At 35.1% G+C, this 63,371-nt stretch overlaps 4 protein-coding genes across 6 annotated transcripts; 2 read left to right on the forward strand and 2 right to left on the reverse strand.

The window, feature by feature from the left end:
• Positions 1-3,267: 3,267 nt before the first annotated feature.
• On the reverse strand, positions 3,268-8,862 carry LOC136208632 (uncharacterized). The gene is made up of 4 exons (XM_065999707.1): positions 6,427-8,862; positions 4,739-6,108; positions 4,028-4,656; positions 3,268-3,944 (listed from the first exon to the last, which is right to left on the reverse strand). Exons 1-2 carry the CDS (start codon positions 6,484-6,486, stop codon positions 5,482-5,484), a joined length of 687 nt encoding a protein of 228 aa, XP_065855779.1. The 5' UTR covers positions 6,487-8,862; the 3' UTR covers positions 3,268-3,944; positions 4,028-4,656; positions 4,739-5,481.
• A 155-nt stretch (positions 8,863-9,017) lies between these two features.
• Positions 9,018-15,572, reverse strand: LOC136208631 (serine/threonine-protein phosphatase 7). The gene is made up of 5 exons (XM_065999706.1): positions 14,959-15,572; positions 13,688-14,182; positions 11,347-11,493; positions 10,124-10,231; positions 9,018-9,352 (listed from the first exon to the last, which is right to left on the reverse strand). Exons 1-5 carry the CDS (start codon positions 15,469-15,471, stop codon positions 9,272-9,274), a joined length of 1,344 nt encoding a protein of 447 aa, XP_065855778.1. The 5' UTR covers positions 15,472-15,572; the 3' UTR covers positions 9,018-9,271.
• A 12,503-nt stretch (positions 15,573-28,075) lies between these two features.
• On the forward strand, positions 28,076-34,679 carry LOC136209430 (uncharacterized). Of its 3 annotated transcripts, XM_066000892.1 has the most exons (3): positions 28,076-28,740; positions 33,656-33,710; positions 34,544-34,679. In XM_066000892.1, exons 1-2 carry the CDS (start codon positions 28,231-28,233, stop codon positions 33,689-33,691), a joined length of 546 nt encoding a protein of 181 aa, XP_065856964.1. In that variant the 5' UTR covers positions 28,076-28,230; the 3' UTR covers positions 33,692-33,710; positions 34,544-34,679. The 3 variants fall into 3 exon arrangements, with proteins under 3 accessions (XP_065856964.1, XP_065856963.1, XP_065856962.1); XM_066000891.1 differs by lacking the exon at positions 34,544-34,679 and having other exon boundaries at positions 33,656-33,910; XM_066000890.1 differs by lacking the exons at positions 33,656-33,710; positions 34,544-34,679 and adding an exon at positions 30,592-31,075.
• An 11,286-nt stretch (positions 34,680-45,965) lies between these two features.
• Positions 45,966-53,221, forward strand: LOC136209604 (microtubule-associated protein 70-1-like). Its single transcript, XM_066001125.1, has 11 exons — positions 45,966-46,327; positions 47,102-47,187; positions 48,281-48,346; positions 48,462-48,632; positions 48,866-49,036; positions 49,757-49,912; positions 50,015-50,161; positions 50,568-50,639; positions 50,721-51,257; positions 51,362-51,534; positions 52,751-53,221. The coding sequence occupies exons 1-11, from the start codon at positions 46,105-46,107 to the stop codon at positions 52,764-52,766; spliced, it is 1,818 nt and encodes a 605-aa protein (XP_065857197.1). The 5' UTR covers positions 45,966-46,104; the 3' UTR covers positions 52,767-53,221.
• Positions 53,222-63,371: the final 10,150 nt, after the last annotated feature.

Consider the following 63,371-nt stretch of genomic DNA (forward strand, 5'->3'; position numbering starts at 1 on the left):
TAGTCCTCGTCTTTTCGTTTTCGCAAAGTGTTGGTTGATAAAACTAAATAATCAGTTTTGGAGATTTATCCGAGGTTCACTTTGTTTTTAATTGTAACTTGAGTAGTCTGAGACAGTATAGATGATAATAGTGCAGTGGATCTTTGTCTGTGTACGGGAGCTATTTGTTGAGTTTTCATTGCCTTTGATTCTTTCTTGCTTGCGGACAAGCAAGATTCAAGTGTGGGGAGGTTGATAGCTCCCATTTATATAGGGTTTTTAGGATTGTTTTAGTTCGTTTTTGCTTTATTTCCATTCAATTTCAGTATCATTTTGCTATCTTTCAGTCAAAATTAGTAATTTCCATTATTTATGGCATTTTCTGTATTTTCAGGTGTTTTGGGACTGTTTAAGCATTTTCAAACCAGACTCGTGCCTTGTGGAGCACCTCCGGACAATTCAGGGACCGTCGGAGCATATTTCGGAAGTCCAGGGACCAAAACAAAGGAAAAAACCCGGACTCAGCCCCAATTTAGTGCCTGTCTCGCCGAGACAGTGCATGTCTCGTCGAGACAGGCCCTCATCTTGTCGAGACACTGTCCGTCTCGACGAGACGAGGCGGGCCAATGGTTCCCAAAAAGGAACTATCGCGTGGTGTCTCGACGAGACGCCTAGTGTCTCGTCGAGACACCCTCTTGTCTCGTCGAGATACTTCTTGTCTCGACGAGACAAAACGCTGGAAGCAATTTCCCAGCGTTTCCTCACTCCTTAGGCGTGAATTTCAACCTGCAAATTGCCCAAACTACCCCTAACTAAGCCTGCACTATAAATAGAAAAGGATGTCATCTTTGTTAGGGTTCTTCCTTTTTCTTTTTTGTTCTTCTCTCTCTCTCTTTCCTTGTATTCAATTTTATTGTTTTACTTCCATTGTAACAGCTCTTAGCTTGGGGGGAAGATTGATATAGGATAGTGGCTCTCCCGGTTTGTAATCAGAATCAGACGAAATCGGACTCTGTCTCTTGCTTTTTGCTTATTTGAATTAATGATGATTCAGGCTTATAATGCGTGTTATAGTTGCTTGTTTAATTTAACTATGAACTAATCCCCATCCAATCTGGGATGGGGATGAATTGATTGCGTAACCATGTATGATTAGGGATTTAGTTTACTGGATTGTTTCCAATTGATTAGATTATGTGAGCTTAATGTCTAGATTTGTCAGAGATAGGATGATTGATAGAATGAGATTCGATGATGATCAACTAGCCTGACATAGCAGAACCTAATGCCTTGAGTCTGACAAATTTAGGATTGCAGATAGGTAGATACCTGACCAAGGAATTACCTAATCCGAATTAGCATAATCTGACCTCGCTAGAGACCACTAGGAGTGCGGGCTAGTGGCTGGGCTACGACTTTAGCCTTAATCACCACTAGGGCTGTAAACGAGCCGAGCCGAGCCGAGCTTTGGCCTGCTCGAGCTCGGCTCGGAAGTTTCTTATCGAGCTCGAGCCGAGCTTCGAGCTCGGTTCGAGCTCAAATTTCTGTTCGAGCTCGGCTCGTTTAGTAGCTCACGAGCTCACGAGCTGCTCACGAGCCGAGCTTGTTTATCGAGCTCACGAGCTTGCTCACGAGCCGAGCTCAAGGAGATGATGAAATTAGAGGGAGGCCGCGACGGTGACGGCGTGGAGGAGATGATGAAATTAGAGGGAGGCGACGACGGCGACGACGTGGAGGAGATGATGAAACAAGAGGGAGGTGGAGGCGGCGAAGGCGTGGATAGGGAGGCAGGATTAAATCCTATGTTATGTGATGAATGAAACTGATTCGTGAGGTCGTTCATCTCGTGGCTGCAGAATTCGTAATGGAAGCTTTGGCTGCAGTCTACAGAATTCGTAACGGAGAGAAAGGTTAGGGGCGGTGAGAAGAAGGGTGAAAAAACCCTAGATAGTTAGCAAAGAAGTCTTAATAAAATAAAACGTGTCATGTGATGTGATTATCATTTTTTATGGGATGATGGGCATGGACCTTAAAATATTATTTTTGATGGAATGATGGGCTGCTGTGTTATATTTAATTGTTTATCATTTTTATTAAATTTAAATTATCATTTTTATTGTATATATAAATCATATTTTATGTAAATATAATTTGTATTATTTATTTACGAGCTTTTATTGAGCTTCTTCACGAGCTTATTCACGAACCTCTAAACGAGTTTGCTCACGAGCTTTCGAGCCGAGCTTTGGTCTGCTCAAGCTCTGCTCATTTACAAACCGAGCTTGAAAATCGTACTCACGAACGACTCGTTTACAAATCGAGCCGAGCCGAGCCGAGCTTTTATCGAGCCGAACGCCGAGCTGCTCATGAGCGGCTCTGTTCGCTTACAGCCCTAATCACCACAGACCCTAATGCTTTGCATGCCCTATGTTATATGCCTAATCAAGCCGTCAACCAAATGCATGTGAATAGACTACAAGAGACTGACAATCTCACGTGGTTAATTAGGTGGTTACCGTCAATTATCATTATGATATGAAACTAAATCCCAGTAAATCATACATGGGATCCAATTAAGGGAATCCCCATCTTAGATTGTGTCATCAATTAATTCGAATTCTTCCCTGTCAAACGTTTTTATCTTTTATTTTAAAAATTAGCCTCTTTAATCACTCTACCACATATTTACCCTTCCGAACAATTGTGTTCCGACCTTGGGCCGACTAGTTGTGATAAATAGTCCTTGTGGTTCGATCCTGTGCTTAGCACTGTATTACTTGCTGCGATAGGATACACTTGTCCTGTTATCCGCTATATATTTTACGAGCATCAGTTGTTACTAAGTTATCTTCTCAAGAATATACACCGCCAATTCTTAAAAGACCTTAAAATATGGGCGTTGTTAAACCCAGCCCCATTTTTCCACCCCTAGCCTCGTGAAAGGACGAAAATGCCCTTTCATGGGTTTTGGGAGGGGAATTGCTATTTTTTTTTTGCCAATCCGACGTGCGGGCGTGTGGCCATCACGCCTCACCTCGCGGTCGGACGTGACAGCCGCACGCCTCACCATGTGGTAGGACGTGATAGCCTCACGCCTGACCGCAAGGTCGGGCATGTGGCTGTCACGTCCGACCACGCGGTGAGGCATGCGGCTATCACGTCCGACCGCGAGGTGAAGCGTGATGGCCACACGCCCGCGTGTCGGATTGCCAAAAAAAAGCTTTTTTATCCCGTAAATAGTTCGTTAAACCCGTAAATAGGCCGTTAAACCCGTAAATAGTCCGTTAAACCCGTAACTACAGAATTGTACTTAAAACCAAAAAATAATATAAGTTAATTAATAAATATTATTAATCACAACATATAAAACTAATATAATCTAGTCTAAGCCTCTCTCCTTTCAGCGTATAGATTCTCCAAGTGACGAACACTCTGATGACAAAATAATCGTCATTGGGTGGCAATGAGAGGCACTGGAAACGCAGGATGTAAATAAAGACGTATGTAGTGATGATAACTCCCCAAATGACAAATCACAATCTCTCGCTCTGGTGGTCTTCCATCGTCCGAACGCATCGGCAGTATAGTGCAACATCCTAATTGTTCTGTACTAAAGAGGAAAATTACTGCGTTCAATACAGATGCAGCAGCAAATAAGTCATCCGGACTCACCATCCAGTGGGACTCACCACAACCCGCTCCTGCCCATTTAATACGTGTGAGGGCAGCATCAAATCCGTTCCCGTACACTGGCGCATACAGATCACGGTTTGCCCGCATCTCATTCTCTATGAGCACTCTCATCAGCTTCTACTCCTCTTGGTTATAAATGATGGCATCGGCTAAAATACGAAATCCACAGTTACCATCTGCTACAACATCATGGAATCCAGTAATAAATGGTACGATGAGACGTTGAACCCGATGTAAATGGTGGTAACTGGCGATATCCGCATCAAATCCGACTGAAAATATTAATATATGAAATTTATCAATAAAAATATATTTACTTTAACTTCAACATATATATAAATGAAATAAAATATACCCGGCATCTGGCTGTTATACACAGATGAGGATGAAGAACGGCCTCGACTACGACTACTCCTCGAACCTGAGGACCGTGCTCGACCTCGTTGTGATTGACTGTACTCCCATGCACTCGAATTTCGTTTTGTTGATGAATTTCCCTTTGGTCTACCCCTAATAGTGTCTTTGACCTCAGGTTCTTTAAAGCCACTTTGTTCTGGGTTTATCTGATCATGAATCATCATCGATATGCTATGCACCATTGAAGGATCTAATTTTTCAACATTTTCCACAAGAGATTGAAAAAATCGGTGATCCTCAGACCTGTCAGCATATACTGGAGCAGTAACTGGTATGTCACTCAACCCTTCAAACGCAAGAGATCTCCAAAAAGGATGGATGCGGTCAACACGGACCGATTCATTTGTGTCAATATATGTTTTAAGCTCACATGAACACGGAATGCCATGAGTCATGGGCAACACGCATCCACATTCACTTACCACATCCATACTCAATCCCTGCATACGCTTGAGCTCATCATTTAGTACAGCCAAGCAGTAATGTGAAACGTGTAAGTCGAGATACGCGAAAGGTTCTCCACAGTGATTCACCGCAGATCTTCTTCTCGAGTCCTCGAGTGAGTATCTGATTATATACAATGAAGGATTACAAAACTAATGTATTAAATTTTAAAAGATTAAAGCAAATAACAGAATAAATGTCTTACTTGATCGCCTCGATCTGAGCCTCAATGTCATTGTGCACCTTCGCCCACACTGTATCAAGTGCACCAGTAGATGAATTCAACCACTGTTTCAACTGTGCATGTGAACTCTCCACTCGACAAGTTGTGGTGTTTCCTAAGTGCAACACCTTGTTCGTTCATGCTCGACAAAACTTCTCTTTATGCACTAGCCACGTGGTCTCCACGTACTGAATCACACCAGGCCAGTTGCCAGTAGTATTCTTCATGGCTACCACTGCCGCCTCATATTCAGCTTCTGTCGGGGCTTCAATTATACGTTTCCATTTAGAATTCTTAAAAATTTCACCAAACTTCTTCATTCCACTCAACTTGCCAACTCTATCCTCTACATCTTTATTAATATGCCATGTGCACAATAAATGATGAGAATGAGGAAATACCTCACGAACCGACCGCATCAGTCCTAACTCCCGGTCTGTAGCAATGGCTGTCGGATGCACATCAGGTTGGAGCAAAAGCTTCAATTTTTGTAACACCCACATGTAACTACCCTCGGTTTCATCCTTCATGATTGCATAGGCGATCAAGAAGTTTTTGTTTGAAGGCGTCATTCCAATGATTTCAAAGAATGGCATCTTATACTTGTTTGTTTTATATGTTGAATCCATACCAACAAACAAGTAATAAGATTGGAACAGTGTGATCGATGTTGGATGTGCCATAAATAAGTGAGTCACGACATTGTTGCCCGGCACCGCTTGCGTCTAATGTATATAGTCCTTATCTATAGCAAGCCGATAAAACTGACCGATTACATCTCGACCCTCAAAGCTCTCAGTCCTGATTTTCTCCCAGTAGTTATAGATATGTCTTTGTGTCGGGCAATCCTCCAGATGTTTTTCTTTGATTGCAGCAAAAATAGCACAAGGCTTAGCTTGAGCTGAACTCATTTCACGAACAAGTTTTTTGGAAGCCGGACTTAGTCCGCTCATTTGTCTGTAGCCCTGACGATATACAGCCAACTGAGGACAGTGCTGTCCTCTATCTCCAGGAATCCCATTCACCACCCAACCGCCCAATTCACCGATTTCCATAACCTTTATCTGGAATTTGCAACCACAGTACTTTGTTTTTGTATTCTTCCGTAGTATAACATCCATATCCACATCCTTTTTCCTTTTATAATTCTTAACACCACGAGCACATTTAACCAATATCCGCTTTGACTTGCGCCCCGTCTTGTGCGACGTTGTGGTTAACTCAAACCCGATCCCAATTGCCGTCTGTTCTGCCCAGTTAACAGCTTCATGATATGTTTGAAATGTTTGTTTGGAAAAAAACTGCGAGCTGTAATCTATGCCGTTTCCGTCAAATTCTTCCCACGAAACCTCCTGTAAATGATTAATAACGAACATTACATTCCAAAACGTGACATTTCTACAGCGTTTCGGTGTCTAAACCCGAAAAACAGCCACAAATATGCTCGGGCGTGTGAGCATCACGCCCCACCACATGGTGGGGCGTATGAGTATCGCGTCCCACCTCATGGTGAGGCGTGTGGCTATCACGCCCCACCACATGGTGGGATGTGATACTCATATGCCCCACCATGAGGTGGGGTGTGATACTCACACGCCCGAGTGCCGAACCAGATTTTTTTTTTCCAATTCAAATTACAGAAATGCAAGGAAGTTAAATCGGAAAAATACCTCGAATTCGGACGTAGCATCACTCCCGTCTACTCTCGGTGATAACGGATTGTCTTCCATCAAACGTGTTGTCTTTGATTCGGATGAAAATGACTTTGAGAGAGTTTGGGAGGGATTTAAATTTTCAGTTTTCGTTCAAAGGGCGGTTAGGTCTTTTTTCGGGGCTAGAAGTGTGAATATGGGGCTGGGTTTAGTAACCCACTAAAATATTTAAACGGCAAAAGGTTATTTTGGTAAATATCATTGTATATGAAGGTGGAATGTCATCTTTTGTAGATGTAGATAAAATTGTGTAAATTTAACCTTGGCGTCTTCAAACAAGATCAATTTTATCCATATGTTATCGAAAATTAGAAAAGTTGTTTGACTGATATTTAACAGACAATTCAGACTTTCCAAATATTAATTATGTCTAAAATATTTACTATGTTATTAATATAGTTACAAAAAAAACCAGCAAAAAATTATACAAAACTGTTTCAATTTATCAACAAACTTGTTTAGAAGGTCATATTGAACAGTTAAATAACAATTTTTTCAAAAAAAGTATAGCGCATGACTAAAATTGATCTTGTTTGAAAATATTAGAATTAAATTTATGTTGTTTTATATGTTAAGACTAAATTTACAGTTTGCTTGAAATGTTATGATTAAATTAGACCCTTATCCCTTTAAATTTGAAGCCCAAGCCCACCTACATCAACAAAGGGTTGAGCTAAGTTTGTGTTAGCATTTTTAAATAAAAACCACAGTGGAGTTGGATTCTCAGGTTGTCTTAAACTTTATACTTAGTGCAGTCCCTATTCACCATCCATGTTATTGGCTTATTGGAAAGTGTCAAAAATTACGTGATAGAGATTGAGTCTTGTCTTTTGTCCACACCTACAGAGAGATGAATCGTGCTGCTTACTGGCTGGTGAACTTCGCAGGAACTGTATCTTTGGGTAATTATGAGTTTGATGCACCTTTTGCATGTCTTACGAACACCCTGTTTGATGTTTGATGATCGAATAGGAGTTGCTCTGAGCCGGATTGTGTATACAAATCGCAACCTTTTGAAATAAATAATCACAATAACAATTTTTGAACGAATGAGTGAGTTTGTAAACTGAAAAAATACAGATCCTGTTTATAAACTTTTAAACCACAAAAATTGTATTTACAAATTAATCATACTATAAAATTTATTTTTATATTTTTTCCTATAAAAATGAAGCTTATTGTAATTCAATTTCAAGAGGAATGTAAAAATCCAATTAAATAATCATCTTAACTTTAATGGGCTGATCCAATTAAGATTAAAAACAAACAAAAAAAAAATATATCCAAAAAAACTGACGTGCTTTCACTTTTTTTTTTATCAAAGTGATACTTTGAATTTTTTTTTTCAGGTTTTCGTTTATGACTATGAAATGATAGAGATTTTTCATATTACTAAAAACAAAAACCTTAAAAATAAAATAAGCACAATCTCAAAATTTAATTGTATTCTAAACTTTAAATCTTTAACTTTTTAATTTTAATATCATTTAGACGTTGTTTAGAAAGAAGAGAGAAAGTGAATATTTGAAAAACATAATGTCCAAAAATGATGATTTTGAAAAATAAAAAATCCGATTCTATAGTAAATATGGTACTAAACATCTTTAATTCTTGGAATTTTTTGTCGTTAACAGTCATTTTTATAGTGTCAAACAACAAGAATTTTTACATGCACCTTAATGAGCAAACCGTTAAATATAGGCTTATTAAATCTAAGCATCAGGATGCTTTGAATCTCCACCTTAGGATTCTAATAAACCTAGATCTAACAATGAATGAGCAAATTCTACTTGCTTATTAAGGTGCATGTGATCAAAACTGAACAAACAAACTAAACTATCCTCATTCTCGGTCCCTGTTCAGGAAAAAAAATTGATACCAGTTTGACAAAAAAAAAGTGTCCAACCATATGGATTTCTTTGGGACTTTACTCAAAAAAAAAAAAGAAAAAGCTTTGGACTTGAATAATCAAAATAAAAGAAACAAAATACCAGTTTGACAAAAAAAAAAAGTGTCCAACCATATGGATTTCTTTGGGACTTTACTCAAAAAAAAAAAAAAAAGCTTTGGACTTGAATAATCAAAATAAAAGAAACAAAATAATCCGTAAGAAAACAAGTCGAAGATTTGTAGACCCCCAAAATATGGGTAAATAATTTATTAGTCTCTTAGTTTTTACCCAACACACTGTTTAGTCCCCCTATTTTAAAAAACACATTATAAGATCTCTAGCTTTTACCAATATTAACCCTTTGATCCTTTTGTCTAGTTTTTTTAAACTTGCAATCATTATATTTTAGCATAAACAAATATATATATAAAATAACAGAGTAATATAGTCAACTTGTATTGTACCGTGGTTATCCTAAAAGCTAAGGTATGTTCGGTTAAAAATCTAAAAAAATAGATAAAAGGCCACAAGGTTAATATTGGTAAAAGCTAAGGACCTTATAATGTGTTTTTCAAAATAGGAGGACTAAACAGTGTGTTAGGTAAAAACTAGGTGACTAATAAATTATTTACCCCCAAAATAATTATGATACAACAAGGCAGAATGCTCTGTTAAATACAAGGAGAACCACAAACAAGCAAAAGAGAACATAAACTTGAAGCAGATCATAATATTATAGACAGCCATATAATTGAAAATTTTGATTTCAAAACATCAATTTACCAGACATTCCTGCTAAAACCCCGTCAGATGGTCTCTTTACGGAGGAGCTGTTACCATCGAAGCCAAGTCCAATTCTTCATCCAAATCAATCACATCTTCATAGTCGTAACAAACCGTCAGATGGTCTCTTTACGGAGCTGTTACCATCGATGCCAAGTCCAGTTCTTCATCCGAATCAATCACATCTACATAGTCGTAATACGCATTCACCTACACATTGAGCCCGTTGATCATTTATAAACTCATGTGTCATTAATCTTTTATGTTTACATATTGTTGAGACCTTTAATGTGCATAATCTACAAACTAAATCCTCCAGAAACCCTAAATTTTCTAATCCGTATGCAAATTATAATTTATCAAAGGTTTAACGTGTAAAATAAAATATCCAGGGCTCAATATATAAGTTCATGAATGATCGAAGACTCAATGTATCAAAAAATCTAATGTGTAAAAATTGCATAGAGAAGCTTTAATATGTATATGTATATATACACACACACAACAATGCATAAACCATATACATGCACACAATAACGGATGTAGGATTCACTGGCAGGGGTGCTTGTGGTGGTTTCTTGTGATTTGTGGGTGCTAAATTGATATTTTTTGGGTGTTTTTACCTAAAAAATTAAAACCCCGTACGCAGTTTCCATAAAATTCTTGGCATTTTCGGCGACCAGTGGGTGCTCAATATACAAAACAAAAGTTGAAAGTTAGTGTTATTTTTTAAATTAAGTTGAACGTCACGGCTATTTTTGTCTTGAAAAAAATCAATATTAGCTTTTGTGATAAGCTATGAAAGCTGTTTTCCCGAAAGCTGCAAATTGTAGCTTTTCCTAAAACAACTTTCCTGGTTTTCGCAGCTTTTAAGGAAAGCATTATTACATTTACGAAACGTTGCTTTTATGCCAAAAGCGCGCTTAGTAAAGAACATATCTGTTACTTGGTGAACTGATAGTAGACAGATGGAACCTATACCTCTGGTCTTGGAAAAATTGCCTCGAAACTATGGAATTGTGGCTCCTCGAAATTGGGATGTTTTAAGATTATGTATGCTCCTTTATTTTTGTATCTCTCCTCTGTTGCCTGTGTAGCAAATACAATAATTTGTTTGAACAACACAATTCATCATAAGATGGAAAATAAAGTACAAATGCAAATATGTAATTAACTTGATTTAAACCGTCTCCAAATATATTATCTGAGTTCGTCCACTTCTACAGACAACTGATATTCATCGCCCAAAAATAGACTACTTACATTAATCTAGCACTTCTTATTCTTTAAAAGGAAACCAACGTCACTGAAGTCTAAGAAAGAAAATATCTGCGCTAGACTATGTTGCACGGACACTTCTAGTTAGAAGCGTTTCTGCGTTTCGTGTTTATGTCCATTTTCATTTGTAGGCTATTTTATGAAGGTTATGTTTTAGAAATAACGTTTCCCGTGTCCATTTATGTGTCTGTGTCCGTGCACGTGTAACAAGGCGCTAGATGGTCATTTATGTACTTTCTTAAAAGCTATTTACATTTTGACTCAAATATAACAGAATTAGCACGGGGAGAGATTGTATGTAACTCTAAACTCAACTTATTAAGTGATCATGAAACTGTAATTAGGGTTGTAAATGAGCCGAGCCGCTCATGAGCAGCTCGGTGTTCGGCAAGATAAAAACTTGATCGTGTTCGGCTCGGTTTATAAAATGAGCCGAGCTTGAGCACGGCAAAGCTCGGCTTGAAAGCTCGCAGCAGGCTCGATTATAGGTTCATGAACAAACTCATGAGCAAAATCGATTATAATGTGTAAACTTTGTAGTTTTGTGGATTTCAAAACTATGTAGTTTTGTGTTAAAGAAATTTCAAATCGATATAATTAATGAACATAATTAATGAGTCGTTCATGAGCAGCTCACGAATAAAATATCGAGCTCGAGCTCGTCAATTTTCTGACGATCTGAGCATGAGCAGGCCAAAGCTCGGCTCGGCTCGATTACAGCCCTAACTGTAATCATTAGAATCAAGAATAAGATGAGAATAACTTCAAGTTCCTTTTTCCTAAGCGAATAAAGCAACTCAAAAGACGGTCAGAATCATCAATGTTCTCCAAATTAATCAGAAATCTATAAGAACATATAGATTAAACAGAAAAACATGCATCTAAAATGAAGCTTGGATTATCATAAAAGAATATTGCAAAGAAACCTGAAATTGTGGGTAGTCTGGCGCACTGAACACCGTAATTAGCTTTCCTGATTCTACAACATGATCTATGGTATACCCTTGATTCATTCCTGCAAGTCCTGGCCGCTTTTCTCTTGCATCAGGACCTTCATGGGATCTGATTATTAGCTAACGCAAAAGAAGAAACCATGATTCTTATATCAGTAATATAATTGCAGACACCTATAAATATATATCCATTATAGCAACGAAGAACTATTTTCTTGTATTTGTTGATTAAAAATTGGGTTAATACACATATATGCCCTTATATTTGTCTATTTTATCACATATGTCTATATATCAAATAAACATCCAAATATGCCCCAGGAATTGTTACAACAACAACAACAACAAAGCCTTAGTCCCGAAATGATTCGGGGTCGGCTAACATGAACCATCATATAAAACCGTGAAAATCAAGTCGTGTCAGCGACACAGATTCGCTCCCTCCACTCCGTCCTATCCACTACCATATTTTCCTCAATTCCCAATAAACTCATATCACTCTCGATCACCCTCCTCCAAGTTTGCTTAGGTCTTCCCCTACCCCTCACCACTACATCCCTTTGCCACTCTTCGGTTCTCCTAACCGGCGCATCAAGCGCTCTACGTCTCACATGGCCAAACCACCTTAGTCGGTTTTCTCTCATTTTATTCTCAATAGATGTAACCCCTACTTTTGTCCTAATTATTTCATTACGCACCCGGTCCTTTCTCGTGTGACCACACATCCATCTCAACATACGCATCTCCGCCACCGACATCTTATGGATGTGGCAGTGTTTCACTGCCCAACACTCCGTACCATATAACAATGCTGGTCTAATTGCCTTCCGGTAGAATTTTCCCTTCAATCTATTAGGCATGCCGAGATCACAAAGGAAACCCGTAGCACTCTTCCACTTCGACCAACCAGCTTTAATCCTATGGGCAACATCTCCATCTACTTCTCCATCCGTTTGGATAATAGATCCTAAATACCGGAAGCAATCCGAGGCCTGAACAACTCTCCCATCTAGGGTGATTGTCCCTGCCTCCCTACTCCTACGGCCGCTAAACTTACACTCCAAATATTCTGTCTTACTTCGACTCAACTTAAAGCCTCTAGATTCTAGAGTTTGCCTCCATAGTTCCAACTTCATCTCCACTCCTTCTTTCGTCTCATCAACCAACACAATATCATCTGCAAACAGCATGCACCATGGTATACCATCTTGAAGTGAACTTGTTAGTTCATCCATAACGATGGCAAAAAGAAATGGGCTTAGTGCGGAACCTTGATGCACTCCAATCGTAATAGGAAACTCTTCAGTTTTCCCAACACTAGTACGTACACTCGTGCATACTCCCTCATACATGTCCTTTATGATGTCAATATATTTCCGCGAAATGCCTTTCCTTATCAAGGCCCACCAAAGTACTTCCCTTGGTACCTTATCATATGCTTTCTCCAAGTCAATGAAAACCATATGCAAGTCTTTCTTCTTATTTCGATAGTGCTCCATTAATTGTCTCATTAGATGGATGGCTTCCATAGTTGATCTTCCCGGCATAAAGCCAAACTGGTTTTCCGAGATCTTCACCGTCCTCCTTAGCCTTTGTTCAATCACTCGCTATTGTTAATGATAGAAAAATATACGGTAAGCTTATTTGACGTAATTTTGATATAAGTGGAGTGGCAGGTGAGGTGGAGGTGATGTGGAGGTATTTTGACATGTGTGACAAACGGACAAATACAAGGACATATATGTGTTAAAATTTACTAAGGGCTCCTCTAAGCAGCTATAACAATAATCAATATAACATTCATGGTTCACCAAGACAGCTAAAATGAATTACATGCACAAAAAGAATCATTCATCTGCAAAATATTATTGTGTCCTTATCCACAACAAATGCAACATTACGCTAGTTCAAATTTGAAATCAACAACTATCTACGTTCTCAAAATTTTGAAATAGATGCAAACTCAGGTTAACAATTTATAAAGAAATAGCCAAACTTATCGAGTTAAATGCATCGTTGGTCACTCAACTTACATGGTTGTTTCAAAATGGTCTCTCAACTTCAATCAGTCAACTTTGAGTTTTGTCTCAATTAGGTCACTTCGGCGATTTCAATAGTTAAAAAATGCATCAGAATGATGCCATGACTCAGAAGTGAGCATGAGTTAACTCAGATTTCTACATGTTGTTTGGGTCAGAGATCTGAATTGACTCATGCTGATCATCATACTGATCCCTTTTAAATTGCATAACGAAGCAAGAGAGATTAAGAGACAACTGTGTTGGCTTAAAAAAATGTTTAAATTTCACACAACCTTTAGCTGGAACTTCTTCAAAAATTCTTCTGTACAATCAGGTCCCCACAATAGGCCGATGCCTCTCTCTTTGTTTGGTGAAAGTCCAGTTCTCATAGTTGGATCAGACCACAAAACATCACCAGGAATCAGGTTCAAACCTTCCCATGGAGGGTCAAGAACTGATCGCCGGGCTTTAGACAATTCTTCGAGAGAACCAAGTGATAAAGGCATGGTCTCAGAATTACAACTTAATTTCCGATTCTTCTTTCCTTTAGATCTCTTCGACGGCGTAATGGATACACTGCGGAAAAGTCCTCCATGAGCAGTATATACACGGCCAGCTATAATAGAGACCAAGGGAAGCCCTTCGAAGCACCCCAAACATTTTCGATACACATGCTTACCTTTATCGCCGTATTTTGCCATAACTTCCTTCTCAAAGCCGTAAACAGATGTACAATACTTGGATTCATGATTGCCACGGAGGAGGTACACCCTCTGTGGTAGATATACCTACGAAAAACATCATCCAATTGGTGTTATTTGATAAACAACAAAAGCCGAAGGTCAAGTTTAAGCATAAACATGATCTGAGTTCATGTAGTATTCATTAAAAGCCTAAAACGACACACAAAATGCACAAAAAGCCAGACGTACCCTATCAATATGATGCATATAGTAGACATTGATTAGAAGGCTCAGAACTATTAGTTTACAGAAGTAAAATGATGCGAAGTATCCATAATTAAAACAAAAAATCAAACCTTTTCATTTATTCTATGAACTAAAATGGAAAAAAATAATATATATTTCTTATCCCAGATCAATTATTGATTAGGACCTACATTGCACGGAAACTCCTCGTCAGTAGCCTTTCTATGTTTTATGTCCATTTTCTTTTCAGTTTAGTTTCCCCCTTACCGTTTATGTTTCCTAGCTATGTTTTAGAACTAACCTTTTCCATTTCCCTATCAGGTTTTCCATATGTTTTGAAGACTATGTTTTAGAAATAAAGTTTCCTAGTGTTCGTCTCCATGCAACATAGATTATGACAGATTGCAATCAATATACAAACACAAACATAGAAAAATTAGTTTATTGAACGCATTGCATTTCAGAAGTCATCATCATGGTGAAATTACTACTTGAGCTAAGAGATACTTGTCTAGCATTCCATATTTTTCTTGCATTAGATATCATGCAGGAACATAAAGACGGCAGAAAATGAAGAGAGCAATTTGGGAATAAATTTAATATTGTAGGTATAAATTTATCAGCTGAATTCATACCTTCCAAGCTAGTAAGAGCAAAAAGGTCTCAAGACCCCAAGCGCCTCGATCAACATAATCACCATTGAAGACAAAGAAGCGATTATCGGAAGGAAATCCAGCAAGGCGAAAGAGGAAAAGCAGGTCATGAAATTGACCATGAACATCACCAACAACAACAACGGAAGAATCAGGAAGAGAGAGACAATCGTCAATTCTGAGACAATTAGGTTCTTTGTGAAGGATCTTAGAAGCAGTGAGTACAAGAGAATCAAAGACAGAAACAGGCAAAACAGAGGGGAAATCAGACGGAGAAAGATTTCTGGAAGACCATTCTAAGGCAGAGGTAAAATATTCAATCCAATCGAGAGTGAGATTTCCATCAGTTGGCCAGCAGATCGGAACCTCAACTTGCGGCGTAGAAGCGCCGTCTGCGGTGGCGGTAGTGGTGGTGGTGAGATCATGAGGTGAACATTCGGAGATGATTGGTATAGGATCTGACGGAGAACCATACGATGGAGGATCTGATGACATGAAAAATCAAAACTTTATTTTTTTTTTATAGAAATGCAAAACCCTAGATCGAAGAACTAGAAAGTCATACAAATCCAGTACAGAAGAACTGAGAATTTCTGTGTAAGATCTAAATTTTAGGTGTTTATATTGTGGTTGCTTAATACATCCGTGAACCCTTGAACTTTATTAAAAATGCCGTTTGATCCCTTAAACTATGAGATAATGTGCAAAAATACATCTAGAAGAAATTTTAACTCCTAATGTCTAAAATAACACAATTTTAGCAAATTAAGTTCATTTGAGAAATAATTCATCAAACTGTATTTTTAGTCACAAATTTTGTCATCTACACTTTACATGTGCGTCATTTTATACTCATTAGTAACATATCATAAACACGTGAATAGACGTGAAAAAAATAAAATAACAAATTAAAAACTATACTGTATTTTATACAAGTTGAATAGAAAAATTCAAATATTTCGTTGAATTTAAAAATATTGATCTCCAATTCTATTTCTAAATAATAAAAAATGTAAAAACTTTAAAAAAAAAATTAATCGTTATGTAATTGGTGCAGAATAAGTAACAAAACATCTGTATTTTATAATGATATTTGAAATTGATCTAATTTGCCAACGTTAAGCGCAAGATGCTCTTAGCTGCCAATATTAAGGTAAAATTATACTATTTTAAACGTTAGAGGTAAAATTGCTTCTAGCTATCAATGTTGGAAGTATTTTTGCACCTTACTAGTCTTGCACCCGTGCGATATGTCACAGGGCCAGTAGTCGCGGCCCGTATGGCGCTTACTTGTCTTCTCCGAAGTAACCCAGCTAAGGGGATTAGATCACTCTAACTGTAATAACCACACATAGGGGTTAGATAGGAACCATATATATAGGGAATATAGTAGCATACATAAAATACCAACATATAGGCAACCATCACATTCATACACACGCACGGGTAACATATAAGACACACAAGAAGGAACAATATACGGATGATGTTATTCATATATAAGCAGTAGTGTTACTTCCAAGAGGCCCCATCCCGTAGTAGTAGGGGGAGCAACTACTAGAGATGGTAGAATGTCGTCATGCCTAGTGACAAGTCTAATGTGACATGTCACTCCCCTCTATCGTGTTTCTTATACCGAGTCGAGGTTTTTAGACAACGACTATTACAATGTTTCATTACTACACAATACTCACTGTCTCCCCCATTACATATTACGTTTACAAGAATAGTCCCCCCCTTACACTCTCCCCCACTCAGAGGTTCGACGTCCCTGTTGAACGGGTCTTGAAGAAGTCTTCAATCTTGTGCTGAAAAGGTTGGATGTCGGTGGCTTTCTCCCAACTAGTCTATTCTTCTCCTTAAGCTCTCCATTTGACAAGGTACTCTTTGTAAGATCGTCGCGATGCTGTTGTTGTGCGTTTTGCAAGGATTTTCTCACTTTCCCTGCTAGCTGGTGATTTCTTTGTGATTGGTGGTCTTTTTGATTTGTTGTGCTGATCATCTATTGGATCTGGATGATACTGTTTCAAATTGCTGACATGGAAAATCGGATGGATTGACATCCACTGTGGTAGCGCTAGTTGTTGAAACACATTTCCACAATGATTTTGATTTGACAAAATTATTTAAAGTAGAATTAAATCCCTAAGATAAAATATCTCAACACATTAAATTTAAATGCTTTGGTTTATTTGTTACTAATGTGTTTGTTCAAGTGTTGAAAGACATTAAGACCAAGGCCCAAAGCCTATTAAGCAAGGTCAAGGCCCAAGCAAACAAGATCCAAGCTCATGAATCAACTCAGTCCAGCAAGAAGAAGGATCCAGAAGACTTGCTAGACTGCTTTACAATGAAGCCACTGAGTTCAACAGATAACAGACAAAACAGAAGTTGACTTAGCTAACTTGGAGACAAAGCCTACCCAAATATGGAAAGCTTCAGTTGAGCCAGAACAGTTGTCGTTCCGCTGTCCAGGAATCTTTACCATAAATAGAGAGACAACCTGACGCGTACTGACCAAAAGCTTCAAGAACGGATCAAGACAGAAAAGACTACGTTTTCATTGGTCGAAGAGACTAAGCACTGAGGAGTGAAAGGGACAGTAGAGTCATTTCCCTCCAACGGTTATTTTGAATTTCGAAATGACCAAAGGCTCAAGGTGTCACTATAAATAGGTCTTTCGTTTGCTTCATTCGATGCAGATCTTCACCAAGTTGAAATGCTGACCAAATTCCTACTTGAAGTTCTGTGCCAAAAGCAAAGCAAAGCAATCTTACACACATTCTTATTCTTGTGTAAAAGATTAGATTTTTGATCATTCAAAGTGTTCTGTGTATTTAAAACAAAAACCTTTATCAATGCTAAAATTGTTAGAAGACTCTGAGTTGCTCGGTTTTAGCACTCAGAGGTAGAATAGTGTTGAGTATAGGATATAGAGGAAGGTACTCTGTATACTCGCTGACTATTGTAAGAGGTCTGTGCTCTATCCAAAAGAGCTCAGTAGTGGATTAAAGCTCGAAAGGATTCCAGGGACTGGATGTAGGCAGAAGGCCGAACCAGGATAAAACTGCTGAGTAACATTCTCTAACCCTTAACTCCTTATCTGCTTGCTTTTTATTGTGCCTAGTAAAACACTTAACTGAATATATCTTGAGTTGTGTGATTTGGTGCTGAGCTCATGATAGACTTTTAAGTGCTATCTTCTGACTCAACGTTAGAAGCAACCTTAGTCTTTGATTAACTAAAGCTGCCTCTGACCTCACTCAATATCACTGTGCTAACAATTAAGTGAAAACCCTTAAGTGAGAAAAGAAACAAGTCAGCATTTAAAAAGAAATTTTTTTAAATAGTTTCTTAACCCCCAAGGAACTAATTCTCACATTACAAAGACCAACACTAGTTTGTTAAAATTATGCTCTTGTTATTTTACAGTGGATTTAACATCCAAAATCCAATGTAAATATAACAATAACATGAATTTAACAATGCTCAATAGCAAAATGACTGACCTTTAAAAGACCGAAGTCTGTTTTTCAGTTTCTACAACATGTTCTGATCTTCGGGTTCAGCATCAGCATCATCAATATCATATTCAAGTGGTTTTTTTGAATTTAAAAAAAAAACAAATGAACAAATGTCAGCATAGCAAAGACCTCCATTGATTCTTGAAGTGTTACATGACTTTCAAATTACAATTACAAAAGCCGAGTAAATACCTACCAATCTCTAAATCCATTATCCCATCAGCATCTTCATCTCTAGCAAAGACCATAGGAAGTTCTGTTTCCACTTCACCAAATTTACTTCCCTTGATATACTTCAACAGGGAGCTAAGTATACCCTAGAAAAAAAGAAATCATAAATTCAGTCACAGCTAATTAAAATTCCATAATGATAATAAGAAATAAATGATCCACACAATCTAATCCCATGTAAAAAGAGGAGGAATTACAGTACCTTCTTGAACATGATGAAAGCTTACTCTAGCTGAATGATAAAATTTGATTAGAGAAGGAGCGGAGAATAATTCAATTAATGAAGGAGCGGGGTTTTATATTTATATAGAAAAATTCAATCGTCGAAACCTTTCTTTAATTAAGCCTTCTTTGGAGATTACCTAAATAGTGGATTGATTTAGTTTATAGAAATAATTCGATTAATGAAGGAGCGAGGTTTTTTTTATTTATATAGAAAAAATCAATCGTCGCAACCTTTCACTATCGCAACCTTCCTTAGAGAGAACCTTCCTTTAGCAGTATGTGTATGACCCATATATACGAAACAAATAAATGAATGTAAAGAAGGTGAATATAATGAATGTCAACTTGATAGTGAAATATACTGTTATCTATCAATATCTTTGCTGATGTTGCAAGTAGTCTCAAGTCGTTTCGTGCAAAAAATGGTTCTTTGACATATGGGTAAGTTGGTGTTAGTGTTTTCTTCAATATAATATCCCAATTGCTTCTTTTTTTTGAATTGCACCCTTATGTTTGCATTTTTACTTTTACAGCATTAGCCAGTTAGTGGGATATAGTTCTAGTCAAGAAAGACTTGTGGATTTCTACAGAGGCATCTATTACACGTGCATGGCTAATGGACTGGAAACAGAAAGGACACATGTTTAAGTTGCCTAACGTGATACTTGTTGCCACCAATATTACAACTATTAATTTGATAAGGCTAAGGCAATAGGTTTTGCAAATACAGTTATCATAAAACCTTTGAGGGCTAGTTTGGTGGATGCATGTCTTCAATTAGTTGAATGAGCAAACTCAAGCCCCTAATTACCAAATTACATATCATCCAATCAATATCAATGCATCTTAGTATCCAAGGTTGTAAAAGACGCTAGGCGCTAGTCGGACGGAGAGGACCCTTACTGATTAATCGGGATTAATCGGATTTGTATTTTTTATATTTATTTATTTTTTATTAAATAAAGTATTATATCAATACCATTAATATATGAATTATACTATGTAAAAATAATAATATAAAATATTTAGAATAGAAAAAGATACATATTTTAATATTATTTATATTAATGTCCTTAATAAAATAACAAATAGATCAATAAAATAATATTTATAACAGAATATGTCAAAATAAAATAAAATTAATATTCTTAAAAATAAATTTAATAGTTTAAGTTTTTATTTTATTTTTTTGTTATTTAATATTTTTTAAAATTAAAAAGGTTGACATAAAATTTAAGGACCAATTTTTTCAAAAAGGTCGCCTGGAAGCCGCCTAAGACCGTCTAGGCGGCCAAAAATCGGTCAACCGATTTATACCGCCCGATTAGTGAAAATCGGGACGGTATTCTAAAAATCCCCGCCTAGACGCCGCCTTGGCCGATTTTTAGAACACTGTTCGTATCAATTTTCAACTAAAAGAAATTGGAATGGATATAAGAAATCAAGTTATAGTATTATACATATCATCCAATCAATATCAATGCATCTTCATATTAATTTTTGGTTTGTTTGTTATGATCAGAGTTTCAGGCAACTATATGGGTATGATCCTTGCTTGTACTGAAAAATATGCAGAGATAAAACAACGATGCAGAAAACTGCTTCAAAATTCATCAGAAAAAAAACCACAATATTATCTTAGTTTAGATTTAGACTCGGTTGAAACCGAGTTTAGCTCCAGATTTTGTGAAGGGATGATTTGATGAAAATTAAATAATTAAAGGATCTGATTATTGATTTGTGTAGAATAGGAGGCTAATTGATATTCAACCTATAGTTCAGAGGTCAAATGGGCTTTATGCCTATTATAAACTATATATTAATTTTGTTTTTAAGTCTAAATTTGGTGTTTGTTTCATTAGAAAGCTGAAATTAAAAATTAAGTAACAAAATGTTTATTAAGAATTGAGCTTAATCAAGAATAGGATAATATATGATATGTAGGTTAAAACTAATAAATATAAAACAACTTGAACTCTTAAAAAAAAAGGCTAGATTCCATTCTAGTTGAACAAAATCAACTCAAAAAAGACCAAATCGATTCCCATCAATCGATGGAGGACATGGTACATAGATCCATCACCTCTCTAGCCAAACTCATCCAAACCAAGCCAGATTCTCAACCCATTTTCACTCAAAACCTTGTGTCTGCCTTTAACATTGATAGGGGAATTTTGGGAAGTGCTCCTATCATTCCCCAATAAGGAGAGACTCAGAACCATAAGGGTTCTTACTTTAATAAGTTGTTGCCCAAATACGAACATCCATCCTTCAATGGAAGTGAAGTAGAGAACTGGATCAGTAAGTGCTCCAAATACTATAAACTATTTGAAGTAATGGAAGATAAGAAGGTTGAGTTTGCAGGTATGTACATGCAAGGAAGAGCAGAACGTTGGTTCAAGAACTGGATTTCTACTCATCCAGGAATCTCTTGGGAGAAATTTGTTGTAAAAGTTGAAAAGAGATTTCAGGAGACTAAAATCATAGAAGTGGTAAAACAATTGATTTAGCTGAGACATAGCTCTTCAGTTGCAGCTTACCAGGATTAGTTTGAAGAGCTTAAACTTAAGATGGAGAAGGAACACACGGAGTTGATAGAGTCTTTTTTCTCAAAAAGCTTTGTAGCATGACTCAAACCTGAGTTGAAATCTGCAGTAAGAACTAAGGAGCATAAAGAGATATTCACAACTATCAAACAGGCCAAACTTCAAGAGAGTCACTTGAAAAATATTCTGGAAGCTGTAAAACCTAAACCTAATTTTAGATCCCCTCCCATCCCACTAAAATAAACCATACATGAAACTGAATCATAGGGGCTTGATGGAAGTGCGGAGATAGGTATCATCCCGGACACCAATGCAAGAAGCTTCTTGTTATCACTGCTGAAGAGGAGTTGGAGGAAGTGGAGAATGACCAGCACCACTTAGAAACACAAGTAGCTGATACAGATGAGAATCAAAATTGAGGAAGCAAATCCTGATGTCTATAAATGCTCTAGATGGAGGATTAATTGAAACTACCATGAAACTCAAAGGTACTCTTAACAGGAAACCTATAATGATACTTAGCACTCATAATTTTATGGATGCTAGGCTAGCCAATGAAGTAAAACTGCCTTTAATTAAAGTCAAACATGTAGCAGTAATAGTAGTTGATGGAAGGCAACTCACAGTTACCTCAAAGTGTAATAATTACAATTGGGCTATGCAAAATACTAGGTTATGTTTCACTTTAAGAGTCCTAGATTTAAGGGATTATGATATGATCCTAGGAGTTGATTGGATGAGGAGTCACACCCATGTTACTTTTGACTTTGATGGTAATAGATTATTGGTGCATAAGGAAGGAAAACAAATTGAATTGAAATGGACGAAGGAAGAGATGGCTCTGAAAAGGATGACTATGAAGTCATTCAATAAGTTAATGTCTAGGGGATTGAAGGGAATAACATCCAAACTATTCCTTATGTTGTCTCAAAAGGAACTTGAACAAGAAATTTTCCTTAGTCCAACTTACCCAAACACTCACCTTCCCCAACACATATTCAAATCCTCCTATCACAATATGACCATCTTTTTTAACCACCAACTTCCTTGCCCCCTAAAAGATCCCATGATCATAATATACCACTAAAAAATGCCACTGAACCCATTAACATAAGACCATATAGGTGTTCTCATCATCAAAAGAATGAGATAGAAAGGCTAGTGGAAGAAATGCTTGAAAATGGAGTGATAAGGCCAAGCAATAGCCTTTATGCCTCACCAGCCTTGTTTGTGAAGAAGAAGGATGTAACTTGGAGGTTCTGCGTGGACTTCAGAGAATTAAATAACTGTGAAAGACAAATTTCCTATCCATGTTATTTAGGAGCTCATAAATGAGTTGCAAGGAGCAGCTATCTTTTCTAAGATAGATTTGAGGGCAGGGTACCACCAAATTAGAATGAGAGCGGAAGACATCCACAAAACTGCTTTTAGGACCCATTCTGGCCACTATGAATTCGTGGTAATGCCTTTTGGGCTCACAAATACCCCGTCTTCTTTTCAATCTCTAATGAATTCAATTTTTTAGTCGTATCTTAGGAAGTTTGTGCTCATATTTTTTGATGATATATCCTAATCTATAGTCCTACCTTGGAGTCTCACCAGGAACATCTTCAGTTGGTATTTCAACTCTTACAAATCACCAAGTATTTGCTATAAGGCCTTCAAATGCGAGTTTGGGATAGATAGAATATCTTACTTGAGCCACATCATCTCTAAGGAAGGGGTAGCTACTGATCTTGAGAAAATAATTTCCATGACAAATTGGCCTAGACCTACCACTTTGAAAGGGTTGAGAGGATTTTTGGGCTTAATAGGGTACTAAAGAAGGTTTGTGAAGGGCTATGGCACTGTGAGTAGGTCACTATTTGATCTTTTGAAGAAAGACCAGTTCTATTGGACTCAAGAAGCAACCAATGCATTTGAGCAACTCAAGCAACTTTTGTCTTCTTCTGAAAGGGAGTACCTAGCCATCTTGCAAGCTGTCACTACTTGGAGGTCCTACTTAGAGGGTGCACCTTTCATTATCAAAACAGATCACCAGAGTATAAAGCATTTATTGGAACATCGACTTCATACTACCATACAATAAAAGGTAATTTCTAAATTAATGGGGTTGAAATACTCTATACAGTATAAGAAAGGGTGTGAAAATCGTGTGGTTGATGCTCTCTCAGGACAGTTTAAGGACACAGAAGCAAGCTTACAGCTCAAGGCTCTAACTGTGGTGATTCCTTCTTGGCTCGAAGAAGTTCAGTCTTCATACACTAGTGACCCTAGCTATCACTACAAAGTTGATCCAACAGTTTACAATCCAACTTGACCCTCATCGGAAATGGAGAGGGAGTGATTGGGGCTTATTAGTAAGATGTGAATCCAATACATGCAGACGCGTTTTAAAGTCGTGAGGCCCAATGTGTTGGAATTGGGCCAAAAGCGGACAATATCTACATGGTATTGGACTAGGGTGTTACAATTGGTATCAGAGCCGATCTCCACGTATGATGTGTGGTTCAGGGACGAACCAAGCGGAAGCTGGTGGGCCTGTAACGACCCGGTCCGGAGTGGGTGGCATCGGGGAAGAAGGCCTGGGCAAGGAGCGGCCTTAAGGGATGGCGATGGGGGCAGGAATGAACTGAATCCCACATCGGAAATGGAGAGGGAGTGATTGGGGCTTATTAGTAAGATGTGAATCTAATACATGCAGACGCGTTTTAAAGCCGTGAGGCCCAATGTGTTGGAATTGGGCCAAAGCGGACATATCTACATTGTATTGGACCAGGGTGTTACAGTATACATGGGGGCCACTATAGGACTTAGGGCCAAACCCATCCAAGTTTGCCATAACTCACCCCTTGAAAGTCATTCTGGCATTAGAGGAACCTTATCCAGGCTTCAACATGAAGGAAAATAGATAAGCTTAGGCGCATCAGAAATATAAATTTTTATCTATTTCACTTTTCCCAATATCCATTAATCATTATTTCATATAAAGTGGGATTAAACAAGTGTACCGTTTCTGATGATCTATCTACCGTTGTAAACGAAGAGCCCATAAACTTCTTAACCATGTTTCACGAACAATGAAAACAATAGAAAAGAAAACAGTTAGTAATCAACTAATGAATATCAATCTAAATTGATTGCCTCTAAAGGAATCGACACGAGATCAAAGAGAAAGTAAACGAAAGAGTAATTAGACAAGTGGAGTTCGGAAGAATTTCTTCCCTTCTAATTGGTGTTGGCCGAATTTCTCATAGCCCTAGGGGTTTATTTATAGTCTCTCAAATATTAACCTTAATCACATTAGGTTAAAACTCCTAATTAGAATCCTATTCCAAATAGGTTTACTAATTAGATAAATAAAGAAATACAATTATTATCTTTATCTATATCTAATATAAATAAATAATAATAATAATCCTAATTAGATATTTATTTATGTTAGGGGTTTAATTTAATTAAGAGATATAATCACATTAAACATTCTAATTAATATTATCATATAATAAGTTAATTTAACTGTAACTATAATCTAATTATAATTATCAATTAAATTCATTCAATCCCTATGTATATAAATATCGGTCCCTATTAATCTCCACCCTCTCAATTACTATTTCGTTCTCCGATTCCAAGTCCCATGTGCGATCCAATAGGTTCTTACCGCTGTTAGCCGTATATATTTATTGGAATTAATTCAACCTAATTAATTTCAACCAAATAACAAAATGAGTTTGAGGACTGTTACTAGCAGAACAATAAACATTCCTCCAGAGCGATAAGAAGTCAGGTTGATACTGACATTTACCTTTCCGTATTAGGTCCAGTGTAATTCGATCCTTCTATGACACAAAATTGACACATAATTTTAGTGTTTAAGTTTAGCTTAGTAGGTAATGTGTCATTTTTGGTTGACATGAAACTGACACGCAAATTTTTGGATTGAGTAAGAGTTGATGTGTTAACTCGAAAATGACACGAAATAACATTAATATTTAAAATTATTATTATATTCTCTCGTATTTATATGTCACTTTATTACTAAAGATAATAAAATTATAATTATTACTTGTAAATAGTATTCGAACCTCCTAAATTTTTATAAACACGTTACATTGCTCCCTAATGTGACATTAGCGGATTTTTTCGATAGTTTTTTGTTAACATACTAATCTAAAAATATGACATAAAGGTATTTAAAAATAGTAACATATCTTTTTATATTTTTAAAAGTTATCATTAATATATATGCATAATAAAATTACATATAACTCAAATACACGACATGAAATCGACACTAACCCAAACAGATTGACACGACTATGACACGAAAGCTTTTGAGTTGGGTTTGGATTTACTCTTTTTAACACGAATCAGAAAATGACACCACGTGAATATGATTATAGGTCTATAGTCCAGAATAATTTTATCTCCCAACGTCATAAATAGTATAATTGGTCTCACCCGTCAACATATATATTGCGTGTTGTTATGCTCTCTATTCATGTCTTTGTTGGTATTTGATATATTTCTTAGGTTTAATACATCTTTTGTCTATGTACTTAGTCCAAAACTTCAATTGCTCATTGAATTTTTAATACTTTCAAATGATCTAATATTCTTGTCCAATGATGTTCCATAACAATCTATATTATTGTCCTATTATATTCAATAACTACATATTCTTATCTAATTGCATTCAGTGACCACTCTATTTTTGTCCAATTATATCCAATAGCTTTAAAACTTCAACTGTCTCGTGAACTTTTAAAAGTTCTTATTTTTTTTTGTCTATTTGACTTTTTTTAACATGTGATGAGAACTTTAACCCATGAAGAAGTGTCTCTCATGGTAGGTCCTTTACTTATATTGCTTATTAAAGTCTCTCTTTATGCATTTTTTTATACTAATAAATGTATTCTCCACAAAATGGTACTCTCCGTTCCACAATGGATTTTCTTAAGATTAATGTAGAATAATTAAAAGAAATGTAATTAAATTTAACTAAAAGACTTTGTTGTCCTTGTATTAAATGTATTAACTAATAATTTTTTTTATCTATTCTCAAAATAAAAAACAACTTAAATAAGGAAATATTTGGTAAAAAGATAATCAAGATGTATGGATTGAATTAAAATGTGATATTTTATGTAATAAAAAAATTTCTCTAGAAGGACATCTATTGTGAAATAGAGGCAGTAACAAGTGAAGGATATGAAGTTATGAATACAAATAGAGTATTATTGCATACGATTATCGAATCCTCTCCTTTTTGTCTCAAAATTTCATTTATTTTATTACGTAGCATGTTGATATCTTCTCTTTTCTATGATTAGCTTAATGTATAACTGCACTCTTGTATTTATAATGATTTGACATTTTACACTTGTATTTATATTTTGAACTATCGCGTACCTAAATTTGTTAATTTGACCCTATACTACATATCTTTGTAAATTTTGGATATTTTATATCTGTATTTGCTGATTTTGCATCAAAAATAAAATAAAACATGTTACATGTCATCGTGTAAGATTTGAAGTTTATCAAATCACTAAATATCATAAGGTTAATTGCATTAATGGTTACTTGAATTTGGAGTTAGTTTAAAAAAAGTCAAAGAATTTTCATTTTGTTTCAATTAAAGTCGTTAAATTTTTATTTTTATTCAATAAAGTCATTACAGTCATTTCAGCCTTTTTTTTTTTTCTAAATAGTGACATGACAATCACGTTAAAAATTATTGGTTTTTTTTATGTATGAAATGACTATCAAATGCCATATATTTTGATGTTTAGCCATAATTAATCATTGCTATATATTTAAATTTAAACGTTGCTAAACAAGATTATCATTGAAAAATAAACTTAGCTACCACCTTTTTGTCCATTGCTTTTAGTGCAAAAACAAACCATAATTTTGCATCAAAAAATAATGGGTAATTAATTTATTAGTTCCTATATTTTGACAAAACACACTGTTTAGTTCCTGTATTTTCAAAAACACATGGTAAGGTCTCTAACCTTTTTCTCAGTGAACTGTTTAGTCATTCCGTCTGTTTGTTACATTTTTTTACCGTTTATGACTTCGGAAATGACTAAATTACCCTTTACTATTTACCTTCAAACTTCAGAAGAGTAATCCAATTTAGAAGAAGAAGTTATTTGCATGGAGAACAATAAAAAGAACAGACTCAACGCTTACGAATTTGAACGATTAAGAAGAAAATTAAGAACAAGAACACTCAAAGTTGATTTCAGATGCATTAGAGTTTAAAGGAAAGCAAAATAAAGGAAAAGAAGAACACAAATCCAAATTGACTAACAGAATCTTCATGAGAGTCTAACGGCAGGGACTAAATAGTTCACCAAGAAAAACATTAGGGACTAAACAGTTAACCGAGAAAAACGTTAGGGATTTTAGTGTGTGTTTTTGAAAATACAAAGACTAAACAGTGTGTTTTGTCAGTAACTAATAAATTAATTACCCAAAAATAATCCATTTATTGAATACTTAATGTATTTAAATATGCCCAACTTGTGGCCACCTCTTTTCCTCTCCCTGCTAGACGTCTAGTTGTGTGTCAGGATACTTTACCTTTGTGGTTTTTTCCACTACCTTCTCTTCCATCTTTCCTCAAACCACCTCCACCACCGCCTTCTTTTTCCTTTTTTCTATACTTCTTCTCTTCTCCTAGCCAGACTCATTTCTTTTAAACCTTCGCACCTATGGAGACTAACTTAGCAACTCTAATGGGGAAAGTAAAACTCACAGATAATGAAGAAAGTGTTCTTGACCTTGAAAGTGAGTCAAACCTGTCTGAGGTGAAGGACACAAAACCGAGTCTGATCGACCGAGTACTCTCCAGTAAGCCTCTCAACATCAGAGGCATGGGACAAGCTTTTTTGGGAGCATGGAGAATTAAAGCTTTCCAGTTGAAAGAGATGGGAAATGGGCTGTTTCTTTGCGAGTTTGATTCTCGAAGAAACAAAGATAAGGTCCTTAACGATGGGCCATGGCATTTCGAACGGCAACTCGTTGTCTTTCGGGATATGAACGGAATTGATCAACTATCTGAAGCCAACCTAGATTGCTGTGATTTCTGGGTACGCATTTTGGACCTCCCATTGAACAGGCGAGATGTTGAGTCTATCACCCTTGTTGCTTCAAGACTGGGGGAGCTGATAGAAATTGACAGGGACTGCATTAGCTCTTGGAGTAAGTTCGTCAGAGTAAAGGTAAGAATAGAAATCTCAAATTCATCAAATTTATAAATATTAATCTCAAATTCTATTATTAAATTAAAAAAAACATGAAATCCTTTTTTTAGAATGAATTATTATTCAATTGGTGCAGAATAATGAACAATAAAATCTGTGTTTTATAATATTGTCTGAAATTGATCCAATTTATCAACGTTAGGGGAAAAATTGTTCTTGACTTCCAACGTTAGGGGTAAAATTACACCATTTTAGACGTTAAGGGTAAAATTGCTCCTGTATAACGTTACGGGTATTTTTGCACCTTAACCCTAAAAAAATTAAAGGCTGGTTATCAAGGAGGAGCCGAAGACGGACATCCCATCAAAGCTACCCCCGATCTCAACCCCATGAAACCCGAACCAATATTATTAAAAGAGAAAATAAAAAAAAAATAGGATTTTAATTTGATAAATCAATTACATGTATGCTATATACATGGTTCAAAATCAAAATAAATCAAATTCGAGATGAAAATTAACCAAATTAATTTGAATTAATATGAAAAGGTCATTTGAATTTATAATATACTAAAAAAATATTCCTTACTGAAATCCATATTTTATTTATTGTATATGTGATATATGTAAAATTGGATTTTAATTCGATAACTACGATGACGTACACGTAATCCCAATATTAAAATAAACTTAAACCAAAAATCTTAAAATGCACGAGTATCCGACTTATATCGATAATTTAAAGCATAACGAACAGTAAAAACATGATATTATGATAATACCGATTTATCGGGCGAGCTATGGTAAGACCAGGTCTCTTTCCTATACGTAACCGGAAAAATGAGTCTAAATCTCTCCACGGACTATCTTTATCAGAATTAAATCATATAGAGTCAATCTGAATAAAAAGGCGATGAGTCCGTACAAAAACTTTCAAAAAATGATTGGTGGCGAGTCAAAATCCAAAACAAAAGCGAAAGGCACAAGACATGGTATAAAATCAATCTAAATGAATCATTAGAACTTAAATTCTCTCTGGATTTACCTATTAAGTATTTAATTTAATCAAAATAATTAATTAATTATCTTCATTTAATCATTGACCAAACTATAATTATGGAAAATTATTAGGGTAATTTTTAAAATAGAATGATACTAATCTTCGCGTTTCAAAGTAAAAAGCGTGAAAAATCCACTAAAACGAAACCAAACCATGGAATAGAAGCGTTAATTTACTAGGTTTTGAAAAACAAAAATGGCTATATATTCGCTCTTTCATCCTCTACATATTTCCCTTTTCCATCTATCCCTTTCTCTCCCTCTCTATTTCCAAACCCCAACACTCAGGAAAAGGTCTCATTTCCATGGCTGACCAGGAGAATTGCGGTCGTCTAACACCCCTCTCTAAGGAGAAGAAGAGGGTTGTTTTAGGAGACCTGCCTAACCTCTCAAACGCCCTTGTTCTGGCGAATGTTAATCCTTCTGCTGCTCCCCTCAAGCAGATAACCAAACCAAAGCCAAAGGCTATAAGTCCTATTCTACCCAACAAGGATGACGTTTCAAAATTAAATGCTTCCAAGAATGATACTCATGATCCTCAAATTTGTCGAGTTTATGAGTCTGACATTTATCAATATCTTCATAAGTTGGAGGTAATTTGTCAATGTTTTCAATGTTTTCAAGGTTATCAAACTTAGTTTCTCAAGTGAATTGAGAAGGCATTTCTGGAAATGGTTATAACCATTAGGAGATAGAAATGGCTATAGGAACTGGCATTCTGAGAAAACAATTTCACTATTTTTTAATAAAGTATTAAGAACTATTAGGAATTAAAGAGGATTTATGTCAATTTGATGAATTTAATCCTCAGGCAGATCCGAAGAAGAGGCCATTGCCTGATTATATTGAAACAGTTCAAAAGGATGTTACAGTCTATATGAGAGGGATTTTGGTGGATTGGTTGGTGGAAGTTGTAGAGGAATACAAGCTTCAGTCAGATACTCTGTATATGACTATTTCCTATATTGATAGATTCTTGTGATTGAATGTTGTTAATAGGAAGAAGCTTCAGCTGCTGGGTGTTTCCTCAATGCTCATTGCAACCTAAGAGCATATTAATAACTAGTTTAAAGCCCTGAGTTGCTTAAGATAGATGTTGAAGTCATTTTCATTTTCACTATTAGTGTAGCAGCACATTTTAATTGGAAAAAATGCCTCAAACCAATAATAATGAGGTCAGTGTCTCTGAACTAAATTACAGCTAATTACCATTAGATTGCACCTCTATTCGTAAGCAGCAGATAAGGCTTACGCCTTAATCCGATACAGAGCATTTCTTTAGATTTATTTTTGCTCTAGAGTTTGACAGTAAAGCATAGAACTATCTGTGCTATTTAACACCTGATATTTCCAAGATGCTAAAAGTGCAGCTCTTAAAATTATTTGTTTGTTTATGCATTTTGTATCAATGCATGTAATGAAAGTTAACCAAATAAAAGTCTAAATATAAATTGCTATTTGCCTAAAGACACTTTCTAGCTTCTAAGATATTTCAAGTGAACACTCAGCTTTTGAGTGAATTAAGACGTCCAATTAACCATAACAGGTCCTGGTCATGTGAAAAAAATAAAAAGTAAATAATTGATAGCTAGAAATGCAAAAGCTCTAACATATTTCTCTGTTTCAATGGTACTACCAATACACACAAAAACAACCATTTCAGTTCAGAGTGTTTTCTTACACGTCTTAGTTTGCTCCTCCCTTTACCTCCAAGCCCACCATAACACACACATACATGCTTTTAATTATTACAATATCTCAAAAGCAGCTGACCTGACCACTTAAACAGTGTATATGTATGAGTATGTTACCTGGTAATATATTTTGTACTGTAGAGGCTGATAGTTGATGCATGCGCCAACAACATATGATGAGCAACTAAATATCGTTAGTACGAAGAATGTCCTTTGATGTAGTTTGAAACAAAATGGCTAAGAGCATCGTCCAAGGGGTGGCATGAGTCATAACCTCTTGGTGGTGCAAAGTTGAGCTCATTTATAGTAGTCTAACATGTAACTCTGTACCCAAATTCTCTGAAGCACACTTGTGCATATGCTGTGAAATCTTCCCTGCAATTAATTAATACACATTTGGTCATTTTTTATTTTCTTGTTATTGATTGATGCACAATTAAAGAGAACAAAAATCAACTAGTATATATACACAATCTTTCTGCTAATTCATCCTGCATATTCATCTTCAAGTGCATGTTGGATAGTCATAATTGTACAAGGAAACATATGCTTCAATTCCTAATTATAGAACAAAGGAAAACAACATCAATCATAAAAAAATATAGCTAATTCTTGTTTTTTGTGCATATTTTATAAAATCAGTATGGCTTACTCTCTTTGAATAAAAACTAAATAGATATTGGCTATTACAGACGGATATAAAAAAAAAAACTAAATGTGCCACAACAATTACTTTTTATGGGGAAAATTTGGCCACAAAAACTTAGCTTTTGTGGCGCTATTTATTTGCCACAACCAAGTTAAATTTTGTGGCATCATTTTTCACCACATTAGCTCTGTCGATTGAGGGTAATTTTTTGCCACAAAAAATATATCTTTTGTGGCGTACTTTTTGCCATAGTAGATGCACCTTTTGTGGCGAACATGTGTTTTATGACCAAACTGATTTTCCCACTAAATATTAGCTATTTATGGTGAATTTCTTTTTTGCCATTATAGGTTTTAGTGGCACACTTATTGTGGCAACTTCAATTTTTGCCACTAAATGATATAATGGCAAAATTTTGATATTTTGTGGGGAAAATTTCCCCACAGAAAAACTGTTTTCTTGTAGTGACTATATTATCAATATTTTTGATGTAAAAATGAGATGTTTTATGAAATGAAATTTTTCATAGGTTGCCGCTTTTAATGTGTCCTCTTTCGCTGCTGGAACTATTGTCATATGTGTTTGGTATGCATTGGTCGACTGTCCATATCTTTTTATCAAAATTTTCTTAGTAAGTTGATTTCCTTTTTATACATTTAATCTCGGTTATTGAATTCTTTCATGTTTTGAGTAGATAATTAACCCATTAAATTTAGTTCAGTTATCACCACATTAAATTTAATCGGTTCAGTTATCTGAGTTATTTGGAAATTAAATAAGTAATCTGAAGGAACTGGACTATAACTTGATTAATGTATTTGCTTTGTTATCTTTTGTCATGTTTGATTAGTTAATATATTGGCATCACTATTTCTTTTTATGCTAAAAGTTGTTTTTTTTTGTTGTCACTTTTGTTTGCAAAGTCTAAAAGTTTATTGAGGGAAGAAAATTTAAACTTGGAATGACTTAGAATTCCATTCGTAAAAAAGGATTACTTTTTAGTGGACCTCAAATTAATGGAATACGAGGTTACATTTAACGTTGACAATGATGCTTTTACTCACTTTTGATGCTATTATTTCTATGTGTGTTTATTTAGATAATCTATTTTTGAGTTCTATTATGAGTTTTGCAATCTAAAGAATCATTATTTGTTGAAAACCCAATAAAATTTTTTTATTACAAACTAACAGAATTTCATGTATTTGTTGTTCAAAAATCGATACTATGTGAAATATGTCAAGATACAAAGATTACAGACTGTATCCCTTATTGTTATTGTTGAAAAAAACAAGTCTAGATATCTTCACTTTTTAGTCTTACTGATGCACGTTAATTCTAAAACCGTGCATTGCACTTGCATGTCATGATCCATTCAATGTACATTTTTTATTGGCGTGTTCACGAGAAACATGCTGATGAACAATGAATATTCAATAGAATGAGATTACTTCTGACTTCCAATCGTCTGTCTTATAAATGACAACTTTTCTTTCTCTGTCGTAAGCTTATTGATTTGTTTCTTGCTGCAGATTAGCGACATATGGTTTAGCAGAACTGCAATTTGAGGGTGATGTGAATTGCCAGGTGAATGAAAGCTCCATTTTCTGCTATTATATAACTTTTTAATTTTTCATAATCTTATGGATTTCATTCTCAAGCATCATTATCTATTTTTTGGCACTATTTATTCTGTAAAATAATCTAAATAAATTAGATTATTATATTAAAATTAGAGCGTACTTTGTATTCTCTGAGGTTGTTATAATAAAATTAGAGTCCATTTTGTTATAATAATCAGTATTTAATAATATTGATTGAATTATTCATCATTCATTATTCAGTAGACTAAATTATAATAATTATATAGATATATTATATTTTAATATATGTAATTCTGAATAGCTACGTAATGTCAATAAAAATAAATAAAACTTCCGTGCAAAGCACGGGTCTAAAACTAGTTAAAAAATAAAGACATAGAAAAAGAAAAAGATATGGTTTAATGTCCAATTTAGCCCCTATTCTGTATCTCATAAATCTATTAAGCCCCTAATCTATTCAAATGATCAATTAGGTCCTAATCTTTTGGGGAAATCAACAACTAGAACCCCACTGCCGCAGATGGTGGTGGAAGAAAGTAACTCCGTAATGGTCAAATTTTATATGTTTTTTCAATCAGTTTCTGTGTCCAAAAAACTTGTCCAAACAGATAACCGTTCCCGTCCCTGCCCTGACGATGGAGCAGGCAACAGTGTGCCTTGCTTCTCAATAGAAACCTTCTTATTATATAAGAAACAAATGACCCAATCTTCCAGCTATAATCATATAAAAACTGTTGATTTTGGGAATTACAAGAGATAATGGTGAAATTGAAAGACCCAATTTGACTTATAGAGATTATTGACTCTTTGATACAGATGAAATCAGGAACCAAAAACTGGTGTGGAAGAGCTCCTTAGCAGCATTATCATTCTTGAAGTAATATTCTGTCAAGATTTGATGCAAGAAACAAAAAGATCCAAATTTTAAAAAAGAGCAGAAAGAATTGCAATTAGAAGAAAATGAAGAAGTCAAAACCATGTTTTGATTTTGGGTTTCCAGTTCCACGGTAAAGTGAGAGAGGCATAATTTCTAGTTGGAGAATCAAAAATATTTTGAGCCCATTAAAGACCCATATAAAATATAACCGTTACGGGGTTATCTTATTTGGACCACCATTACCACAAAAAGTTCTAATTGCTGAGTTTAAGACAGGGTTGGGGGCTTACTTGAGGATTTGAAGAGGTTGAGTACTTAATTGATTTGTAAGGTAGAGTTTAGGGGCTAAATTGGGACTTCTGCCAAAAGAAATAGAAGAACAAAAGGAAGGCTTTTTATATTAAAAAAAAGAATTAGGAGGCTAGAGCCGGTCATGCATGTAGATTTGTTTAAATCGATCTATTAATCCTTAAAATACATGAAAGAATAAAGACGGGTGTAGTTTCTTTTAGTACAACATTATTACTTTTAGATTTGATACTTGTAAGTCATTAGACTATTCATAAAACGACCGCCAGGCCAGGGAGAACGGCATGTTTATTTTTTAACATGAAAAACCCCTTCCTGTGTTTATATTATAATTTTACTGAAATCCTTTTTATCTACTTTATATCATAGAGCTTATTTCAATATTCTTTTACTTCCTAATCACTATGGCTAGAAAATAAATATAGAAATCCTAATTTGAATTAAAAATAGAATAGAACCGAGCTGAAAATAAAATTTTTTATTCATTCATTCATTTATTTATTAATCTTATCTTATCATTTATTCTTATTTGCAATTTATTAATCTTATCAGTTCAGTTGATTCAGATTTGGTGGTTCTTCTAGTTTGGCAACTGCAATTCCTTGGATTACTTGTTGCTCCATATGCTTTAATAAAGTCATCGTAACATGCATGAGGTTTATCTTGACATCTTCCAGCAAACAGTCTTCTCACCCTGCACAATTTCTCATCTTTTTCAGCACAAAATCAACACCCATGCAATCTAAATCTATAGATATATAAATATGTATATAATCAATTTCATAAAAGAAAAAAGAAGTATCTTGAGCAAGGGCAGATGCAGATAATACCATCATGCAAAAAATGAAAATGGTTGATTTCACTATAATTGGCTTCATCTTGTTAATCTTTTACTTAACTTCTACAAGTTGTGTGAGATTACTTTAATAAATGGATAGATCTGATATTCATTTACAGACTTTTGACAGGGATAATTTTACTTCACTTTCCATGACTAAATTATTAACTAGGAATAATGGTTTCCCAGTAACCTATTTTATTATTATATTTAGCTCTATTGATTTCCTTTCCTATATACATATATATATATATAGCTCTATATATTATCTCGTTCAATGCTTTCACCTTCTAATATAATGATCTGTTTTCTTTTGAAGTCCTGAACTTTTTGTTTCTTCATCGGTATGACTAATATATTTTTTGGACTAGACTTAGACTTAAAGCTTCTTGCTATAGTCCAAAGACCTGAAAGATAGAAAACAGTCAGATAGGGGGATGGAGACCGGCAAACCCTCTTCGATGCCTGAAAGATTTCTCAATGGTGAGTCTCCATCCATGGAGACCATTATATTCTAAATAAATTACCTGCTATAGCAGGTTACCAATAAGTTATCAGGTTACCTAAATGTATATTTCTCTCTCTCACTACAAGAAATCAGGTTGTTTGTGACAATATATATTGTCACATATTCATTAAAAGTTGTCACATAAAATTTTATGTAACAATAATTAGTTGTTACGGGAATTGTCACGTAAAACTCCGTTGCTAAAAGTTTTTGAAAAATGTGACAATAAAATATTGTCACAAAAATTATTATTGTTTGCGATAATAAATATATTGTCACACTACTTTTAATTGTTACAACTTTTATTGTAATTGAAAAATAAAAAAATTGTCACAAATATAATATACTGTCACGTATTATCTTTTACATTAAACTAAAATCATGTGACAATTTTTGTTTATTAGCACTTAAATAATTCTTTGTGACAATTAGTATCATCACGTATTTAAATTTATAACAATATTTTTATTGTAACAATTGTATATCAGTTACAATTTATTTTGTGTTATCACACTATATATTTCACTATTACAAATTAGGGAATTATTCATTTGTGATTAGTGGAAATATAGATTGAATTCGTCCATAACCAGTTCATCAAGATATTCACAAAGAATTTCGATGAAGATTTTTCGAGGTAATTTCCTTTCACATGCTGACAAAACCATTCTGAGATGCTTTGAGATGGGATTTGCAATAAAATATTGACAAAAGTTAAATTTTAAAAATTAAATGAATAAATACTGCATTACATTTCAATGTTTGGCTAGAAGGCAACTACTAAAGAAATTTGGTTGATACAGATACAATGGACAAAGAAAAATACAAATCTTAAAGAGAAATTTATTCCTAGAAATTAAAAGGAAGCTACAGTTATGATGTTGTTGATAAAGGGTTTGTACATCTTCTAGTTTCATTCCTCCAATTGTGACTCGTAAACCTTCCAAAGTTCTCACCTGCAGAAAACTCAAGCTCATTACATCTTCAACTAAACTAATTACATGAAACCAAAATCATAAACACATTAAACATCCTATCTCTTAGAGACTTGGACTACAAAAACAAAACATTACAAAGTCTGGTATGAAGAGTATATCCAAGGAATGTCAATAATATCATAAAATCTAGCAGACAAACTGAAAATTAAGATTATTGAAAAAAACATCTTCACCATTCTGATGATTAAGATTGCTTAGCTGCTTTATTGATTAAAGGTAACTCTTCAATCTAGTTCTCTTAATTCAACAATGCCACAAAATTCAAAATTTTACAAACTAAGTGTTGCTTTAAAAAGTGATCAAAGAACTTGAATTGCATCTTCCACAACCTCAGGATGATTAACATATCTGAAAATTGTTTTCAGTTGCAAATAGATCAACGTGAACTGTTATTTACGAGCAACTATCTTCTTCATTATTTCTGGACCTTGATTGATTACTCTTTGCTTTTGGCTGCGACTATACCGGCAGATGCTCATCCTGCTTGCTGTAATTTATGCATTTTCGCCTTGTGCTTCGACTTGAAAGGACGAAAAGAAGACGATGAAAAGAGATGAAAAACTGAAAGAACAAACCAGCAAAAGTAGGCGGCCGCAACATTTGGTGGCTGGAGAGGGAGCAAAAAGCTGAGACGTGGGTCTAAAAGTGTTTAGAGGGTTTCAGGGTTGCAAAGAATAAAGGAGGGAAATGAATTTTATTCCCGCTTTTACTCCATTTATGTCTCTCAACTTTATTTTCTTAATAATCTTTTAATTTTTTCTTAAAAAAAATAATCTTTTAATTTATCTTATTAATTTGTCATGGAAGGAAAACTATTACTTGATTTTTTAAATTTTTTAGTATTTAACAAAATATTACAATAATTTTTGTAACTATCATAAAAATATTTTTGTAAAACTATAAATATTATCACATTTTGACCCAAACGTTTTGTTAGTGAATTGCATATTTGACCCTAATGTATAAAATGGTCCAAATTTATTCCTAACGTTTTCAAGTAAGATCAATTTTAGCCATACATTACCAAAAATTTAAAAAACATGTTTGACTATTATTTAACTGTCAGATATTTCTTTAAAATAACTTGAGGCTCTGAACAGTCCCCTTAGGAGCCCCTTTTATGACATCCTGCTAAGAGAAAATTGAATTTGATAGTGTGACCACAAAGACTCGTTCTGTGGCCTCCCCACCATCCCGAGTTGAAACTTCAACAACTTGGATTCACAAAAGGCTTCCCAACAGCCACGTCCTTATCCGACACACACCTTAACCTTAACTGGAGGAGTATAACCAAGAATAATCTCAGACTAAGAATTGACCCCCACATGTTCAGGAAGAATAAGATCAACCACATCCGCATATCCGATACGTGTGGCATCACGAGGATCAACCACACTCGTAGATCCAATATGTGTGGCATCTTCATGAGGATCAACCACACCAGCAAATCCAATCCGAGTAATGCCCTCACGAGAAACACCATCCTCTGCTGGTTTCGACCCCATCACAATAGAGGTCGGCTCGTTCTCTAGAGCCTCATCCCCCTCGGAAGCCACAACTATCTGTTAGAAAAAATTAATCCAAAAAACAAACACAGAAAGAAAACATGAACAGTAAACAGGAAATTAAAAGGAAAGAGATAGACAAATCTGAGGCCTGTATTAGCAGTTTCCTTAAGACAGATCTTGCCGCTATTGACAATCGTCTCCCAGGATACAACAGATTACGCAAGCGAACTCAAACCGTGTGTAGCCTAGTTATCACCGGAGTAGGAAAACAAGACACTGTGAACAGACAAAGAGTTTTTTCAACAGCTTTTTCAAAACCTTTCAACTCATTGTGAATTTGACAATCCCATTCTATATAAATAGAACTCAAAAGATATGTCTTTTCAAAAATAAACACGACTGTACACAGACAGACATGACTGTTTACGTACGAACACGACTGTTCACGAAGGACACGACTATTCATGAAAGGAGGTGTTTGTTGGTATTAAAATTAACAAATAATTTTATTCAAAATTTTCCAATAATCCCCCACATGAATAAAATTAAAAACGAGACGATTACGAAATGGTGATAAGTTTCTACAGAAGATATCTGCATAGGATAGGTAGCTAATGTGCCTTGAGACGCGATGCTTTGAACTATTCTGCCGTTTGTGTAAACAGTGATATACCCTACATAGATATCAACATAACACGGTATGGTTCTCATGGTTATGTTCGTTATGGTCATGAACATCACCTTGTTCTGCGAGAGTTTAAGATAACTAGGCCCCACTAGTCTCCATCGAAGCGACCCCACTTCACTCTAACATAGGTGATTTTATTTGCTCAGAATTTCTGACGCATAATGTATCATTAAAAGCATATAGCTTAACCTTTTCCCGTTGGTGTCACTGTTTACATCTAGGAATGGACTTGGGTTTAACCCCTACAGTGAACGCATAAGGTTTATGCGATTAGGTTGTCCCTTTGAACCTATTTCTTGGGATCTCCAGTCAACTAGGTAGGGTTTTCCTTCACATAACGCCTCTTCTCTATGGGCTTTAGTCTCATTCCTTTCGATGATTTATCAATTTGATCTCGGTTTAACCTCTAGGTTAGCGGATCCGCTGTGTTATCCTTTCATTCTACAAAATCAACAAGGATGACATTCGTTGAGATCAATTGACTAACGGTGTTATCACACGGAAGCTTTTCTACCTGTAACTCATCATACAGAAGCTTTTATACCGCATATTCACCGATTTATATGATATTTTTCTTTTCTTCCATCATTGAAACATACTTATTTTAAGGCGATTTGATTTCTACATTTTTAGTTACTTTCACAAATTAAATCTAGCCAACTAATGTTCATCTGCCAGCAACCAACTCGGCTAGATAACATCATTGCTCAGATTTTTCAATTTGTGACATTTCACATTTCTAATGTATATCAACCCTTACGCGCGAGAATATCAAATATGGAATTTTCGCATATCATCATCATCTTTAAAGAAAACGTATTTTCTTTTATCACAAAGTCTTTAAAATTCATACCAATGAATTTTCGTAGACTTTCATTGTGGCTTATACGTTGCCACTGGTACAAGTAGGCCTAACGCCTTTGAAGTAACCGTGTTCTTAAAAACCGGATTCATCTTCAATTAACGTATATGTACCAACAGATGCCAAAAGACAATTAATCTGTTTAAAAACCAGACAATAATTGACAACTTTTTCTTCCTGGAATTCCAAACAAACCAAGTTAGAATCAGAAAATTATAATCTGTTTAAACAAACAGATATATAACAAATAAGTAACAACAAAATATAAACTATATATATTAAGTTGTCCTTCAATCTGTCCCCGTATAATGTTTCAATTATACCCTGTTCATCAAGATAATCCATCAAGTTTTCCTTTACGGTTCTTTGGAAAAACTAATCATCAGATTAAGATCACAGATTGTCCATAATAATAACACAAAAGTTATAGGGACCAAAATGAACTTAAAATCATATCAATAATACAATTACCAAAACTAGGAAAAATGAAAGCTTACTTCAGTCAAGATCACAAGATCTATTTCTTTCATTTTATCGTTCAAAGAAACAAACAAAACATATTATCAAATTGGCAGAAGCCATCTTTGCCAAAACCTTTATTCTTTCTCAACACATTCATATATATTTATATTGTAAAATTGGATATAAACCTACTGCAATACCTTTTTCCATCAAATATATTCAACATGTTGAGGTATCAACAAACAAAGTAATAAATTCAACATATGATTTTACCTTGACATTTGAATGTTATTTGTTGTGCCTGTACTAATTATTTCAACTAATCACATAACAAAACATGATTAAAATTGAGAAAGTTAATAATACTTAACTTTTGCTCATTCCAACTATATATTTCTGTCAGAACTTCGAAAGAACTAAGAATCTGTTCCAAACAATTCTTCTGTATATGTTCTTTGGTAAATCAACAAATAATTTAATCTGTCTTAAGATTGTTAGAAAAAATTAATCCAAAAAACAAACAAACACAGAAAGAAAACATGAACAGTAAACAGGAAATTAAAAGGAAAGAGATAGACAAATCTGAGGCCTGTATTAGCAGTTTCCTTAAGACAAATCTTGCCGCTATTGACAATCGTCTCCCAGGATACAACAAGCGAACTCAAACCGTGTGTAGCCTAGTTATCACCGGAGTAGGAAAACAAGACACTGTGAACAGACAAAGAGTTTTTTCAATAGCTTTTTCAAAACCTTTCAACTCATTGTGAATTTGACAATCCCATTCTATATAAATAGATTTCAAAAGATATGTCTTTTCACGAACAAACACGACTGTACACAGACAGACATGACTGTTTACGTACGAACACGACTGTTTACGAAGGACACGACTATTCATGAAAGGAGGTGTTTGTTGGTATTAAAATTAACAAATAATTTTATTCAAAATTTTCCAACACTATCATCATTACTAACAGTAATGATCAAAGAGCATTAAATGCTTCTGGCATGCTCCCTTAAAGAACACAAAATATGATATATGGCGAGCATAGACAAACCGACATCAACTCGAAAGACGCTTAACATAAATAAACACGTTACAGTCACGCTTAAGATCAAACTTAAAGACATGCAAATCAATCGATGGGAGCCCGCACAATCTCCTTATCAGTCCATTAGTTCTCGAAAATCCCAAAATATCAAGAATGTGATCCTTCATGTGAAATTTAGGCTCCCTTTTGATCTAGCAAGAATAAACAAGTATAGTGCCCCTAAGGTCAGGCTTTCTCATTCTAAAGAACGATAAACTTGACTCGGGGGACATATGATATCAAACGAATATAAAAACACCCACGTGGCACTTATTGAGTCTGAGCCACCATCAGGGGTCAGAGCTCATGCGGAATCATCACAAAGACTTAGCTCCCATACGATATAGTCTCCTAATCTTGGCCTGTCCATTGAGCCCGTTAAAGATCAACCCATTACAGCAATCACGTATGATTTCGTTAGTCACAGACCAAGTGGACTTGAGAGATACCAAACCCCGATCTGCAGGCACATGTTCACTTATTAACGTTTGACACGTAGCTCAACACGCTTCAAGACTTATAACAATATCTCCTTATTTGATCATAATATAAATAAAGTAAGAACCATCTAATGTACATTACTTCATTCATTATTGTGTTTATCCTTAATTAGTCCTTGAAAGCTGACTTAGTCATCAAAACGGGTTAGTCGGACTACGACCTCTCCTTTAACCATGTTTCTATCTTATTTCAAGCTTATAAGAGGACCCGCAGGATTTAGCCACATCACAACTATTAATTATAACAAAATTATTTTGACTACCCATTGAATTTGTTGTCACAAAATTAATAAATATTTTGTGACAATTATTTTATATTGTCGCGCAATTATATTTTAGGACAACTATAAACGTATTGTCACATATTTTAAACTTATAGTTACAACTATTAGTTGTAACAAAAATATTTTAGTTACAAATAAAATTTATTATCACAAATTAGTAATATTTTTTGTCACATTGTTTTTAGATTATCACATAATTAAATTTCGTGACAACTTTAATTATATTGTCATATATTTTAAATTTTTTAGCTACAACTAGTAATTGTAACAAAAGTATTTCGGTTACATGAAATTTTTACTGTCACAACTAAAATAAATGATTTGTGACATTTTTTTAAACTGTCACAAAATTAGTTATTGTGACCATTATCACTACAAGAAAAACACTGATTTGCTACGGAAATCTACTACAAAAAGTAAATTTGTAGGAAATACATGAAAGAGCTACACTTTCTCCTAGAAACGCGTTCTGTAGGAGATCTCCTACGTAGGCTCCTACAGAACATAAAATGTTGTAGGAGATTTTTGGAGGGAAGATTCCCTCCATAACTCACCTACAATCTCCTACAAAATAGTTGTTTCTCCTACATATTTATTTGTAGGAGTTAAATAATAATAATAATAATAATAATATATTTTGTATGTTTAATTTTTTTCTCCCTTAATTTGAAATAAAAATTAGTGGTGATAAAATTACAAATAACTCGATAACGTGACATGAAATCGACACACAATAAAAATCATTTAAAAGAAATTTTAATTTCATTAAATATATTATTTTTTTATAAAACATTTTATGTATAATTTATAATTACGTGATGGTTGCAAAGTCCATTTACTTTTTTTTAATTACTTATATCATTATTTTAAATTTATTATTATTATTATTATTGATTATTAATTATTGATGCTGCTTTTGTTGTTTTTTATTATTAAATTTAATATTAATTTGAATAACTAAACAACTCAAAGAAAATTAAATTTTATTTCAAATTTAATCAAATAGAAAAAATAATTGGTCTTTTTTTAACTAAAAATAATTGGTCTTATTCTAACCTAATACTGGTATCAATAAAATGAAAAAAAATGATTGATCCATTTTGATATTAATATAGAAAACAGAGAAAGAGAAAGGACAAATTCAATAACCTAGGGACAAATTCGATGCTTTCATCACAGCAAACAAAACGATGCTGTTTAGAAAGGGATAAAATTGTCCTTTCATCATACCACACTAGGGCTTTCTCTTCATCGTTTTTGATTTAGAAAGCAGCGCCTCCTTTAATGAAATTCATTTTCTCTGAAGAAGCAGCCGCCTCCCTCAAAGTGCTTCATTTTCTCTCAAGTTTTTCCTTTTCTTTCTTCACTGTTTTCATCTGCGAATCAGTTGAGGCTTGTAAGCTTCCATTTTTATCCTTTTTTTTCATGAATCTCGAATATCCACCGATGTATTCCTTTTAAATCCAAAGAAGCCAGATGTCGACCAGATTTTCTGTTTCTAGATATCGTTTTTGGTTCGTTTGTTAATGGATCCGTGTCTTTAAGTATGGGTATGATTCAGATCTTCGAACTTTTTCCAAGCTTTGTGTTCTTTATTTAATAAACCTATTTTTTTTCTGTTTTTGCAGATTTAAAAACTACTTTCTTCAGTTCAGAAATCAGCCTTTTTCTATTGTTTCTGCCATGCTTTGATTTCTCTTTTCTGTTTATTTTTCCTATTGTGTTTCGATCTCAGAAAGACTGTTGAGGTTTGTTAATTTAGCCTTTTTTATATTGTTTATGCTATGCTTTGATTTCTCATTTCTGTTTTTTTCCTCTTTTCACGGCGGTTGGAGAAGGAGAAGTCTAGTGTTACTCTAAGCTATGGAATTTATTTTCATTGTATTTTTCTTTTATGAATTTCTTAATTATTCGATGTTAACTTAAGATTTCTTGTTTTGCAGTGGTCAAAGCTATGGAAGTCTAGTGTTACGCCAAGGTTCAGCAAATTAGTATAGTATCAGCAGTCCTCTATACTAAATTTTTTGTCTCAAACATAGCAATGTAATTAGTTCCATAAGGTTATGCTATGCTACCACTGTCTTAATGTGTAATATCTTAATGTGTGATATTTCTATTTTTATAAATATTTATGTCTCAGTTTATTGTATGTTTACATGTTGAATAATAAAAATAATCTTTTGTATCTTTTAATTATTTTTCCACAATTTTCTTATATATATATATATATATATTTATTATTATTATGAGAGTTCCCTTCAATTCAAAATTGCTTTTATTAATATATTTAAAAAATTGCTTTTATTAATATATTTACAAAAAGAAAGATAATAATCTCCTACGGACTTTTAGTAGCAATATATATGTAGGAAATATCTCCTACAACAATCTGTAGGTGACTTTTTGTAGGAGAGTTTTCCTACAGAATGTAATATTTGTAGGAAATAATCCCCTACGATACGTTCTGCTACAAATTTGAGTCAGTAGGAGATCCGTAGCTGACTGTTATCTGCTACGGAATTGTGTTATTCTCCTACAAAATTTTCCATAGTAGATCAGCATTTTTCTTGTAATGTATAAATATGTTGTGACATATTTTATATTTATCGTTACAATTTTAATTATCACATAAAAAAGTTACAACAAATAAATCATTGTTACAAAATCATTTAATTATTTGTGATAATTTCAAAAAATGGTCAATGACCAAATTTATTTGGTCATTCAGAGTCGAAATAAGCACTAATGTCGTATGTGTATATATATAAATATAAAGAGAGATTAAGATTAATATGAAAATATACCTTTCTAAATAATACAATTGACTATATTAACTATAATTTACTATATTAAATGCAATTGTCTATCAAAATTCACGCGATAGAGCAATATGAGATTTTAAACAAGTTGATATGCGTACACTTTAAGTAAGTTGAAGGACCGGGGGGATGGACCGTTTAAGAAGGTTGAAAGATTTTTTTTTTTTTTTGAGAAAAGAAAGTTAAAAGATTTAATAGGTCAATTTAATCAAGTTCCGGTAAATAAGATCTTTTCTAACTGTAGGGTAGAAATTGAATTTTTTGAAGAAATAAAGGGGCTAAAGATGTATTAATCCATATTTTTTAATGTTATTGAGCCAAATATATAATTAATTAAGTAAATTATTTAGAGAGAATAATAGCGAGCTAAACATCCACATGTTGTAATCTAATCTCTCCCCTCTCATCATAATCAATTTAAACTGTAAATTCCCTCCTTAATCTCCTTTTTTTAATTTAATTTAAAAATTAAAATGCTCAAACCTCTCTCTCTGGTTTTAATTTATAGAGAGACAACAATTGGGTTCATTTTCAAGTTTTGGATTTGTCTTCACCTTGTTTTCAAATTCCAGTCCTTTCATTCTATGACCTTCAGCTAACCCAGCATTTCCATCCTCATCTTCCCTCTCTCCGATGGCCTCCAACTACCACTTTAGCAACGGCGATTCCGACCCTTTCAAGCCGCATCTTACCTCTTCTGCTTCATTTAAGGCGCGCAAACCCAAGCCTTATTCTAACTCAGCTTCGCCTGCTGTCCTCTCTCGAGCCGCTTCTGATGTCGATGATATCATCACTCTTTTGCACGGCTCTGATCCAGTCCGTGTTGAGCTCAACCGCCTCGAAAATGAAGTCAGAGGTATGTATTTCCTTTTTTTTTTTATATTTATTTGGGAATTTTCACCCTCTGCTTTGTTGGGATTTCTGAAAATTAGAATGAGTTAGTATATGGAATAGACATTGATATTATTGGATCGAGCCCTGGTATCCTGACTGTTGCCATTATGTGGTTAATCTAATCAATTGATGAGGATTACTATAATCAAGTGAGGGAAAGGGATAGAGTGTGGCAAGAGTTGATTTCAATTCCTGATGTTATCAGATTGTAATATATTCTTTACAACATTACCATCTGAAATAAGTGGACAAATGAATTAGTATGTTGTGTTAATTGAGAAACTTGTTGGTGCAACAAGTTTAGCATTCTTGTTTGCATATTGAAGGCGGAAATTTTCATCAAAGCCAGGAAATGATTCTTCTGATTGTGGCATTCTATGCTATGGATTCTGATGTCTACTTTCCAATTTTATTTTAACAAAATCCTAATTGATTTTTTCTTTTTATGAAAAATAATTTTTCCTAAGAGTGCTGTCACGACTCATAGAAGGTTCCATTTTTGTGAAAAAAGGTTTTGTTTGGGCTGATCTTGTTGCCTTCTAATTATATATGGAACGCAATTGTTCCAATTTGTTCTTTTGTTTCAAAGTGTTTTGGTCCTTTTCTTTTCAATAATGAATTTAGCAATGTAAAAGGAGGAAAAACCCGTTGGTCCTGTTTTAGTAGTTTTTATGTCAAGCAAAGGATGGAGTTAATCTTGGGATGTGATTGAGTATACTGTCTACTACATTTGCAGATAGAGATAGGGAACTGGGAGAAGCCCTTGCAGAAATAAAGTCTTTGAAGAATTCAGAACGCTTAAAAGACAAAGCAGTTGAAGAGGTAATATATTAATGTCAACCACAGACTTTATCTATTTCCAACAGCTTCTGAAATTTCCGTTCATTATAGCTTCAGTAAGTGCACAAGGTAAAGATGCATATGGAATATTCAGATACTTTCTAGTCCACATATCTCATCAGTTAACTACTCATGATAATAGATATATGTTTTATAATATGTAGTGATATGCTTTGACAAAAATGATTTCTGCTTGTATAGCATGTCAATTTGCTTTACATTACAAAAACTGGCAAGAAATGTAGAATTGCTTAGTAATTCTAAACTTCAAACTGCTTTTAACTGTGATAGTTTGTATCCCTTAAGAGTTGAGGAAACACATTTAGTAAGAAAAGTGGACTATTTTTTTCTTGGTGTTTGTTGCTAAATATAATAAAGTCTAGAGATGGCAAAAAATTTAAGTTTGCATTTTTTTTAATACTATCTGGAAGATTGATTTTGATTATTATAAAAGTTGAACTTTCACGCTAAAATTATGCTTTTGGGATTAAGTTATTTCAAACAAATATGATATTTGAACATAGTAACTCCTCTACATTTCTTTCTGAGCTTCTTAATCTACTGTGTTCTGGAAATAATGTTGTCAATACTTGCCTTTGATCTACATGCGCAACTGTTGGTTGTTTTTTTTTTCTTGAATTTTTTGTTTTCATCATTCTGAGAAGCAATAGTGGACTAGTGTCTTCTTTTTCTTAAATGAACTAAGAAACATTCCCCCAACTTTGAGTGGAAGACAGGGAAGTAGTCTCTTGCCTTCAGCCAATTGCTTAAAATTTTTTTCTCTAGAAGTGAAAACTAAGAAGTCAGCAAGCAAATAAGCAAATAAATCATCTTCCATGAAATAAGAAAAAGGAATTTTAGTTTTTATCGACCTTGGTAGTCCATGGTTGGCTGTGTTGAGAATTTTAGTTTTGTTGATAGATATTTGTACATACGAACACTCTTTCCTTCAACACTTGACTAATGCTATCAAAGAGCTTGCTGAATAGTGATTTTAATCTCAATGCGTTGGAGTTTCACCTTTTGTAGTTTCACCTATGCAGTGAGGATGCTCACTTTGTCTTTCTGATCGCAGCTTACAGATGAGCTAACTAAAGTGGATGAAAAGCTAAAGGCTGCAGAAGTTCTTCTTGAAAGCAAGGTATGTTTGAAGTTAATGTGATTGTGATTTCATCATTGGTAGTGAGTAAGAAGTTTGCACTTCATGGAGTTTAAAGTGATTATCTGCTCAAAGTATAGTGTATTACGGCTTGCAGAACCTTGAGCTTAAGAGAATAAATGATGAAAGAAAAGCAGCTCTGGCTGCACAATTTGCTGCAGAAGCGACCCTTCGAAGAGTCCATGCTGCTCAGAAAGATGATGAAATGCCTCCTATTGAGGCCATCATCGCCCCTTTGGAAGCAGAACTAAAGTTAGCCAGGCTGGAGGTATATTGAGAAAATTTCCCTGTTATTTTTCCAATTTCCATTATCTACAGGAACAGTATTGTATATGAATGACATGCATGCTGCCCTTTGACATTTTCCTTGAAAGCTGTTCGTGTCATCTGTGGGTGCTGACTTTCTAGATATTGTTTTGCTTGTCAGACCTTGTACTCAAGATAAAGTGCACAATGGTCTTATTAGTTTCCAATTCATGCATGACATTTTTGGCATTCCAGGTAGCAAAGTTACAAGATGACAACAGAGCACTCGATCGGCTTACAAAATCTAAGGAAGCTGCTCTACTTGAGGCTGAGAGAACAATTCAGATGGCTTTGGCAAAAGCATCCTTAGTTGATGATCTGCAAAACAAAAATCAAGAGCTAATGAAGCAAATTGAAATATGCCAGGTTTTGTCTCTTTTTCTTGCTGACTAAATGCAGTAAGCTTTTGATAGGTTTCATCGGTGGTGGATCCAGGAATTTTATGCAGTGGGATCCACACATATACACATATGAAATTTAATTGTTTTTAATTTATATGTTCAAACCTTAAGGTTTGATTGAATAGAAGGGTTTTAGAGGGTTAGTAAAGGAACAGTTTGGAAGGGTTAACATTGACAATGATCTTTATAAAATAAAACTAAATTTGTGTTAAACTTTCCTAACCTTTCCTTTACAAACCCTGCATCCAATCAAACCATAAAATGCGGGAGAGAATGAGGAGAATTCTTTGTATTTTGATTAAACAATGCAGTAAGTAATATATACAGATAAAAGGTTCCAACTAAGGAAATGGGGTAAATACAAAATCCCTATAATTTCTCTATACATTACAGCTAGCTTTATATCATATCTGTACATTCCTTAATACTTAATTAATGGAGAATTGATTCTACAAATAGTAATAGGTAAAATATAATTGTGTTATTTAGCTTTTATTTCTTTTCCATTTGTAATGGGATCTATTAAGTAAAATTAGTGTATTTTATTTTATTTCATATATAACTTAATATACAAATAGAAATTTGTTTAAAGAAAGTCGGATCCAAGAACCCCACAATCTATAAGGTAGATCCGCAAATGGGTTTCATGCACTGCTATATTTGACTTATCTTGTACATATACCAGGAAGAGAATAAAATCCTGGACAAAATGCATAGACAAAAGGTTGCTGAGGTTGAAAAGCTGACCCAAACCGTTCGTGAGCTTGAGGAGGCTGTCTTGGCTGGAGGAGCAGCTGCTAATGCTGTTCGTGATTACCAGAGAAAAGTGCAGGAGATGAATGTAATTACTGCTAGTTTGGGAACTTCTTTCTTCCAATATCAGTGACTACTCTGAGTTTACTGCTGTTGCTTGAAACTTTTTCTGATTTTTATGCTTGGGCAGGACGAAAAAAGAACTCTGGAACGTGAAGTAGCTCGTGCAAAAGTTAGCGCAAATCGAGTTGCAACTGTAGTTGCAAATGAGTGGAAAGATGGCAATGACAAAGTTATGCCTGTAAAGCAATGGCTTGAAGAAAGAAGAATGTTTCAGGTAACATATCACTCAAGTTATAGTTTTACCCAAAGTTTACTCATAAATCTATTCAGCATTATAATATCAATTACCAGTCAGATTTGTTGTCTTCAATTGGATTACCAATAAATTACAGGGAGTTTACCTGTACATATTTTCCAGATTGATTGAATGGCACCTGGGAGGGATCACAAGACAACCATTCACATTATTTATATCTTATGCTATTATAATTTGTATTCCTGAAGATAAAGATGAAGCAATAATCATCTTTGAGAATAGTTCCATTAGTGAGGGGTTCCTATTTTAATGCAGTAAATGGATTAATCCTAATTTCAATTTAAGTTTCAGTAAGGAAATTGTTGTGTGAAAGCATCAAATAAAGCAATATTTTATACAAGTTGAATTTTCTGTTCCCATGTAGGGAGAAATGCAACAGCTTAGGGATAAATTGGTGGTTGCTGAACGCACTGCGAGGGCCGAAGCTCAAATGAAAGTGAGCTATGCACTTCATTGATCTACCTTTTGCATTTGGTACTTCAATATCTGCTTCTGAATGATATGCATTGTTGCTTAGGAAAAATACCAATTGAGGTTCAAGGTTTTGGAGGAAAGACTTAAAGCATCCACTAGCAGTTCTCGTTCTACATCGGAGGTAAGAAGTTCAAACAATGGGTCTTCACGTCGTCAATCTCTTGGTGGGGGTGAATGTTTTTCCAGATCATTTTCCAATGGCAATTTGTCAAGAAAAGCATCAAGTTTACAAGCTGGCTCCTTTAGATCTAATAGTGCTGTCACATTATTAAAAAGTGCCAAAGTGCCTTCAAGATCGTTTGATGGAAGTAGTAGCTCAATGGAATCCGATAAGCTGATTCAAGAAAAGTTGAATAGAGACAATGCACCTGCCAGTGCGAGCAATGAGACCAAAGGGAGTGAATCCATTGTCATTTGCGAGGAGCATGCAAATGGGATGTCAATGGGCAAATTAAAATCAGAGCATGAGGATTATGTTTCAGGAATTTTATATGATATGTTGCAGAAAGAGGTGATAGCTTTAAGAAAAGCTTCCCATGAAAAAGATCAAAGCCTTAAAGACAAGGATGATGCAATTGAGGTTAGAACGCATGCCTCTTCCCATTTACTTAAATTCCTTGCGAGCTGCATCGCATCCCCATATCCTGTTGTTACTGATGGAACCTTTTGAATTGTTATTAACAGATGTTGGCAAAGAAGGTTGAAACATTAAACAAAGCAATGGAAATTGAGGGGAAAAAAATGCGAAGAGAAGTGGCTGCCATGGGAAAGGAAGTTGCTGCTATTCGGATTAGCAAGGAGGATGATCATAGGATGCGTCGTATTAGTGGTTCCAGGGCTGCTCAACTTTCTGCGAGGTATTATCAGTAGATTTGTTTATAATTTTCATTTATACATGGGGAAATAAAATGAAGCAAGAAAAGAAAAGATCCAAAGAAAAATAACTTAATTTTCAACTACATGGGTAGAGAGGCATTTAGACATGAAGGCCTGGTGAGATGATTGTCTCAGCACTGAAGTTGCTCCTGCCATAGAAGTTCCTACCTGATATTTTCAATCTTGATGACAAAGGAATTTAAAATTTATAACCTTGTACCAACAGTAACTGAGAACTACCATAAAGGATTTGCTAATTACTAATAACTAGAAAAGGTATTATAAATGCATCGTATTTGAGTTTAATTTTATTTCTTTTAAAATTTTACCATATTATAAGTGAGAGGAGGAGAAATAGATTCTTATTAAGAAAAAAACATTGAGAATAAAGGTAAACTTTATACTAGAAAAAAACATAGAGATTCTTTTTGCATTCGATTAAAATAGTAATAAAAATTATGTACATTGAAATAATAATAATAAAAAAGATTGAAAAAGTTCAGAATTAAGTGTTAAGTTTATGAGAAGAAGAATTAAGTTGCTATATTAGCTAATAGAATATTGACATTTTGAATGTTCCAAAAGAAATTTACATATTACTAGTTTATAAAATGTTGCTTTTCTGAAGGATTGTAACTGTACCAGGTTATTGTTATTTTCTAGTGAATTTCCTTAGGTCTAGCTAGGGAAAGATATTTGAAGAAAACTTATATTGAATTGACAAAAACTAGCTAAGCAATTTGGTTTCCACTTAGCTAATTAGACTATCTTTATTTAGTTGACTAGAGATTTTGATTAACTGAGTTAGACAAAAAGAGAAAAGTTTTCAAATTGTAAAAATCAGTGACCTAATCAATTTATTTCAGTTCAGAACCTTGGCTCATGGATCGCCCCAACCGACCTGTGAGCAACCTACTCATGTCTTTATTTTTCTGAATTACCCTTGAGACATTAGTTTTGGGGATGGAATCAGGATAAAATATGAAGTTATCATAGGCACTCTCTAAAAGTTTCTAGACTCAGAATAACTTCTTGATTAGTTGATTCAATTATATATGATACTGTGAAATGTATTACTTGAAGACATGTATGTTTTGTTCTATGTTGTAGTGAATTTGATGAGTTTGTTCATTATGCTTAGAAGTTTCCCAGTGAAATGCAACCATCTGTTACATGTATGTTTTACGATTTTCGCAGGAATGGAAGAAATTGATAGGCGAAAAAAGACAGACCAGGCAAGTGTATCTGTGATCATTCGGGTAAATGTTTTTCATATTTCAGCCACTTGTCTTGTCCCGTCTTCAGGCTCTTCATTGTCTCATCATTCATTAACCAGAAGCCTATTTGTAAAAAAAAAAAACAGACTCTAACTTGAAATTAAAAATGATAAAAAAAATGAAGGTTTGTTGTGAATTTTCTCTTTTGAGATACAAAGAAAACTTGAGAACAAACATATGTAATTATGTATAGTTAGTTCCGTCGATCTGTTTATTACTAGCTGTATCATTTTGCAAGAAGTGAAATGGTATTTCTAGTTCATAGGCAGCATTTGCTGAATGAATATAGAGTTTTTGTGAGGGAAATGCACATATTATAGGCGTTGATTTTGAATTTTTGCTGAATGATGTTTAATGCAAAAGTCTTGATATGAAGGCCAATACATCTCTAGCCCGTACTTGTCCATAAAATCAACTACCTCCCGATACTTTAAAAATGTCCTATTTACCATTTGAACTCGCTGAAGGTGACCTATTACCTCCTAAAATCCACCGTTCACGTTGCTGAGCAAGAGGAGGAGGGAAATAGGCAGTTACGAAAGTTGAGAGATTTAATGTCAAGTTAAGCAATTTCAGGGATAAATAAGACGTTTTTGAAATATAGGGGCACAATTGACTTTTTGGACAAGTCTCAAGCGCAAAGTAGTAAAGATGTATTAAACTGAATATGAATTTCCATAATTGTTATTGTTGGACATGATGATAGTATGAAAAGTATTTGTTGTTTGATTGAGATGTTAGCACATGCTTAAAAGTTGGAATTACGTATTTCAGCATTCAAAGGCTCGTAAATGTGCTCGAGTAGCCTTGGACTCAAGTTGGAGGGGAATGGTCATTATGATGGGTAAATTCCACCTATAGTCAGGGGTCGATTTTAAAAAAAAAAATTAATGGACTTTATAAAATAAAGTTACTGAACTTTTATTTTAGGTTTAATGTATATTTATACCTTTAAATTTGGCAAGTTTTGTCTATTGGCATCCTGAATTTTTTAAATAACCTATCACACGCTTATAGTTGACTTTAAAAACCTATTTTTGCACACCTATAGTTGGCATTAAAAACCTATTACACATCTAAAATTGGCTCATTCGGATCTCATGCACGCAAAATCGTTGATCTGTTATCTTGGACATATGAGGTGACATACAGAACGAACTAATACGCTTTTCTTTTTTCTATAGCATATACATACGATCTCGTCTGTCAAAGATGATAGATCAACGAATTTGTGTGCGAAGAGTTCTGAATGAGCCAACTTTAGGTGTGTGATAGGATTTTAAAACCAACTATAGATGTGCGATATGTTTTTAAAGTCAATTATAAATGTGTGATAAGTTATTTAAAAAGTTCAGGGTGCCAATAAACAAAACTTGCCAAGTTTAAGGATTTAAATAAACATTAAGCCTTTATTTTAATAAATCTTCTTCTTTGTCAAATGATAAAAAAAAAAAAAAAAAAAACCATGTCCATGTAGTAAAAAGAGACGTACAAAAACATATTCAAATTAACATAAAACGGATGAAAGTGATCTCTAATTGATGCAAAATAAAAATCACATTTGTAAAACAAGAAAGTTGAATATGTATTTGGTTAATGATGGAAAAAATGAACTAACGGAAACAATAATAATCCCGAATTAAGTTTGGTTATCGATTTTTTTCTGACTTGAATTAATTTTTGAGGAAACTATCAAATAAAGCAATAATGAAAATGGCAGTCGTACACCAAGCATAAAATGCAACAATTTTTACGTGGAAAATCTCCTCAATATGAGGAGTAAAAACCACAGGAACCGTAGAAAAAATCTGCCAACAAACTGGTTTTTTGGACCTCCAAACGACAATCCCTCCAATAAGAATAAGAAACAAGGTGTCTGGAAGCTCCTGTCTAAAAATCTTGGCGATCCAATGGTTTGATCTCCAACTACAGACAATTCTTTAGGTCTAGGCAGATGGAAAGAAGATGCAGATTTTCTCTTTTCTCTTTCATGTTTGTGGCTATAATTAAGTTACCAAAAGCTCTTTTAAACTTACCATTTTATACTACTAGGGTTAACACATGAGCCTAACTCATTTTGGACTCCTCATGGATCAGAAAAGCTAAAAATCTCCACATTTCTAACTATGAGGAGGAGTTCACCATCTCGGTGGAACAACACACCTTCAGCTTCTCCCTTGCTAAAGCCTTTGTTAACATATCAAGACCATTATCATCGGTGTGAACTTTGTCAAGTTCAAACAAACCTTCTTCAAGAGCATTTATAATCCAATGATACCTCATATTAATATGTTTCGTTTTAGAATGATAAATAGAGTTTCTAGCAAGATGAATCACGCTTTGATTATCACAAAGAACCACATAACACTGCTGCTTAAAACCAAGCTCTTGCAAAAATCTTTTCAACCACAAAATCTCCTTACATGCTTCTATTGCTGCTATGTACTCAACCTTTGTTGTAGAAAAGGCAACACAATTATGCAATCTTGATTGCCATGATAGAGCCCCCCTACAAAGGACATCAAATAACCAGAAGTTGATTTCAAACTATTTTTTTATCTTCTACCATATCAGAAACTATGTACCCAACAAGCACTGACTTCTCATTTCCAAATGTAAGGCCCAATTTAGAAGTTACCCTGTAGATATCTGAATATCCACTTAACTGCTTCTTAATGCTAGATTGCAATGATACAGCTCCCCCTACATAGGACATCAAATAACCATAAGTTGACTTCAAACTATTTTTATCTCCTGCCATATCAAAAACTATGTACCCAACAAGCATTGACTTTTCATTTCCAAATGTAAGACCCAATTTAGAAGTTACCTCATAGATATCTGAATATCCACTTAACTGCTTCCTAATGCTTCTTACTCGGATTTGATAGAAACCAGCTAACAACACCTACTACACGAGCTATATCAGGTTGCGTACATACCATAACATACATCAAAGTTCCTACCGTTGAGGCATATGGAACTCTATCAATCTCTTCCTTCAATTTCTCTGTAGGGCAATCCTTTTCAGTTAGTTTAAAGTTGGTAGTAAGAGGAGAACTAACCACTTTATCTTTATCTATGTTGAATCTGCAAAGCATCTTTTCGATATACTTTTCTTATGGTATGTGTAACTTCTTGGCAGCTCTGTCTTTGGTAAGTGTAATGCCAATAATATGTTTTGTTGGTCCCAAGTATTTTATAGCAAAAGACTTACTCAACTGGGCAATTCTTCCAGCACTTATGCCAACAATTAACATGCCATCAACATAAAGCAATAAAAGTATAACATTATTAATTTTATCAGTGTTCTCATGAACCTTATGAACACCGACATCATCATCAAAACATTTTCAAAACCTATATTCATCTTAAAATCAGTTGCTTTGAAATTAGCATCACCTCTCATAATCAAAATATATAAAATAACACAACATTTCCATAAAAATATACTCCCTCCATTCTCTTATATAGGTCATTCTAGCAAATTAGTTTTTTTCCTAAATATATGTCATTCTAGGATTCCAAGAACTTTTAGTTTAGTTTTTTGGTCCAAATATTAAATTTTTTCTATATTGGTATATGTGTTTTTTAATATTTTAATGCTTATTCCCCAATAGTGATATGAGAGAATTTTTTTAGTTAACCAATATATTTCTTAATTTGTGTGAAATACCCTAGAATGATGGGAAAATTACAAAACTAGGTCAAATGGGAGGCACATTTACATATTTAACCCATTTACTCAACCTACTACATATCTAGACTGATTTTGTGTGACTTTCCTATAATACCCCTAACCTTCCCACTTCCCCAAACGCGAATGGTCTCTCCCCTCTTCTCCTTGGTTGCGCGAAACAGTTAACATCTCCTCCATTAATGATTCCAAGACTTTTGATCTTCCTATCTTCCTTTAAATTACACGAAATCTACACAATTTCTCCAAATCACAACGTATTTATCTTCTCCCTCTCTTCATCACTTGATTCTGCAACTTCCTAATCCTAGAAAATGAAGCCATGGTTCTTCATCTTCCATTTCCTGCTCGTTCGAAGAAATGGTGATTCTACGTTATTTTCATCGGTTTTCCCAGTTTATCATATTGGTTTCGTCGAAAAATGTAAGTATATACTATTTTTTCTGCGTTTTTCCCATAAATCCACTTAGCATATGCGATTTTCGCGAGGTCTGTGGGGAGAAATTTATCGATTTCACTTTGCAAAACGATGATTACGTGAAGTTTGCAAGGTAATTCGATAAATTTCTCTTACAGACTCCGCGAAATCATCGTTTCGCGAAGTCAGAGCGTCACATTTCTCCTCGTAGACTCCGCGAAATCATCGTTTCGCGAAGTCAGAGCGTCACATTCCTCCTCGCAGACGTCGCGAAATCATTGTTTCGCTAAGTAAAATCACCCTCTTCCTTGCACATTTATGTTCGCATACTTAACGAATCATCGTTTCGCGAAGCCAAATCTTCTTTTTTTCTAACTAACACGATTAAATTTTTCTGAAGGTGGTTGAATACATAATATTCATTCCTGGAAGCCGGCGTGTTAGAGTGCCATGAGAGACATCCATTCCAAAAGGCATGGACTTCCAACCATCGGTCGTGAATAAGAGCTTACATCGTGGGACACATCCATCCCTGTGGTGAATAAGAGCCTCCCTGTGTTGAATAAGAGCCTATGTATCGCGAGACATCCATCCATCGGTGGTGAATAATAGTCTATGTATAATGAAGTGATTTATTAGGAGTTTATTGTGGCAATCTTGTTCTGTACCGTGAGACACATCCATCCATCCATCCATCGGTAGTGAATAGGAGCCTATGTATTATGAAGTGATTTGTTAGGAGTTTATTGTGGCAATCTTGTTGTAAATTTTGATCATGTTATGATTTTAATGTTAGAATCCGTTGTTGTTTGGCATTTTTTGTTATATACCACTTCGCGAATTAGCTTCAAAACACATCCAGGCTTCGCATATGCTAATTAAGTTCATCAACTAAACCAAACATTAGTTTCGCAGGCTTCGCATATGCTAATTAAATTCATCAAGTAAACCCAAACATTAGCTTCGCAGGCTTCACATAAGATCGAATCTGCGAAGTCAGACGGGAGGGAGACAGACGCGCGTAAATATTGAGGGTATTATGGGAAAGTCACACAAAATCAGTATGTAATAGGTTGAGTAAATGAGTTAAATATGTAAATGGACCTCCCATTTGATCCATTTTTGTAATTTACCCTATAATGATTTATATAAGGGAATGAAATGAGTAATATAACCAAATGACTATTTCTCGCCTTTCGCCGAGGGATGGCTATACTTCTTTGGGTGATTGGCGACTGATTTGGAAAGCAAATATTCCATACAAAGTTCGTTATTTTGCATGGTGAATGGCTAGGGACTATTTGCCGAACAGACACAAATTAATCCAGAGAGGTATATTGGTTCAACAGCAGTGCGTGTTTTGTGGGATTGACATTGAGGACAATTGGCACTTGTACATTGTGTGCTAATTTGCTCGAGCTGTGTGGGAGGAAATGGGTATAGCTGGGATGGTTCGGAGTGCAACGAAATCTGCTGTTAATTTTTGCAGCTGGTTTTTTGATATTCTTGCCAAGCTTTCTAGTCATGTAAGAGATTTATTTTTGATTATTACTTGGAATATTTGGAAACAGAGGAATGATAAGTTGTGGAACCACCTGGCTCCTTCGATTTCTCGTATTGTCATCGGCGCAAAAGAATTGCTTACTGAATGGCAGAGGGCTCGCCGGATGAAGATGGATGTTGCGAGTAGAACGGAAGGGTCGGCCTGTCCATTATGGCATCCTCTTAGGGTGGGAAAATTTAAATGTTTCATGGATGCTGCTACGTTTAGTGAAGCGGGAAAGGCGGGTATCAGTGCTGTAATTAGGAATTCGGAGGGGAGATTTGTGGCTGGTCGGATTCAAAGGATTGAAGGTTTACCTCCGGTGAGGGAATATGAAGCTTTGGCGATGCTAGAAGCATTATCGTGGGCTGTGTCGTGTGGTTATCAGGAAATGATCTTTGAATCTGACGCTAAGGTCGTTGTGGATGCGGTTCATTCATGTAACTCGGATGTGTCCGAATTCGGAGACATTATTGATCGGTGTCGTTCTATTCTTTCTTCTCATGGCTTATTCTCGGTCATTTTTTTACGGCGACAGGCAAATGAGGTTGCTCATGTTCTTGCTAAGGAATCTCATTTTGCCGTTTGTCCCGTAGTGTTTGATTCTTTACCTAGATGTATAGAGGATGTAATTACTATTTTTTGCCCTTTAGTGGCTCATTAATGAAATTTTCTTTCAAAAAAAAAAAAATACATAATATTTATATAATAGACATTTTTATCCAATAACATTGATCGATTTTATTACATCATTGTCTTCACTCTTTTCACTTGCATACTTTTTAGAACAATCCCTTGCATCACCAGAAATTATTAGTTTTAATACCTTCAAAATAAGTACCATTCTCTTTCAAACTCATTACGATCTAAAACTTCTTTAGCCAAATATTATTTATATTCTTTAATCCATTCTTCTCAATTTTATATGGAAAAATATCATTCAACTTCATCTATGAGAAAAAAAAAACACAAAAGAACAAAAATTCCAAAACACAAATTTCTTTTGAATAGAAACATAAAAAATACGATGCATACTTTGAAAAAGACACTTTCAAAATCTCCTATGTTATAACCTTTACAAATAGGCTATCAATTAAGCATCCTATGAGAAGTTCTCATCATCCTCTTACAAAACAATCATTCTGCTATACCATATATCATAAACCCATAATTAAAAAAATAACGAGCATCCATAAAACACGTACATTCCAGGACCAATCAAAATTAAAGAATTCTTCTTCAAGGAGTGAATATTAGAATCAAACACTTATTTTTTTTTTGGGTAGAATAGGAAGGCACACGGGCCCGAACAAAAAGAAAAGGAAAAGAAAAAGAAACTAAAACTAAGCACGAACAATTCTGCTCAAAGCTGAACCTCTACTGTCATCAGCAAGGATTCTCTAGAGGCCTGCAGGAGGCACACCAAACTCATGGTGACCCAAAGAATAAGAACCTGCGTAGTTCGCCAGCCAGTCAGCCGCCCTGTTACCCTCTCTGTAAGTATGGGTAAATCTAATCTCCCAGTCTCTGTCGCGGTAAGATAAACACCTCTCAATTAACCAAGCAAACGGATGATGTAAGTTGACCTCCCCAGTCATGAGTCGGATAACCACTTGTGAATCGAGTTCAAAAATGACCCTCCTGAACCCCCGAGTCCATGCTATGTGCAAACCAAAATAGAGACCCCAGATTTCCGCTGCTACTGAGGTGCAATACCCAATATTAGCTCCAAATCCCCCACGCCAAGCCCCATGGTTGTCCCGGATCAAGCCTCCAGCCGAAGCAAACCCGGGATTTCCTTTGCAGGCACCATCCGTATTTACTTTGACCCAGTCCGCTTCTGGAGGCATCCATGTTACCCAGATCGTTCTCGGCGAGCCATGGTTGCCTAAGTACGGGTCTGAGTTGGCCTCAACGTACTCCTTGCAATAGCGCTTGATAAAAGACAATGCATTTCGGGGAAAAGCCTTACCATTAAACATGAGATCATTGCGGATTCTCCAAAGCCACCAAACACCGCAAGCGAACAGGAGAGGCCATGGGATTTCACCATCTTGGTCCGTCGATTCTAAGTTCACCGTCATCCAGTCCTTGATATCTGCTGCAAAAAAGATGTTATTCAGCCTCTGCGGAACGACCCCTTGCCATAGCTGTCGAACCTGCTGGCAGTCCCGTAATAAGTGTATCGCGGTTTCAGTACCGCCGCACCGGGGGCACTGAGTCGTGGATGAAAGATTCCTCCTAGCTTTCTCAACATTACACAAGATACTGTCATGCCTCAGCAGCCACATAAAAAGCTTTATTTTCTCAGGAACCTTCGTGTTCCAAATAAGATTCCACACCGGGACTGACGGAATGGGCGATTGGTCGATTAGCGCCTCATGGCCAGATCTGATCGTATACTCTTCTTTCGAACATAGCGTCCAGAACCAAGTGTCGGATATCTCACTCGTCGGGCAAACAGCAAAGGATGCAATTTTCAGCAGAGTAGAGGCATTTACAAGGGAGCGAAGAGTATCCCAATCCCATTGATCCGATCCAGACATCCAGTAATCAATTACCATTCGATCAAGGTGGTCCGGTGGTATCGGGGTGTCAGTGACACGGGCTAACTCAATAGATCCGCACCAGACGTCACTCCAAAAGCGTGTTGTTCTACCATTAAAGATCATCTTGCCGGCCCCTTTAGCAATTACACAGCTTCCTGCGACTATATGTCTCCATGTAAGTGAATGAGAAGCATTTGAGGAAAAGACTGACATCCCTTCACGTGAACCCCCATATTTTCCTCGCAGAACCTGTATCCAAAGTGGCTCTCTCTTGGTCAGCACCTGCCAACTTAGCTTAGCAATCATAGCAAGGTTGGTTTGCCTCGCAGTCCGTAGGCCAAAAGGCCGCCCGCCTGTTTCCTCCGGCACATAGCTCCCCATTTCACTAGATGAATTCTGCGAATGGTACCATGTCAACCCCAGATAAATCTTCGACTGCAGCTGTCCAGCCGTTGGCAAACCGCAGCAGGAAGAAGCGAAGTCTGCATGATGTAAGACGGGACAGCACTCAAAATGGATTTAGCAAGTGTGACTCTACCAGCAAAGTTAAGGCAGCAAGACTTCCATCCTGCTAGCTTATTGTGGACTCTATCCAGAACATGCTGAAACGTCTCTTTGGAAACGCGATTATGGTGCAGAGGAACTCCCAAATACATCCCAAGGTTCGATGTTTTTGCAAACCCAAGGATGTCACAAATGCCGTTACCTCTCAAATCTGAAATGTTGGAGGAGAAGAAAGCTCGGGATTTAGCAAAGCTAACCTTCTGACCAGAAGCTTCGCAAAACCTGTGGAGAATATCTCTAATCACAACAGCTTGCTCCGTAGAAGCTTCCGCAAGGAGCACAATGTCATCTGCAAAGAACACATGTGAGAGAAGCGGTCCCTGTCTAGATAGCCGGATGGGCTTCCAAGAGGCATCGGCAACATCATCCATAATCAAATGAGAGAGGCGCTCTAAGCATAGAACAAAAAGGTAAGGGGAGAGGGGGTCCCCCTGTCTAAGCCCCCTGGTAGGGCTAAATTGTTGGAGCTGCTCACCATTCCAGATAGGGCGGAGTTTAGAACCTGAGACACAACACATGATGAGATCGATTAACTTGCTATCAAGGCCAACCATAATCAGTGTATCTCAGAGGAACTGCCAAGAAATCCGGTCATACGCCTTTTCAAGGTCGAGCTTAAGAACCATTGCCCCTTTCCGGCCCTTCTTCCTTTTAAAAGAGTGAATTGTTTCCTGAAGAAGGATTACATTATCGGTAATTTGTCTTCCTGGAACAAAGCTACTCTGCATCGGGCTAACCAGCTTGTTCAGGAAAGGCTTGAGCCTATTCACAATACACTTCGTTACAGTTTTATAGAGAACATTGCATAGACTGATAGGTCTAAATTGGGAAATTAGCTCCGGGTTGCTGATCTTGGGAATAACAGTGAGTAGAGTGTCATTCCACCCTGTAGGGATTACTCCTGTACTAAAACAATTCTTTACCGCCTCACAAACCTGGGTATCCAGCTGATCCCAGACTTTCTGAAAAAAACAGGCTTGAAAGCCATCAGGGCCGGGGGCTTTGAAGGGGCCCATGTCAAACACTTATTGATCCTGGAAATAATTAGAGTCCACAAAACACAATTAATATGATGCATAGGTTCATGATTTCTACCTCTCTTCCAAACAAAAAAAGAAGTTCAAAAAATACACCACAACAACCTTAACAAAGTCTTCATCACAATCTCGTATAATCTTTTCATCTTTCAAACAAACATCTCCCACCTCTTTAATAGTAACTAACAACTTCCTACTAAAATATTTATGAATGAACAATCTTCCTTGCTGCGGCGAATATTGACTATTTTTCAAATAACTCAACCGACTAATAAAAAAACTCATTAATCTCAAACATTACTTTCACATCAACTTTGATATAAATAGACGAACTATCCTCTTGATGAATCTTCCTCGTAAGAAAAAAATGAATAAGCTGATATTGATATGCCAAATCAAATCAACAAATTCACCAAAGCAACTCTTCATAAACAAACTTAATTGCTCTTTACTAAACTTTGCTTTTATATATCCTAAAACACGAATGTTAATATCTATTTGCACATTGGCATCCCAATATTTACTTGACTAAAAATACAGATCCCAAATATAACAAACAAAAACAAATAACTTAATCAATTTTAAATAGTGACCATCACAAATTCACATAATTTTAAACAATTTCACAAAAGTGCAAACAATTTCACACAATTTCTTTTCTCTGTAAAAATGATCAAAATTAAAAAAAAATCCATGTATTACTAACGATACTATTATCAAAATTGTAAAAAAT

The sequence above is a fragment of the Euphorbia lathyris genome, chromosome 10 (genome assembly GCF_963576675.1).
Source record: "Euphorbia lathyris chromosome 10, ddEupLath1.1, whole genome shotgun sequence".
NCBI classification, from domain to species: Eukaryota; Viridiplantae; Streptophyta; class Magnoliopsida; order Malpighiales; family Euphorbiaceae; genus Euphorbia; species Euphorbia lathyris.

Excerpts from the sequence above, each read along its gene's own strand:
- LOC136208632 (XM_065999707.1), bottom strand. The coding sequence starts at position 6,486 with ATGGAAGACAATCCGTTATCACCGAGAGTAGACGGGAGTGATGCTACG. Across the intron at positions 6,109-6,426 it reads ATGCTACGTCCGAATTCGAG|GAGGTTTCGTGGGAAGAATT; the intron begins GTATTTTTCCGA and ends AATCATTTACAG.
- LOC136208631 (XM_065999706.1), bottom strand. The coding sequence starts at position 15,471 with ATGTCATCAGATCCTCCATCGTATGGTTCTCCGTCAGATCCTATACCA. Across the intron at positions 14,183-14,958 it reads TGCTCTTACTAGCTTGGAAG|GTATATCTACCACAGAGGGT; the intron begins GTATGAATTCAG and ends TGTTTTTCGTAG. Across the intron at positions 11,494-13,687 it reads TGAAGAAGTTCCAGCTAAAG|CTAATAATCAGATCCCATGA; the intron begins GTTGTGTGAAAT and ends CTTTTGCGTTAG.
- LOC136209430 (XM_066000890.1), top strand. The coding sequence starts at position 28,231 with ATGGAGACTAACTTAGCAACTCTAATGGGGAAAGTAAAACTCACAGAT. Across the intron at positions 28,741-30,591 it reads GTAAGTTCGTCAGAGTAAAG|GCAGATCCGAAGAAGAGGCC; the intron begins GTAAGAATAGAA and ends TTTAATCCTCAG.
- LOC136209604 (XM_066001125.1), top strand. The coding sequence starts at position 46,105 with ATGGCCTCCAACTACCACTTTAGCAACGGCGATTCCGACCCTTTCAAG. Across the intron at positions 48,347-48,461 it reads AAGTTCTTCTTGAAAGCAAG|AACCTTGAGCTTAAGAGAAT; the intron begins GTATGTTTGAAG and ends TACGGCTTGCAG. Across the intron at positions 48,633-48,865 it reads TAAAGTTAGCCAGGCTGGAG|GTAGCAAAGTTACAAGATGA; the intron begins GTATATTGAGAA and ends TTGGCATTCCAG.